Genomic DNA, 70,977 nt, shown 5'->3' on the forward strand with positions numbered 1-70,977 from the left:
AGATGTTTTTCAATTGCATTTGCATCTTTTGGAGAAAGCGGCTAAATTAAGTCTTGTTTTGGATGAAATCTCACCCAGAATTAGGTATCTCTAGGTGAGGAGCAATGCTTGTAGCATCAAGTGGTATCCATGTATGACATATGTCTGCTAAAAGTCCTCTACTTGAGGTAGTCATAAGTGGTGGGAACATGTCTCATCCCAGACTTACTTGTGGACTTATACATGAACTTCACCAGATTAGAGTAATGGTTATGTGATGGTGGACAAACCCCTCTCTAGATGTTAGTTTTGAAGACCAAGCGAATATAGTTCTCTATGGAGGATCACAAGATAGATAATAAATTAGGATGTGTGTATCTAAAGCAAAAGTAAAGGTGCTAGACACAGTATTATATATCCCACATATAAAGACATGTTTGGGTATCGCCTATAACAAGCAAAGGAGGGCAATGGGGAAATCATACCTTTCTCGGCCTTTTGGCTAAGATCAAGTGTAGTATCTGTTCTTATCAGTTTAATATCTGATACGTGGCCTATCAGGCCACATGATATTAACCTAATTTCTTTCATGGGGGCAGCTCCTGCCCGAGACAGCTTGCTGCCTCTGGGAGCTGCGTGCGTCGCCTCAGTCTTGCACTGCCTCTGAGGTAATACAGGCGCGCCCCCCCCCTTTCAAACTACAATTCTAAAAGAATCGTATACTGTAAGATATAGCGGGCTCTTCAATTTTAAAGGGAAAATGCAACAGACTGAATTGGCCCATGCCTCTTCGATTTCATCAATCTTAAGAAACACTAGTTTACAGGAAAGCTGCGGCTCTGTTGATCCTGATATTATATTATATTTCATTGACCACAAACCACAATCCGTAGGAACAGATAGGAAGTTAAATGGATGCCCAGCAACACCACATTATAGACAGGATCTGACGAATGTGCCACATGTAGAGCAGGATATATGCTTGGCGGCGAGCGGAAGGGCCGACAGATTTATATTACATCTGACCAACTTGGCCCATGGCTCACAGCAGAGACAAAACGTAGTTTTGCGATTATTGATCATTGTTATATATATTTACATACCTTAGAGGAGGGTTTCTTAAGACAGTTTTTTATTGGATGCCTTGGACAGATTTCAACCACGTTCGGAATTAAGTTACGGACGAAGTGAGTAGAAGACACCATGCATCAGACGAAAGTATAGTGACTGACATATATATATATGGGGGAGTTAGATGAGATGGACACACAAACGTCGTTATGCATATACATACATGGAGGTGCACATGGAAAAAGGATGTTAGGATGAGAGAGGCTGACAGATACATGAAAATATTAAGATCTGACAACCTTGCCTCATACCATTTCCTGCTCGTGGCTCACACGGCAAAAGTGAACTAGACTTGAAATCACTCATTTTATATGCAATAACAAACTACCACATAAACAGTAATTTAGTGAATCATATTCTAGGTTTGTAGATTGTCTAAATGTACAGTCTGTTAAATTAAACATTTTACATTCAATTGAGAAGGGGGCCGCGCGAACGCGAGCCCCCGCTGCCACAAATTATGACGTGCACTCTCCCACAATGGGGAGATGCTAGAGCAAACAGCCCCTCCGATAGTGCAATGGAGGCGCCGGCTCTAAGCCATCGGCCTTGCTGATCACCGATAGACCCCGCCCAGGTAAGTATGTTCTACCTTCCCTAAGCGCCTTCATTTTATAGACAACTCACTTTGTTGCCTTTGTATGTGGGACAATTCTAATCTAATCTTTCACAATGCTGTTCATTGTATTTATTCTCACTATGACGATACGCACACTCCTTCCTGAATCCTTACTAACTAACCATCCCATTCCCCCTCCTATACATATGTATGTACACAATCAATCTAGGGTGCACCTCACTATTATTTCAGGGTGTGTGCCTCTAACCTTGCCCCGTACTTACTTAGCCCCTTCACGTCTCACATCATTGGACCTTGGTTCCTATCTATATATGTATATAGAGATATCACACCTCATATACACCCAACTCACCTCAATTTTCCTTTTTATACAATATGTTACCTGCAATGATTGGAGACCAAGGTTGTGACGTACAAACCAAACACTAATGGCGAGGGTTACAAAAGTTGTTGAGTATCGTAGGAAGGAAACACCAATATATTATGCACATACAACCAAACACCCTTGCACTCCATGACCACCATTTGCGAGATGTGATCCCCCCATCGACTTATAAAGGAACACGGTTGAGAAGGCATTTGTGTTGCAACAGTTGCCAACAAGTTGCGAGCTTTGGAAGAAAGGGAAGAGGAAGTGCAACGGATGAGCATGCCAAAATGAAAAACTCTAGGTTCATAAAACTGCTTGAAATGTAGTGATGTGGTGGATCTCGACCAAATGTCTCCTTTGTCAAATCTTCAATCAATAAATACGGTATTGAAACACATCTATGTAAGGTTAAGGCTATTCTTGAAGCCCAAGGCCAAGAAATGTTGAGTAGGCTTGCAAGGCAAATCCTACCACTCTATTGAAGACTTCAATGACATGGACATTGGTTGGGTAAAAAGCATATCCAAGACTAATGCGCGTGTTCTTTAAAGCATTAAAGGATCAACCACTATACTAGAATAAAGGGTTCCATGTTTTTGCGAGACGCATCCAATATGGTAGTGAAAATCATACTTGTGTAGCCATATGATCTGATGTGGTATTGGCCAACATACTACTGAAAAATGTTGTCGAAATTGCTTGCCAATAACAGTTTAGTTTGTGAACCAAACCACGAAACCATGGCTTAACAGTTAAAATGATTTGGTTCAAGTTCAAGTTTTTGTAATCAGTTCGGATTGGGGGGTCAACACTTCAATTTTAGCCTTTATCAACTTAATGGTTTCTAGTATAAACGGTTTGACAATTTAGGGTCGATACTTGATTATTTTCTTGAATATTGCTTTCACCAACCTTTTCATTTTTAGGCCTAATTTTCGCATTTTAGGAAAAATATTTAAAATTTTGAAATGTTGAAAGTTTTGAATTTAAACCGAACTTGAAGACCGAAACCAAACCGCGAAAATGTGGTTTGAAAATCTCTAAAACCATTTGGTTTGAGTTTGGATTTTTTGTAACAATTCAGTTTGAACTATTTGGGTTTAAACGTTTGTTAGGTGAAAGCAAGTAGGCAATGTTGCCTCAATGTTACTTGAATGTATGTTGGCTCTAACAATTTTCTTTTTAGCTTCCTTACCAAAAAGTTGTCCTATCAAGAAGATCATATTAGAGCCAATAGAGACAATTGGAACGGTTTTATTTTGAGCTTCCTATGAGGTAGCCAGACAACCCACCGTTTTTAGTGTACGAGCAACAAACAATTGTGCCAATGCAATTTTTAGTACCTAGACTACATATCGATGAAGGGGCTTAAAAAATGAAGGGCCTAAACCCTAAAGCTTGTGCATTCCCATCTCTGACCATTCTTTCACATAATCCATGAGCATGGCTAACCAACCTAACCTAACCTAAACCGAAGTAGACAATGGAAAATATAAAAAATTGTGGCATTATTACACACATACCAAAATTTGATTGTAAAAAATGAGTGCATGTCCCCTAGGACCCACGGTAGCATATATTTGGAAGATATAGGAGCCAACTATACATTAGGGTTTGGAAGACATGTCCTAATGTATCCAAACCACTTCCTGAAAATTCAACTTGATGAGTAGAATTGCCCTTCACACATGTCAAGCCATGACCCACAAAATAACCTGTATTAATAAGCCAGATTATGAACATTCCAAATTTTATAAGAGAATGTCATGATTAGACATAACAAACCCTAAAGGAATTCTCAGAGTAGAAACCTAAACAAACGAGATTGGATTCGATTTACATAAGAATTTGGATTTGGGAGCAAGGAGCAGGAAAGAGATAGAAGATGCTAAGGATCTGTATAGGTAACAAGTTAATACGACCTGCAACATTGGGTTAATTAAAGAGCCAGTTCATAGATCAGCAGTCATTAATACGCTTGGAAAGAATTAAACACAGAGAATGTGGATTAAAGCCTTGTTTAGGACATTTACCTGATGTACTTACTATTTATTGGCAGGGGCGCTATGCTGCTGATAAAGAACACAGAAAGCAGTGACTTTCTAACTGGGAGTATGTAACACAGCTTTATTCGTCCTTGAGAGCTTTTTTCTTTGTTCTGTTTCTCTTCTTGGTAGTAAGTAATCAATGGAGTCTACTCGAGGTTCAGACAGACCTAACCTTCTTCTCTTTCTCCTTATAGACTGCCTATGCATCACCAAATTCCTTCCCAAATCCCTTCATCTCTTCGCAGAGCTTCAAAGGTCTGAGATAGTGCAGAAAGCATGAGAAGCTTCTGAAGGAACATTGAAAGATTCTAGCTTTTTACTGAAAGGGTACTAATTCATAGTTGATGGTTTGTTAGTGTTTCCCGTATACAAAAATGCAGGAAAAATGTTAGTGTTGTTAGGAAAAATGCAGGAAAAATGTTAGTGTTGTTAGGAAAAATGCAGGATTTCTTAGTGTTTCCCGTATACAAAACCCAGTTACACTTACTGACAATCTGGTATAATTCAAAATCACCAGTTTCATTCCATCAATTCTCTCATTTCTTTCCTTTCCTTTCCATTCCATTCTTCTTATATATCTCATTTCTTTCCTTTTACTTTCCTTTCATTCTTTTGATAGCTGATCCAGATTGAAGGTCTTTGCATACATGTTTACCTACACATTCCCCATTGCTACCTTGTGGAAATTAGCATTCTTCTCACTCAAATTCATTCTATTAATCCATCTCGTTCCGTTCCATTCCATTTTTAGAGTAATACATACATTACTTTAGTGACCCTCATTTTTCACCATACATTACTTCTTGTTTGGTGCTCTACATGTGAACATATATGTATCAAGGGAATGTATGCGTCGAGTAGAAATGCAGAAACATTCTACTAAATCTTTACTAATTTCCTACTTCATCTCATGACTCTCTTACATTCTCTCACAATCTCCAAATGGTGAATAAGAGACTCATCTGATTAGTTTGCATATGGTATGCGTTGTCAAACAAGAACAAAGAAGCACAATATGAGAAGAATGTTATTCGAATGATCCCCTCTTTCAATTATATACCATTTTGAATCCTATAGAGAAGATATATTAGACAATGTATCCTACCATGGAAGCAATGAGCATGCATATAGTTGATTTGGCCAACAATTTATCAATGTTGAGCCCATTAATTCATCGTTATTTGGTTTCTAAATATTTGCCAATTCATACCCTAAATCTGGAAGCGTAATCAAGTAGAAGCATGCAATCACACAAATATAAAACCCCCAACTTTATATGAGGCTCAAAATTATGAGATTTGGAATACTGTTAGAGGAAATTAAAAATGACGGATGGACCACGTTCTGGCAAACACTAGAAATGGTGGAGGCCTCGAGAACAAGAACTGAGCACTTCTCTACATATGGGCTAAGGATCTGTCGTAAGGGGATGAGTATGTTGCTTGGGCTATTTTAGTTAGTAATGTGTGTGAAGTACCGAGATGTTATGGAAGGCATCGAGGTTTGTGATGAATCAAATGATACACTTACATTCTGTTTTGACAAAAAGATGCAACAATTTGCCCAATCTGTGGACAAATTATTCAGATTTAATGAAAATTCAATCCTTTTTTATCAAACAATTATGGTTCCAAAAAGAGTTATTGGTAGGTTGTTTCATTGACATTGTTGTGTTTTTTATCATATCAGGCACGCTCTTAATGACATTTTTTGGGTATACATAACATGAAACAATCTCCCTGAACCTGAGGACTGAGGTTCGATTTTGAAAGACTGAATAGGCTTGACATTATTAGTTTGGATGCTTCAAGTAGAGTAGATATGGCAAAAATCTACACCAGAATAAGAAGAAGAGTTAAGTATGATGAACCTATGAGAGAGAGAGAGAGAGAGATGGTAGATCTTCCAGGATTTGATAGGAAAAAGGTGCAACAAATTTTTGAGCTAAACTTCTTTTTACCCCCTTTCATTGGGCATCTGTTATATATTCTTTGATTTAAGACATCAGGCTAAGGACGCAAACAGTGTCATTAGATTTAACTGGAAAGTGATGCAGGACACCAGATCCTCTTATGCAATAAATATATGAACCCTAGCAAACAAACAAGATGTTATGTGCAAAGCACAATATGATTCTGTTAGACAATGTAAATGCACATGACAGTCATTCTCTTTGCTGGCAAATGCAGTGATGAATTAGCCATCATAGATCACTTCTGTAATTAAGCAAAAGCTATAAACTATGGCCCCTTAACCAAAAGAGATTTGGTAGCTATAATAAGGCCCTCTTTAGTTGGATAAGAATCATTGCAACATCGAGAGATGAATTGAAGAAGAAACAGGCAACAAGGGAATGGTTTAATGGAAAGAGATAAGGAGAGTCACCGTAATAATAAGTGGCTAACAGTAATGGCAAGTACATGAAATTCGTTACCCCAAAATCCAAATCCAAAAAATTACATTGTTTCATGACAAAATTACATTGAACCAAATTGAAATTATGTTCCAAATATTCAAAAACAACAATATTCATCAATAAAAATCAGATTTCTAATTCTTTCTCTATTTCATACAGAAGTCATGTAATCGCATTTCCCAGCTGTTGGAAAAGAAACACAAATTTGTTCAATTTACAATGTTGGGAAACTACTGCTACATTTTGAAATTTATGTTACAATTATATATTGATAAAACCTGCTTTACGGTATGTAAGAACCTTTGCACCTAGTGATATAATCTGGGAGCAATTAGAGTGGTTGTGGGGATCTGTTTATATAATCATCGAGTGATTACTAGAGTGATTGTGGGGGCTGCGCTTTCAACGCTACCAAATGTCTATAGTAATGTCCGTGCATGTGGCATTGGCCTGCCTACTATATATTAAGATACCAACCTAACCCAAGGCAGATGACAGTAAATTTCAGAATCAGTACACACCTAACAATCATCCAAATGCACAGATCTACCTGCGCGACTTGAGATGTTTCTTTTGTTTGAGGTATGTAGAAACGCTCCGATCTACCTGAGCGAATTGAGATACTACATACACAACAATGGAAACGAGATCATATCCCACAATAACTCAGACACTTGTTCACACAAGGGACAGATACAGATAAAATCAGCTAGAGTATAACAGAAATCAGCATCCATATCATTTATTTGGCAAGAACAGCATCAAAAGACTTATTATCTAGCATCACAACGGAACAATCACCACAGCTACTCACATTGTTCCTATCATTCATCATTTTTCATTAGGATTTTCAGAGGCCCAGTCCTCCGGAGAGGAGCAAGGGCCTTTGCAAAAATTCTCCGGGGCTCCTTTAGCAGGAGCCGGGGAGGGGGGTTGGAAATAGTTTTCAACCAGCAATTGACGCGTCTCGGGAAGCCCTCACTAACTGCGTCATTGCCCCAAGCGCAAAGATGAAGATAAACAGACAAGCCCCTCGCCATTTATAGCCATAGCCTTCCCCTGCCTTTCTATGTGGGACGCCCAAATATTGCCTGCTAGACTCAGCCACAGACCTAACCATTCCATATTCCATACTCAGATGTCCCATGGCACATAGATAAAGAGAAAGAAAGAAAGATACATTAACGTCTTTTCTAACACCAAATTATGGCCCTAGAGAGAATCCTCAACGTGAATTGGGATATTTTGCCTCATCAAAATAAAACCCAAATGACCCACCCATATATGCCCATATGATACCTTCCATATGCATGTCCATTTACATTTGAACATGCAAAAGATATAAGGACGTGTCGAAAGCACTCAAGTATAGAAGAATGGAGATCCTTCAAAAAGGAATAATTCCCTCTATTGTGGAGAGCATCAAGATTAGCATTAGACAATAATGCAAGTCAAAGAAAACAATATTGAGGCAAGAACGCTTGGAGCATTTGTATTGTCTGGGTAGTATAACTTGAAAAATCGTCGATGATTATTGATTACCAATTAATAATGAATTAACACAAGAGCATTTGGCAAGTATGGGCAAAAAACTTGGCTAATTAAAGACTAAAGATGAGTATATAATAATAATCTTGGAAGAATTAAGCATGGAGAATGAGTTAATAAGAGGATATGTTATAAAAGCATGGTGTTTTCATTCAAAATAAAAGGCTAGTTTATATAAGAATATTCATTAATAAGAAAGATTAATTAAACACAAATAATGAATTAATTATTGACTAAGATGTTTACTTGAAATGCACAATTGAGAGTAACTACTTTCAAGCATGACATTCGACACATGATAATATTTGTTTGTCCTTCGGAGCTTCTTATGTCTTCACGTTTTTTTTCTTTGTTGTAATAAAAAAAGCCTACTTGAGATCCATAAAGAGCAACATATAATAGGAAGTAGAACCATCACAAACAAATACAATTACACCCAAAATCAAACAAAAGAAATGAAAGTAAACCCTAAATGAAACAGAATTGAGCTTGTGGCCATGTTTGGAATGTCAAAAGCAATCTACTACTTGATTAGGAGGCAAAGGTGATTTCATGCAAGTTATTTTAGATACAAACCAAGACTACAACATAAGGATTGCACAATACACCAAAAAAAATTATGTGAAAAATATTTTTAAGGGGGATAGAAAACCACGAAACAAATTCTAGAAACGAATCACAATCAGTAAATAAAATGGAGTGCATCAATGTCCTTGTCTATATAAAACTCAAATGTTATATAAAATGAATAAATTTTCCTCTAATTCTTAAAGCCAACAAAGTAAAAGGTACCACAAAAAACGCATTCCATGCAACTCCTAATAATGGTGTATCGTGACCAGGAAAGATACAGGACATGAGAACGTAATAGTTTATGTGTTAGAGTACATTGTGTGATTGATTTAATGTTAAAACAATGTGGCTTTTATGAATAGACTTGTAGGCATCATGATATGCATAAAGAGGTGCAAAGTGTCATTCAATCATCTATCAGTGTGTTACGTTGATTACATGCCTATATATCAGCAGATTTTGCCTCCACTCAGATATTGTTGGCCGAGGGGTTCTATTAGTCGTATACCCTAATAGTAGTGAACCGTGCAAGAGTTGTTGCCAATCGCGCTCGAGTTGTTAGCCATGCAAATCCTAGCCTCATGAACCCTCACTCTCAACTAACTACGACAAACCTAATTAAGAAGTTAGCCTAAACCTTAAGCAAGCTTAAATATTAAGTAAGTACACATACATCTGAAGTCACAAAATGACACAATAGTACTCAACCTAACTTGACAATCACGCTCGAGTTGTTAGCCATGCAAACCCTAGCCTCATGAACCCTCACTCTCACCTAACTACGACAAACCTAATTAAGAAGTTAACCTAAACCTTAAGCAAACTTAAATATTAAGTAAGTACACACACATCTAAAGTCACAAAATGACACAATAGTACTCAACCTAACTTGATTAAGAAGGGAAGTCACACACCAGAAACAAAAGAGGCGTGATTAACGTTCAACTAATTAGCACTTAATGTTAATCAGACAATTCACAAAGCGAAGGTTGTCAAGGTTGGAGAAGAAGGGGCAATTGTTGAAGAGGGTGTTAGAAGATGGGAAGTGATGCATTGAAGGTAGTGATGGGTTAATTGTTGTGGGGGGAAGGGGATGGATGGATGGAGTGAGGAGGTTGGTGTTTGTGATCGAGCAACCGTGAGCACTAGAGGTGTTGTATGTTGAGGTAGGGGAGAATAGTGAGAGTTTGGTTAAATGTGCGTTGATCATGGAGGATTTCATCACCTCAAAGTCTTGTTTGAAGGATGAGGAAAGATTGAGCATGTGGTGCTTAATACAATGTTTATTAAGGTTGAAAGTGAGGCTCCAACTAGGTTAGTCATAAGTGCGGAGGTGTTGAGGGTCAAATGGAGAGGCAAAGTGAAGGCAACACCAAGAACTGAGAGGTTGTATGGGTGTCTAGGTCGGGATCCCAATGAGAATGTTGATGAGCTCCATCTTGACTCAAATCATCCGAAATGATTTGTTGATGGTAGCACAAGTGTGATGAAAGTGGATGGAGTGCAACATTATTGAGTGAAGGTGATTGGGCAACCAACACTCACTTAGGGGGTGAAGATAGTGAACAAAGATCTTACATATGTGTGATTTGGTATTTGCAAACCATAGTTGGTTAGGTGGGGGTTAAACGTATTGTTCAAATAGTGTAGTCATCTAGGGCGTCACTCACTTCCCATCTTACCCATTTCCAATGAACCCTGATCTCACGTTGTGCATTAGTTCTTTTAGAGTCTCACATGGAACTTTGCTCGATTTTGTAGTGGTGTTCATTGCATATTTAGCCATACAACTCCATTTTAGTCCTTTCCCATCTTCTCTCCTCTTGAATCTCTCCCTCCACTTTTGTTCTTACTAATCATCCTACTTGTCAAAAAATGAAGGCTTGGATATTTAATTATAGTGGCACATAATGAGGTGCCAACTTGTAACTTGTATGTCCCCGACAATTTGCCTTTTCATTCACTTTTAAATGTCTCTTCACCCCCACCCCTTCACATTTGGTTTTGCAATATAGTGCTTTGGCCTTCTATCATGGGTTGCACCTTTGTCCACTTGTGGGCCTTAGTTAGTTACTTCCTAGAAGCCACTTGAGAGCTTTTTTTGGGGAACCATTGCACCTTTGACATTCTGGCCAAACCAAAATGTTTCTATATGTTTTGTAGGTTAGAGGTTGCCACTTTAGCTCATTGTAATTTGTTATAAATTATAGTTGGTGTTATAGATTGTGCGAGTTCAAGGTCAGATCTTAGGACCGGGGTCAATAGTTTGTTTGATATGGTCGTTTGAAGTCTCAACTAAGCTTTCCATTGAAGATCATTGATGGTCGAAATTGCATGGTCCCTTGACGCAATCATGCACCTACTCTCATGACAACAAATTTGTCCCAAAAGACATTATTGCTTTGAGACTTCCGCAAGCAATAACTATAGATGAACAATGGTTTGTCTTGTAGGCATTTTTACTAGGTAGAAAGAAAAACATGAGGCAATATGTTGGCTTCCACAAGTAGCAACTGTACACGAATAACGGTTTGTCCTATGGCCATTTTTATTAGGAGGGAGAAGAAAAACATGAGGCAATATGTCTAATGTCAAAGGGAAAGTAAGGTTTCTAATATTAGCTAGTTGCGGTATATTTTTAACAAACTTTTGTTGGTAAAGTTGGGGAGGTCTTGTTTACATGCACTTGCTTTTGTGACCTATGCTATTATATAGGGACCTTCTCCCACAAGTTTGAGTTTCTCCTTATGACACTTCGAGGAGAACACAAGGGTTATGTACCTTTCCTCTAACTTAGTCTTTGTCCTTGATCTTGTTATTGAACTAGACTTTACTTCTTGGATGACTATTTGTAGATTAGATATGACGAACTCCATTGGCACAATGGTGTCTTGCTCATAGACTAGCCAAAATGGTGTGTCATGTGCCTACTTGATAGGAAGTTCAAAAACAAAATAGTGCCACATGTATCTATTGGCTATAATATGATCTTGATAATGATGACTATTTTTGTAAGGACACTAAAAAATATATTCTCAGAGCTATCTCTCCACTTGGCCATGACATCTATGGTGGTAGGGGGAGCTCATTCAATGCTTGCTTAAGGCGAATGATGACATCATTAAGGTGATGAGAACATCCATCGCTTCCAAACCTCTAGATCACATTCACATTCTCATATAGGAATTTGGTTCGACAATATTACAAGCACAGTGTGGTGGGATCTACCCTTCAATCTTGCTAAGTGCACAAATTTGTTCAAGGAATCAATTCCATGCTTACAACATTTGCTGGTGCTAGGGTGTCGAGGATAACCTTAACCTTGTATGGTTGCGTTTCGTGAAGTTTTGGCAAAGGAGCCATCTAGTTCAAATAATTAAAGTACGTTCAAGTGAGTTGTGTTTCTATATATTTTTCTTGATGTAATACCATTAGGTTCAAATATTCGTCAATTGCACTGAACACCATTAAATTGCCAAGAAATATTGCAAAATTTTTAGAAACAAGTCCAAGTCATTGTCCTACTATTGGCAATTCTTTGTGGGACAAACAAATCCCGTTCCTTAATCATGTATGGGAATCGCATGAGTGGCACATCTGGTTGCTGTCTAGGGAGTGCAAAGGTATCTGGTTGTACGTGCATAATGCATCGGTGTTCCCTTCTCATGCTATTGTACAACTCTTGTAACCATCACCATCAATGTCTAGTTGATACGTTAGAACCTTGGTCTCCAATAACTGTATTTAGCATACATATGTATAAAAAGGAAAATCGAGGTGAGTTGGGTGTGTATGAGGTGTGATATTTCTATATACATATAGATAGGAACCAAGATCCAAGAAGTGAAGTGGCTAAGTACCGAGCGAGGTTGATAGATTGTACACGCACGCACTCACCCACCCACAAATAATAATGGGGTATTATAGATTGATTGTGTACAAGAGGAGGGAATGGGATGGTTGGTTAGTAGGAAGGAGTGTGCGTGTCGTCATAGTGAGAAATTAGAATAAATACAAGAAACACAGCATTGTGAAAGATTCGATTCGAATTATCCCACATAGAGAGGCGACATAGTGAGTTGTCTATAAAAAGAAGGCGCTTAGGAGAGGTAGAACATACTTACCTGGGCGGGGTCGATCGGTGATCAGCAAGGCCGATGGCTTAGGGCCGGCGCCTCCATTGCACGATCGGAGGGGCTGTTCGCCCTAGCATCTCCCCAAGCGGGAGAGTGCACGTCATAATTTGTGGCAGCGGGGGCTCGCGTTCGCGCGGCCCCCTTTCTCAATTCAAATTAATGTAACACAGCAATACCAGACATACTCTATCATAAGAATAGTTGGTCGATCAAACCATCTCTACTATATTTCTGGAAAGCAAACCTGTTTTTATGGTGCATGGCTTCATTATAATCCGCCTCCTATCCTATCGTGCTCATTGAATCTCTGCAAAAGCATTTACAGTATGCGGTCAATTAGCCATATAGAAATATTTTTATTAAAACCTGTAAGCCATGATTTCACTAAATCACTGTTCTCAATGCGGAATGCTATATAACAAGTGTGGGATTTCAAGTCTAGTTCTCACTTTTGCCGTGTGAGCCACGAGCAGGAAATGGTATGAAATAGTAGAGGCATGAGCCAAGGTTGTCAGATCTAATATATATGAGTCACTAGTCTACTTTCCTCTGATGTATGGCTGGCGTCTTCTCCTTAACTCCGAACGTGGTTCAAATCTGTGTCTTAAAGCGTCCAATAATGTCCAAGAAAAACGGATCCTCTACGGTATGTAATAAGAACTATCAATAATAGCAAAAATTGCGTTTTGTTACCTCTTGTGAGCCAGGAATGGAATGAAGTCGAAGAGGTATGTGCCAATTCGGTCAGATGCATAAATCTGTTGGCCCAAGCGTATATCCTGGTTCCATGTGCACATCTATTGAACGGTTTGTTGTTTGTATGCCATAAATTATTAGTCGCATTTTCGATTTAAATTGAAGAGTGCGCATTATACGATTCTACGTCACGACGCGCATGGTTCTACGATTCTACGAATGGACGTTCACCGGGCGTTGAAAGCCTTCCGTTCTAGTACCTAAAGAAATGTGGGAAAAGATAGATGCATTTATCTAGAACGTTCATCCGCGTGACATCGTCCTTTAGATTATCATTAGAAGCGGGACGCGCCTATGGAACATCTCCCTTCATTTTTATTATCATTGTAGAATGAGGGCGCGCCTATGTAACACCTTCCTTCATTTTTATTATCATTGTAGAATGAGGGCGCGCCTATGTGACCTCAACATCAGTGCAAGGCTGAGGCGACGCACGCAACTCCCAAATGCAGCAAGCTGCCTTGAGCGAGAGCTGCCCCCATGAAAGAAATTAGGTTAATATCGTGCGGCCTGATAGGCCGCGTATCAGATATTAAACTGATAAGAACAGATACTACACTTGATCTTAGCCAAAAGGCCGAGAAAGGTATGAGTTCTCTTGAAGAACCGATTTGCTTCTTATAGGCTGCACCCTAACATGCCTCACCATGTGGGATATACGTTATATAATCATCTCAACATTTAAAGCAAACTTTTGTCCTCTCATTGCATCGAAACCACCTTGGCCGATCGTGGGGACCACATTTGTTGTTGTTTGGTTGTAGCCACCCTATTATCCATCCCTATACCAAGTCGGGATATACATACTCTCCCATCGCCAAGTGCACCTTATAGGTGCGATTCGTTATTGGTGGTTATAAGCCCCCATATCTGAACCAAACGAACGTTCACGAAATCGTGTGAGCTTCCCGAATCGAGCGAGAATTGTAATGGAGATCCACCCGTCTGCACGTAGTAAATCATTAGGCCCCACTGCATGTCGAGGGAAAGAGAATTTACAATTACTTGAACGACCGGCGCGCGTAAACCTCAAGGAAATATGTTCCGCATCGTTGCATCTAGGTAACTACGTTTTCACGTTACCCAACCTCGAGTCTCGTCATGACAATGGCACACACTAATGAGCAACCTAATGGCCACGCCGACACGCGCCCTCTTCTCCGCATTGAAGCTAGTGTGGCCCGTCACATGGTTATCTCATGACCAATGCGTTTCACAATGATGGTCTCGTGACGCCCCCCTAATCAAGTAACGAACGCGGGAGACTCGATGCGGGATTCGTAAGGGCGACCCAATGAGAAGTGGGTCTAACCCTAATTCCCCTTAAATGGGCGGGGAATGGGCAAGACACCATGATCCAAGGCAACATACACCGACCGTGGCCATGCTTTGCGCAATTTTTACATATGGCACAATCGGGGCGACCGAGGGTAGTAGCACTAATTTCGTTAAATAAGGATGGTCACCGCACCTTCCCCACAGAAATGCGAGGGTGGGCACCGCGACCCTAAACCCCGAAACACACACCATCATGCATATGATACCGATATCGTATAACAAATTCTGAACATGCACACTACATGTCTAGGACATGTATAACATCGCATAGGCATACACGCGATCCCATCCATATGCATACATAAACGGATCTTAAACAAAGACGCAATCCAATGACGATGCAATCGAGACGCGTAATAAACGCCTTTGGGCTCTACGGACACTCGGCGACCGGAGGGGTATATGAAACATGAGGTTTGAGGCATTGACCTGATACACGCATGAGACAACATCTCCTATCAAACATGTACTATATGGATTTCGAATAACGGAGTAGATAGTGTAATGCGTAATGTAGGCGTAAACCTCACAAGCAATACATTTAACACGCATACGATTTATACGACGCATAAAGTATGGCCAAGGCAACATGATCTAACGATCTATACGTTAAAATAATGGCTTCAACATGTACACGCAAGGGAGAAGAAATAATGTAGAAGACGATAAAGCACATGATTCAGAAGAACAACCCTGATGTAGCTCAAGGGTTGCGTTGTTGCTATTTCCGTGCTTCGTCTTATGTTTCCTCCGGGCTTGCAACGCACGACTTGAAGTTCTTGCTCCCGACGTTCCGAACTTTTAGAAAGCGTTGTATCTCCTCCTCATATCTGCGCAATTTGTGCGCTTGGGAGACGGGAAGTGATTCTCAAAATTGACTGATGTGAGACATGCGCCTCATCCTCCTCACGTTCTTCGGCTGTCGACGGGGATTGCACAAGCGACGCACGCGTGGATTCACGTCTCGGCCAGTGCTCAAGGATTGTGCGAGCGTGTTGGTTGTACATGGACATCGCATCGGTGTTTCCCTCCTTTGTTATTCTACAGCTTCGGCAACCCATGGCCATTGACGCACGGTTCTACGTCACGACGCGCATGGTTTCTCTCTAGCCGCTGTACTTAAATTAATTACGAGAAGGAGAAGGTAGGCGAGGTTGGAGCGTGTGATGTGCGATCTATAGATATGAACGGAAACGTGAAGGGGCTAAACATGGACGAGGTTAAAGTGAACCACCAATAGTGAGTGGGTAGATTGACGTGAGAGGATGGTGGCGCGATGACGGTTGTGCGTGCGTGTCATGGTGAATACACAGACGCAAGATAAGAACGTCCCACATAGAGAGGATGCAGAGCAAGGGGGCTATAAAACGAGAGCGTTGCGCTAAGCCAAAACATACTTACCTGGGCGGGGTCAATCGGTGATCAAGAAGGCCGATGGCTTAGGGCCGGTGCCTCCATTGCACCACCGGAGGGACTGCTTGCCCTAGCATCTCCCCAAGCGGGAGAGTGCACGTCATAATTTGTGACAGCAGGGGCTCGCGTTCGCGCGGCCCCCATCTCAATCCAGTGATATCAAGTCGTCCACGTTTGGCGGAAGCATTGGTCGCTCATGGCGGATTCGTCTCAAATGATGCGCTTATGCTTGATCGTCAAGTTGGCCATGTTTGGCGGAAGCGTCGGTTGCGCTAAGGGTCCCTCGGCATTTTGCTTGGCGGAAGCATCTTATTTTTTGGTGGCTTCCCTCGGCCATGCATATTATGCAAAATGATTTGGCGGAAGCACAATATGGTTTCGGACACCAACACAACACCGATTTCCACTACCCTGAGAAACGAGAGGAGTATAAAGAACCATCGAGCGGGGATATACACGTATAGGATATACACGTGTCATAGGCCGGAGGTGGCACATGGCGTGCCCATGGTAAGAGTGAAGAGAATTCTGAGTGGATACACGCGACGAGCTGCACATGCGTCGATGTAAAATCTAGTTCACTTCTCTGCCTTGGACCATGAGAGACCACATACGTACGCCTAACGACCATAGGCGGACGCCCGCCGCATCCTCCATTTATCTTCTCTCCCATTCCAATAGTTCTTCTTTATAGCCCGGGCATCGGTTTGGCTCGTCTCTCTGCTCGATTCATGGACGTTCACCGCGCGTTGAAAGCCTTCCGTTCTAGTACCTAAAGAAATGTGGGAAAAGATAGATGCATTTATCTAGAACGTTCATCCGCGTGACATCGTCCTTTAGATTATCATTAGAAGCGGGACGCGCCTATGGAACATCTCCCTTCATTTTTATTATCATTGTAGAATGAGGGCGCGCCTATGTAACACCTTCCTTCATTTTTATTATCATTGTAGAATGAGGGCGCGCCTATGTGACCTCAACATCAGTGCAAGGCTGAGGCGACGCACGCAACTCCCAAATGCAGCAAGCTGCCTTGAGCGAGAGCTGCCCCCATGAAAGAAATTAGGTTAATATCGTGCGGCCTGATAGGCCGCGTATCAGATATTAAACTGATAAGAACAGATACTACACTTGATCTTAGCCAAAAGGCCGAGAAAGGTATGAGTTCTCTTGAAGAACCGATTTGCTTCTTATAGGCTGCACCCTAACATGCCTCACCATGTGGGATATACGTTATATAATCATCTCAACATTTAAAGCAAACTTTTGTCCTCTCATTGCATCGAAACCACCTTGGCCGATCGTGGGGACCACATTTGTTGTTGTTTGGTTGTAGCCACCCTATTATCCATCCCTATACCAAGTCGGGATATACATACTCTCCCATCGCCAAGTGCACCTTATAGGTGCGATTCGTTATTGGTGGTTATAAGCCCCCATATCTGAACCAAACGAACGTTCACGAAATCGTGTGAGCTTCCCGAATCGAGCGAGAATTGTAATGGAGATCCACCCGTCTGCACGTAGTAAATCATTAGGCCCCACTGCATGTCGAGGGAAAGAGAATTTACAATTACTTGAACGACCGGCGCGCGTAAACCTCAAGGAAATATGTTCCGCATCGTTGCATCTAGGTAACTACGTTTTCACGTTACCCAACCTCGAGTCTCGTCATGACAATGGCACACACTAATGAGCAACCTAATGGCCACGCCGACACGCGCCCTCTTCTCCGCATTGAAGCTAGTGTGGCCCGTCACATGGTTATCTCATGACCAATGCGTTTCACAATGATGGTCTCGTGACGCCCCCCTAATCAAGTAACGAACGCGGGAGACTCGATGCGGGATTCGTAAGGGCGACCCAATGAGAAGTGGGTCTAACCCTAATTCCCCTTAAATGGGCGGGGAATGGGCAAGACACCATGATCCAAGGCAACATACACCGACCGTGGCCATGCTTTGCGCAATTTTTACATATGGCACAATCGGGGCGACCGAGGGTAGTAGCACTAATTTCGTTAAATAAGGATGGTCACCGCACCTTCCCCACAGAAATGCGAGGGTGGGCACCGCGACCCTAAACCCCGAAACACGCACCATCATGCATATGATACCGATATCGTATAACAAATTCTGAACATGCACACTACATGTCTAGGACATGTATAACATCGCATAGGCATACACGCGATCCCATCCATATGCATACATAAACGGATCTTAAACAAAGACGCAATCCAATGACGATGCAATCGAGACGCGTAATAAACGCCTTTGGGCTCTACGGACACTCGGCGACCGGAGGGGTATATGAAACATGAGGTTTGAGGCATTGACCTGATACACGCATGAGACAACATCTCCTATCAAACATGTACTATATGGATTTCGAATAACGGAGTAGATAGTGTAATGCGTAATGTAGGCGTAAACCTCACAAGCAATACATTTAACACGCATACGATTTATACGACGCATAAAGTATGGCCAAGGCAACATGATCTAACGATCTATACGTTAAAATAATGGCTTCAACATGTACACGCAAGGGAGAAGAAATAATGTAGAAGACGATAAAGCACATGATTCAGAAGAACAACCCTGATGTAGCTCAAGGGTTGCGTTGTTGCTATTTCCGTGCTTCGTCTTATGTTTCCTCCGGGCTTGCAACGCACGACTTGAAGTTCTTGCTCCCGACGTTCCGAACTTTTAGAAAGCGTTGTATCTCCTCCTCATATCTGCGCAATTTGTGCGCTTGGGAGACGGGAAGTGATTCTCAAAATTGACTGATGTGAGACATGCGCCTCATCCTCCTCACGTTCTTCGGCTGTCGACGGGGATTGCACAAGCGACGCACGCGTGGATTCACGTCTCGGCCAGTGCTCAAGGATTGTGCGAGCGTGTTGGTTGTACATGGACATCGCATCGGTGTTTCCCTCCTTTGTTATTCTACAGCTTCGGCAACCCATGGCCATTGACGCACGGTTCTACGTCACGACGCGCATGGTTTCTCTCTAGCCGCTGTACTTAAATTAATTACGAGAAGGAGAAGGTAGGCGAGGTTGGAGCGTGTGATGTGCGATCTATAGATATGAACGGAAACGTGAAGGGGCTAAACATGGACGAGGTTAAAGTGAACCACCAATAGTGAGTGGGTAGATTGACGTGAGAGGATGGTGGCGCGATGACGGTTGTGCGTGCGTGTCATGGTGAATACACAGACGCAAGATAAGAACGTCCCACATAGAGAGGATGCAGAGCAAGGGGGCTATAAAACGAGAGCGTTGCGCTAAGCCAAAACATACTTACCTGGGCGGGGTCAATCGGTGATCAAGAAGGCCGATGGCTTAGGGCCGGTGCCTCCATTGCACCACCGGAGGGACTGCTTGCCCTAGCATCTCCCCAAGCGGGAGAGTGCACGTCATAATTTGTGACAGCAGGGGCTCGCGTTCGCGCGGCCCCCATCTCAATCCAGTGATATCAAGTCGTCCACGTTTGGCGGAAGCATTGGTCGCTCATGGCGGATTCGTCTCAAATGATGCGCTTATGCTTGATCGTCAAGTTGGCCATGTTTGGCGGAAGCGTCGGTTGCGCTAAGGGTCCCTCGGCATTTTGCTTGGCGGAAGCATCTTATTTTTTGGTGGCTTCCCTCGGCCATGCATATTATGCAAAATGATTTGGCGGAAGCACAATATGGTTTCGGACACCAACACAACACCGATTTCCACTACCCTGAGAAACGAGAGGAGTATAAAGAACCATCGAGCGGGGATATACACGTATAGGATATACACGTGTCATAGGCCGGAGGTGGCACATGGCGTGCCCATGGTAAGAGTGAAGAGAATTCTGAGTGGATACACGCGACGAGCTGCACATGCGTCGATGTAAAATCTAGTTCACTTCTCTGCCTTGGACCATGAGAGACCACATACGTACGCCTAACGACCATAGGCGGACGCCCGCCGCATCCTCCATTTATCTTCTCTCCCATTCCAATAGTTCTTCTTTATAGCCCGGGCATCGGTTTGGCTCGTCTCTCTGCTCGATTCATGGACGTTCACCGCGCGTTGAAAGCCTTCCGTTCTAGTACCTAAAGAAATGTGGGAAAAGATAGATGCATTTATCTAGAACGTTCATCCGCGTGACATCGTCCTTTAGATTATCATTAGAAGCGGGACGCGCCTATGGAACATCTCCCTTCATTTTTATTATCATTGTAGAATGAGGGCGCGCCTATGTAACACCTTCCTTCATTTTTATTATCATTGTAGAATGAGGGCGCGCCTATGTGACCTCAACATCAGTGCAAGGCTGAGGCGACGCACGCAACTCCCAAATGCAGCAAGCTGCCTTGAGCGAGAGCTGCCCCCATGAAAGAAATTAGGTTAATATCGTGCGGCCTGATAGGCCGCGTATCAGATATTAAACTGATAAGAACAGATACTACACTTGATCTTAGCCAAAAGGCCGAGAAAGGTATGAGTTCTCTTGAAGAACCGATTTGCTTCTTATAGGCTGCACCCTAACATGCCTCACCATGTGGGATATACGTTATATAATCATCTCAACATTTAAAGCAAACTTTTGTCCTCTCATTGCATCGAAACCACCTTGGCCGATCGTGGGGACCACATTTGTTGTTGTTTGGTTGTAGCCACCCTATTATCCATCCCTATACCAAGTCGGGATATACATACTCTCCCATCGCCAAGTGCACCTTATAGGTGCGATTCGTTATTGGTGGTTATAAGCCCCCATATCTGAACCAAACGAACGTTCACGAAATCGTGTGAGCTTCCCGAATCGAGCGAGAATTGTAATGGAGATCCACCCGTCTGCACGTAGTAAATCATTAGGCCCCACTGCATGTCGAGGGAAAGAGAATTTACAATTACTTGAACGACCGGCGCGCGTAAACCTCAAGGAAATATGTTCCGCATCGTTGCATCTAGGTAACTACGTTTTCACGTTACCCAACCTCGAGTCTCGTCATGACAATGGCACACACTAATGAGCAACCTAATGGCCACGCCGACACGCGCCCTCTTCTCCGCATTGAAGCTAGTGTGGCCCGTCACATGGTTATCTCATGACCAATGCGTTTCACAATGATGGTCTCGTGACGCCCCCCTAATCAAGTAACGAACGCGGGAGACTCGATGCGGGATTCGTAAGGGCGACCCAATGAGAAGTGGGTCTAACCCTAATTCCCCTTAAATGGGCGGGGAATGGGCAAGACACCATGATCCAAGGCAACATACACCGACCGTGGCCATGCTTTGCGCAATTTTTACATATGGCACAATCGGGGCGACCGAGGGTAGTAGCACTAATTTCGTTAAATAAGGATGGTCACCGCACCTTCCCCACAGAAATGCGAGGGTGGGCACCGCGACCCTAAACCCCGAAACACGCACCATCATGCATATGATACCGATATCGTATAACAAATTCTGAACATGCACACTACATGTCTAGGACATGTATAACATCGCATAGGCATACACGCGATCCCATCCATATGCATACATAAACGGATCTTAAACAAAGACGCAATCCAATGACGATGCAATCGAGACGCGTAATAAACGCCTTTGGGCTCTACGGACACTCGGCGACCGGAGGGGTATATGAAACATGAGGTTTGAGGCATTGACCTGATACACGCATGAGACAACATCTCCTATCAAACATGTACTATATGGATTTCGAATAACGGAGTAGATAGTGTAATGCGTAATGTAGGCGTAAACCTCACAAGCAATACATTTAACACGCATACGATTTATACGACGCATAAAGTATGGCCAAGGCAACATGATCTAACGATCTATACGTTAAAATAATGGCTTCAACATGTACACGCAAGGGAGAAGAAATAATGTAGAAGACGATAAAGCACATGATTCAGAAGAACAACCCTGATGTAGCTCAAGGGTTGCGTTGTTGCTATTTCCGTGCTTCGTCTTATGTTTCCTCCGGGCTTGCAACGCACGACTTGAAGTTCTTGCTCCCGACGTTCCGAACTTTTAGAAAGCGTTGTATCTCCTCCTCATATCTGCGCAATTTGTGCGCTTGGGAGACGGGAAGTGATTCTCAAAATTGACTGATGTGAGACATGCGCCTCATCCTCCTCACGTTCTTCGGCTGTCGACGGGGATTGCACAAGCGACGCACGCGTGGATTCACGTCTCGGCCAGTGCTCAAGGATTGTGCGAGCGTGTTGGTTGTACATGGACATCGCATCGGTGTTTCCCTCCTTTGTTATTCTACAGCTTCGGCAACCCATGGCCATTGACGCACGGTTCTACGTCACGACGCGCATGGTTTCTCTCTAGCCGCTGTACTTAAATTAATTACGAGAAGGAGAAGGTAGGCGAGGTTGGAGCGTGTGATGTGCGATCTATAGATATGAACGGAAACGTGAAGGGGCTAAACATGGACGAGGTTAAAGTGAACCACCAATAGTGAGTGGGTAGATTGACGTGAGAGGATGGTGGCGCGATGACGGTTGTGCGTGCGTGTCATGGTGAATACACAGACGCAAGATAAGAACGTCCCACATAGAGAGGATGCAGAGCAAGGGGGCTATAAAACGAGAGCGTTGCGCTAAGCCAAAACATACTTACCTGGGCGGGGTCAATCGGTGATCAAGAAGGCCGATGGCTTAGGGCCGGTGCCTCCATTGCACCACCGGAGGGACTGCTTGCCCTAGCATCTCCCCAAGCGGGAGAGTGCACGTCATAATTTGTGACAGCAGGGGCTCGCGTTCGCGCGGCCCCCATCTCAATCCAGTGATATCAAGTCGTCCACGTTTGGCGGAAGCATTGGTCGCTCATGGCGGATTCGTCTCAAATGATGCGCTTATGCTTGATCGTCAAGTTGGCCATGTTTGGCGGAAGCGTCGGTTGCGCTAAGGGTCCCTCGGCATTTTGCTTGGCGGAAGCATCTTATTTTTTGGTGGCTTCCCTCGGCCATGCATATTATGCAAAATGATTTGGCGGAAGCACAATATGGTTTCGGACACCAACACAACACCGATTTCCACTACCCTGAGAAACGAGAGGAGTATAAAGAACCATCGAGCGGGGATATACACGTATAGGATATACACGTGTCATAGGCCGGAGGTGGCACATGGCGTGCCCATGGTAAGAGTGAAGAGAATTCTGAGTGGATACACGCGACGAGCTGCACATGCGTCGATGTAAAATCTAGTTCACTTCTCTGCCTTGGACCATGAGAGACCACATACGTACGCCTAACGACCATAGGCGGACGCCCGCCGCATCCTCCATTTATCTTCTCTCCCATTCCAATAGTTCTTCTTTATAGCCCGGGCATCGGTTTGGCTCGTCTCTCTGCTCGATTCATGGACGTTCACCGCGCGTTGAAAGCCTTCCGTTCTAGTACCTAAAGAAATGTGGGAAAAGATAGATGCATTTATCTAGAACGTTCATCCGCGTGACATCGTCCTTTAGATTATCATTAGAAGCGGGACGCGCCTATGGAACATCTCCCTTCATTTTTATTATCATTGTAGAATGAGGGCGCGCCTATGTAACACCTTCCTTCATTTTTATTATCATTGTAGAATGAGGGCGCGCCTATGTGACCTCAACATCAGTGCAAGGCTGAGGCGACGCACGCAACTCCCAAATGCAGCAAGCTGCCTTGAGCGAGAGCTGCCCCCATGAAAGAAATTAGGTTAATATCGTGCGGCCTGATAGGCCGCGTATCAGATATTAAACTGATAAGAACAGATACTACACTTGATCTTAGCCAAAAGGCCGAGAAAGGTATGAGTTCTCTTGAAGAACCGATTTGCTTCTTATAGGCTGCACCCTAACATGCCTCACCATGTGGGATATACGTTATATAATCATCTCAACATTTAAAGCAAACTTTTGTCCTCTCATTGCATCGAAACCACCTTGGCCGATCGTGGGGACCACATTTGTTGTTGTTTGGTTGTAGCCACCCTATTATCCATCCCTATACCAAGTCGGGATATACATACTCTCCCATCGCCAAGTGCACCTTATAGGTGCGATTCGTTATTGGTGGTTATAAGCCCCCATATCTGAACCAAACGAACGTTCACGAAATCGTGTGAGCTTCCCGAATCGAGCGAGAATTGTAATGGAGATCCACCCGTCTGCACGTAGTAAATCATTAGGCCCCACTGCATGTCGAGGGAAAGAGAATTTACAATTACTTGAACGACCGGCGCGCGTAAACCTCAAGGAAATATGTTCCGCATCGTTGCATCTAGGTAACTACGTTTTCACGTTACCCAACCTCGAGTCTCGTCATGACAATGGCACACACTAATGAGCAACCTAATGGCCACGCCGACACGCGCCCTCTTCTCCGCATTGAAGCTAGTGTGGCCCGTCACATGGTTATCTCATGACCAATGCGTTTCACAATGATGGTCTCGTGACGCCCCCCTAATCAAGTAACGAACGCGGGAGACTCGATGCGGGATTCGTAAGGGCGACCCAATGAGAAGTGGGTCTAACCCTAATTCCCCTTAAATGGGCGGGGAATGGGCAAGACACCATGATCCAAGGCAACATACACCGACCGTGGCCATGCTTTGCGCAATTTTTACATATGGCACAATCGGGGCGACCGAGGGTAGTAGCACTAATTTCGTTAAATAAGGATGGTCACCGCACCTTCCCCACAGAAATGCGAGGGTGGGCACCGCGACCCTAAACCCCGAAACACGCACCATCATGCATATGATACCGATATCGTATAACAAATTCTGAACATGCACACTACATGTCTAGGACATGTATAACATCGCATAGGCATACACGCGATCCCATCCATATGCATACATAAACGGATCTTAAACAAAGACGCAATCCAATGACGATGCAATCGAGACGCGTAATAAACGCCTTTGGGCTCTACGGACACTCGGCGACCGGAGGGGTATATGAAACATGAGGTTTGAGGCATTGACCTGATACACGCATGAGACAACATCTCCTATCAAACATGTACTATATGGATTTCGAATAACGGAGTAGATAGTGTAATGCGTAATGTAGGCGTAAACCTCACAAGCAATACATTTAACACGCATACGATTTATACGACGCATAAAGTATGGCCAAGGCAACATGATCTAACGATCTATACGTTAAAATAATGGCTTCAACATGTACACGCAAGGGAGAAGAAATAATGTAGAAGACGATAAAGCACATGATTCAGAAGAACAACCCTGATGTAGCTCAAGGGTTGCGTTGTTGCTATTTCCGTGCTTCGTCTTATGTTTCCTCCGGGCTTGCAACGCACGACTTGAAGTTCTTGCTCCCGACGTTCCGAACTTTTAGAAAGCGTTGTATCTCCTCCTCATATCTGCGCAATTTGTGCGCTTGGGAGACGGGAAGTGATTCTCAAAATTGACTGATGTGAGACATGCGCCTCATCCTCCTCACGTTCTTCGGCTGTCGACGGGGATTGCACAAGCGACGCACGCGTGGATTCACGTCTCGGCCAGTGCTCAAGGATTGTGCGAGCGTGTTGGTTGTACATGGACATCGCATCGGTGTTTCCCTCCTTTGTTATTCTACAGCTTCGGCAACCCATGGCCATTGACGCACGGTTCTACGTCACGACGCGCATGGTTTCTCTCTAGCCGCTGTACTTAAATTAATTACGAGAAGGAGAAGGTAGGCGAGGTTGGAGCGTGTGATGTGCGATCTATAGATATGAACGGAAACGTGAAGGGGCTAAACATGGACGAGGTTAAAGTGAACCACCAATAGTGAGTGGGTAGATTGACGTGAGAGGATGGTGGCGCGATGACGGTTGTGCGTGCGTGTCATGGTGAATACACAGACGCAAGATAAGAACGTCCCACATAGAGAGGATGCAGAGCAAGGGGGCTATAAAACGAGAGCGTTGCGCTAAGCCAAAACATACTTACCTGGGCGGGGTCAATCGGTGATCAAGAAGGCCGATGGCTTAGGGCCGGTGCCTCCATTGCACCACCGGAGGGACTGCTTGCCCTAGCATCTCCCCAAGCGGGAGAGTGCACGTCATAATTTGTGACAGCAGGGGCTCGCGTTCGCGCGGCCCCCATCTCAATCCAGTGATATCAAGTCGTCCACGTTTGGCGGAAGCATTGGTCGCTCATGGCGGATTCGTCTCAAATGATGCGCTTATGCTTGATCGTCAAGTTGGCCATGTTTGGCGGAAGCGTCGGTTGCGCTAAGGGTCCCTCGGCATTTTGCTTGGCGGAAGCATCTTATTTTTTGGTGGCTTCCCTCGGCCATGCATATTATGCAAAATGATTTGGCGGAAGCACAATATGGTTTCGGACACCAACACAACACCGATTTCCACTACCCTGAGAAACGAGAGGAGTATAAAGAACCATCGAGCGGGGATATACACGTATAGGATATACACGTGTCATAGGCCGGAGGTGGCACATGGCGTGCCCATGGTAAGAGTGAAGAGAATTCTGAGTGGATACACGCGACGAGCTGCACATGCGTCGATGTAAAATCTAGTTCACTTCTCTGCCTTGGACCATGAGAGACCACATACGTACGCCTAACGACCATAGGCGGACGCCCGCCGCATCCTCCATTTATCTTCTCTCCCATTCCAATAGTTCTTCTTTATAGCCCGGGCATCGGTTTGGCTCGTCTCTCTGCTCGATTCATGGACGTTCACCGCGCGTTGAAAGCCTTCCGTTCTAGTACCTAAAGAAATGTGGGAAAAGATAGATGCATTTATCTAGAACGTTCATCCGCGTGACATCGTCCTTTAGATTATCATTAGAAGCGGGACGCGCCTATGGAACATCTCCCTTCATTTTTATTATCATTGTAGAATGAGGGCGCGCCTATGTAACACCTTCCTTCATTTTTATTATCATTGTAGAATGAGGGCGCGCCTATGTGACCTCAACATCAGTGCAAGGCTGAGGCGACGCACGCAACTCCCAAATGCAGCAAGCTGCCTTGAGCGAGAGCTGCCCCCATGAAAGAAATTAGGTTAATATCGTGCGGCCTGATAGGTCGCGTATCAGATATTAAACTGATAAGAACAGATACTACACTTGATCTTAGCCAAAAGGCCGAGAAAGGTATGAGTTCTCTTGAAGAACCGATTTGCTTCTTATAGGCTGCACCCTAACATGCCTCACCATGTGGGATATACGTTATATAATCATCTCAACATTTAAAGCAAACTTTTGTCCTCTCATTGCATCGAAACCACCTTGGCCGATTGTTGGGCACTCAAAGAAAAAACCGACAAAGCTCAGAGAGCGGATCAGAAGAGTAGCCAGCATGAGGAGGTCAACTACGTTGGCTCTTCAGCCGAAATTTTGACGATCGACCCAAACATATTGTCCATAGAGAACCCAATCGAATCAGAAGTTCTACTTACAACTGAGGAATCGAGCGCATGGCTCCTGGACTCGGGCGCATCATATCATGTGACACCTCACCGATCTCAGTTTCGGCAGTACTCGGACTGGCACTCCGATTTAGTTCGAGTCAGAAACTCGCGGCACTGTGCTATATTCGGAATCGGCACCGTAGAGCTCAACCTTCCAGGTGGCTCTACACTCGTACTACACAACGTCTGACACGTTCCTGAGCTCTCAGACCCTTGATCTCAGTCAGACAACTTGACGAAGCCGGCATCCGTGCCGGGTTCTCATCAGGAGGGTGGACACTCCACAAAGGGAACCTCCTGCTTGCTCGAGGACCAAAGGTACATTCCTTGTACCCTTTATATGTCACACTCAAAGAGGGTGACTTATTTTTGGTGGATATCCCCGTGTCATCGTTATGGCACGGACGACTTGGACACCTCAGCAAGGCCGGCATAATGCACCTATCCAGAGCCGGTTACATCCCCAAGCTCTCCTTCTCGGATCACCAATTCTGCGAGCATTGCCAGTACGGCAAACAAGTAGCCGCATCACACCCGACATCAGCACCAAGAGAATCGAGTCCCCTCGATTTGGTCCACTCGAACGTCTATGGCCCAATGCCACATCAGTCTCTCAGCGGTGCTTCGTACTTCGTCTATTTTATTGACGACTCGACTCGGAAGGTGTGGGCTTACCCCATTAGAACCAAAGATCGGGTGTTCTCGATCTTCTCCGAATGGCTTGCAATGGTCAAAAACCAGACCGGTCGGAAACCAAAATGTCTCCGAACCGATAATGGAGGAGAATTCAAGTTTAACGAATTCGTCAAATTCTGTCGGGAATGCGGCATTCAACATGAATATACGACACCCTATAGTCCAGAGCAGAACGGAATTGCTGAACACATGAATCGGACGATTCGAGAACACGTAGTATCCATGCTCCAACACTCCGGACTGTCATATGGCTTCTGGGCGGAGGCTCTACTTACGGCAGTACACATAATAAATATGTCGCCAAGTAGACCTCTAGGACTTAAAATACCTCAGGAAACATGGACCGTCAGTAAGCCGAATTATGACAAGTTGAGGATCTTCGGCTACGAGGCGTATGCCCTCATACCGAAAGACGACCGCCGGAAACTCGAGCCAAGCTCAAGGAAATGCATTTTCCTTGGATATGGACCCGACGGCGAGATCGGATACCGACTTTGGGACCCCGAGCACAGACAAATCGTCCGAAGTTCGGACGTCGTGTTCAACGAGTCGGCTATGCACAAAATGGCCGAAAGGCCTATTGAAGTCCAAAGGGTAATATTTTCCGAAGTGCCAACCCTTCATGAAGGTCCAGCCCACAACATGAGATCGGTTTCACGGTTTCACGGGTAATCGACACCTCTCGTCTTGAATCCATCGATTCAGCACAGCCGAATGGCTCGGCTTTCGACCATCCGACACCTATACCGGTGCGACCAGTTCAATCATACCTCGAAGATCCGAGAGACAGTCGCAAACTCCGGAAAGGTACTCTCCCGGAATTTTCTTTACCGACGTCGGCGAACCGAAGTCTTATGAAGAAGCATCAGTATCTGCCAACTCAGCCACTTGGCATCTGACGATGGAGTCAAAAATGCACTCCATTCACGCAAACAGGACTTGGGACTTGGTCGAATTACCGAAGAGTCGACATTCTCTTCCATGTAAGTGGGTCTCTCGACTAAAAGAGACGTCCGACTTGACCAACCCAAAGTATTGACGAGAAATGTGCGGAATAATCTCCAATCACAACCGTGTTGGGAGATAGGTCCCTTCAGATGGGGAGGGAGAAGAACAGTGCCGACGAACAAACTCGGCCGAGGCCGATAGGCCGAGGCCGAAACGGTACGAGGAGTACCCGGCTACGGAGAGCCGGATGATACAGGCCCGGTGTGAACCGGATGAGTAGTACCCGGCTACAGAGAGCCGGATGATACAGGCCCGGTGTGAACCGGATGAGTAGTACCCGGCTACGGAGAGCCGGATGGTGCAGGCCCGGTATGAACCGGATGAGGAGTACTCGGCTACGGAGAGCCGGATGGTGCAGGCCCGGTATGAACCGGAGGAAGAGACATATTCATGAATATGTTTCTGAGAGCCCATCGAGGCTATATTTGTAAATAGCCGAAAAGTCATATTAGTATAAATATGACTTAGGGCAAACTTTTAGTAACTGTTGTTGTCATTTTCTTGTTGGTGCAAGAAGAAGAGAGAGTGCGTAATTGTACAAAGAGAGAGAGAGAGAGACGAGGTCATTGCCTCTGTAGTAACCGCCGCCTGTTGCGAAGATCGTGATTCCGAGGTCATTGCCTCCGTGAATTCACTGTTTTGTACATTCCTACATAGTGACAGTTTGCAGCCTGTGGGCTGCCGTGGTTTTTCCCCTAGTTTGGGGTTTTCCACGTAAACCTCTTGTGTATCTTCCTCTCCTTTGTGTCGTGTTCTATTTCCCGTTTTTCTTTGTATCATTCTACGCTCGGTTGTGGCCGAGTGTCGTGCATAAGGAACGTTAAGTTTACGACAAACCGAAGCGTAGATCACTTGATGACAATCAAACACAGAAGAAATGGGAATGGAGGTAAGTACACGAAACAGGAAAGAGAATACACATAATGTTAACGTGGAAAACCCTGAGAGGGAAAAACCATGGGAGTCCACATACTCCAAACTATCACTATGTCAAGGAGTACAACAGGGAGCACAGAGGCAACAACCTCTTGCTCACAATCTTCGCCTTGCGGCGATTACAATAGAGACGTACTCTGTATCACACACACACACTCTCTCTCTCTCTCTCTGTACAATCGTTACACCAATTACGCTATACAAAGATAATAACAACAACAACCGCAATACACTGTTTGCCCTAGGTCACATTTATACTAATGTGACATTAGGACTATTTACAGATATAGCCCCAATGGGCACTCAGAAACATATCTACATATATGTCCCTTCATCCGGTGAGAGGTTCTCACCGGGCCTGCAACATCTGGTTCTCACCGGGTCTTCCATTGCCGGGTACTCCACATCCGGTTCTCACCGTCTTCCAATGTCGGGCCTTCGTATCCCATCCGGAGGGACAGAGATCCTAACAAGTACAAGGCCAAATTAGTTGTGAAGGGATTTCGACAAGAATATGACGTCGACTTCGACGAAATCTTTTCACCAATGGTGAAAATGACAACCCTTCGTTTCATGCTCGGCGTCGTGGCCACCGACAACTTGGAGCTGATTCAGCTAGATGTAAAAACGGCATTCCTCCACGGTGACCTACAAGAGGAAATCTATATGGAGTAGCCGAAAGGCTTTGTGGCATCCGGCCAGGAACATCTAGTCTGCCGACTCAGGAAGAGTTTATACGGCCTAAAACAGGCACCCCGACAATGGTACAAGAAGTTTGACGACTTCATCCAGTCGGTCGTCTTCTCCAAGAGCGATGAGGACCACTGTCTCTTCACCAAAACAGCTCGAGACGGGTCTCCCGTCTTTCTCATCATTTACGTGGATGACATGCTACTCTCCGGCCGACATGCCGGAGAGCTCATCGAACTCGTTCGGAAATTGCAGTTGAAGTTTGCCATGAAGGACCTCGGTCCGGCAAGACACGTACTTGGTATGAAGATTAGTCGGAATTGTGATAAACGACAACTTTTCTTGTCTCAAATAGACTACATCAAACGTGTCTTGGAACGCTTCAATATGCACTTGTCCAAGTCTGCTTCGACCCCGCTCCCCATTAACCGAAGGCTGTCTCAGCGAGACTGCCCGACATCCAATCCGGAGGGGGAAGATATGAAGTCGGTACCGTATGCACCGGCAGTCGGTTCCCTTATGTATGTGATGGTCGTGACACGACCTGATATTTCTCACGTCGTAGGAGTCGTCAGCAGATTCATGCACAACCCAGGCTGATCGCACTAGAACGCAGTCAAGCACGTGTTCAGATATCTAGCTGGCACAAAAGACCACGACATTCTTTTTGGCCCGAACTCAACCTCAGGCATAGTCGGTTACACCGACTCGGACTTCGTCGATTGCGTGGATAGTTGGAAATCAACAACCGGATATTGTTTCAAATTTGGCAATGGAGCAATCTCGTGGAAGTCGAACAAAACCGATATGTCTGATAAACCTTGTATATACCTGTAATTTAAGATAACCCATGTATACACCCATTACGGGGGAGTGTCGAATACGTGTATAATGGCCGTATTCACACTGTCCCTTTGGACAACCCAAGTTTGGGCTATTTCTGTAAATAGCATAAAGGGCAGTTGCCCTAGGATAGTCACTATATAAAGTGACTTTGTAACCTTTAGTGGTAGTTGATTGTCATTTGTAACTGTTGCTATTAAGAAATAAAACGTTTCTTTGTGCCTCTCTCTCTCTCTCTCTCTCTCTCTCTCTCTCTCTCTCTGTGTCTCTTGTTCATTCTCATACACAGGTCCTTCAACATCACAGATGTTGTTTGTTCTTCCGCACTGACGACCTTTGTCCCAACAATCCGAACCAAAAGCAAGACGTCGGAAGGACAAATGTTCTTCTCGAATTCAAATGGTGGCCAAGGAGGAGGTCACAGAGGTAGAAGAGGTCAATTCGGCCCATCACACGAAGGGAACTCAAACCTTCACGGAAGCCATCGAGGAACCTTCAGAAGAAGGGGGAGCTTCCACGCCGAACAAGGTCGGCAAATGAGGCCCGCAACTTGCAATTATTGTGGCAAAGCCGACAGCCGAAGAATTGGAAAACAGGAGCGGAGTTGTATCGGCCGAGGCCGAAACTGGAATCGTGTAAATAGCCAACTCGGGAGACTATATTTGTAAATAGTCTTAGTGTGCGCCCCATGAGGGCTACGTATGTAAATAACCAAAAAGCTGCGTAAGTACATATGCAACTAGGGCAAACATTTTTTTGGTGTGCAGTGGACAAGAGAGAGTGTGAGAGAGAGAAGGTAGAGTTGCGCCATAGTTGTGTGTGTAACAACAGACGCGAAGAGCCCTGTGAGGCTGATACACTCGATAGAGTGTTGTAATCATCTCCGTGTTGTATATCCACTAGATATAGTGAAGAATCTGTTCCCGTGGTTTTTCCCCGTTTTATGGTTTTCCACGTAAATCTCTGTGCACCATTGTTTATCTTGTCTATATTTTAGGGTAAGCAAAACCGAAATCTAGAAACCGACCGGTAAGCAAATCCGGAAATTGGCCGGTAAGCAAAACCGGAATCCGGAAACCGACCGGTATGCAAATCCGGAATCCGGAAACCGGTAGGTAAGCAAACCAGAACTGGTCGACAAGCAAACCGAAACGAGAATGGGAACCGGCAAGGAACCAGAACCAGTCGGCAATCAAACCGGAACCGGAACCGCCAAGCAAAATCAGAACCGGAACCGCCAATCAAACCGGAACCGGAACCGGCAAGCAAAATCAGAACCGGAACCGGCCGGCAAGCAAAATGGAACTGGCCGGCGAGGGATTCGACGATCGAGCGGAACCGGCTACCGGACGAGGTTGGACGCGAACAGACGGAAGATTGGATCATGCAACAAACTAAAGTAAAGTGAAGAGAACTAAAGTAAAGGCCATGTGGATGCAAGCAACTAAAGTTGGAGTGCATGCAAAAAGTAAAGGTGATGTGGAAGGTGTGCAACAAAAAGGTGGAGATCATGCAACAAATTAAAGTAAAGTGAAGAAAACTAAAGTAAAGGCCATGTGGGACGCATGCAAGGGAAGGAGAGAAAAAAAGAAGAAGAATCTGTGAATCAAGGGGGCTAATCACTCATAATTCCTAATTTCCATACGGGGGGAAGGAAGGTATCTCTCAAGAAAACCATAATTTCCATACGGAAGCGATCTCTCTAAAAATCCTAAATTCCTTAGAAAATCCATCTTACTCATAACCCTAATTTTCCATACGGAAGCTATTCAACTCATAAAACCCTAATTTCCTAATCAAAGCCATACAACTCAAAAACCCTAATTTTCGAATTGAAGCTAAAACCCCTAATTTCCTAATCAAAGCCATACAACTCAAAAACCTAATTTTCGAATTGAAGCTAAAAACCCTAATATTCTAATTAAATCCATATCTCATTTCTTCTAATCTATTACTCTAGCCATCTCCATTAGCAAACTTTTTGTAATCCCAATCTTGGGATTAATTGTAATCTTTCTTTCTACTTGTTAATGAAATTTGTTAATCTTTCTCATTTCGGTTAATTCTTAGTACATAAATACACGAATTTGATATCCTCTAGTCAAAGGCCTTGGGGTCTTGCCTCGACGTTTACGTATCCTCGTCGTATTTTCGTGACACCGGAATTGGAGATGGAAGATCTGACCACACCGAGCTTGGGGAAGGAGCATGAAGTAATGTTGGAGGTAGTACAATAGTTCGTTGTACTTGATCAACGCGGAACCTACCGACAATGGTTGGAATGGTTGGGCAGGCAAGTTATCGAATTGGCTAACCAAGTGGAAGCGGAACAACAAGTATGGAGAAGTGAACCCACCCCGACAAAAAGGTTATTTACGGTAACCGAGGAATTGGAGAAGGCGCGAAATCAGATTTGGATTTTAGAAGAAGAGTTGGCAAGGGCCAAGGAATTAGTGGCCATAATGGTGAATATGGGCCACAACACCATCACATAGACGGAGCCGGTAGAACCGAAAAGAACACGGGAAGCGGCTCCGATGAAAGAAGCAGAACCAATGGCTAATACGGCACTGGAGAAAGAGCGCGAGTGGAATAAAGAAATCGAAGAGCTCAAGGAAGAATTGGTCACGCAAGTGGCACTAGTAGAGAGAGAAAAAAAGAACTACGGAAGACAGCCGAGGAAGAGAAACGGAGGACAAAAGACAGACTCTAGAAGACACAAGGCAACAATGACTGGTTGAAGGAGGAGAAAGAGAATCTGTTGCAAGAAAAAGACAAACTTTAGGGAATGGCAGAGACGGAAATTGAGCAGCTCAAGGAAGAAATCTGGCATGAGAAGGATACGGATGATTGGTTGTGTTCGCAAGTCAGTCGGCGTCTCAAACAAAAAACAGAGGATTTCGATAAGTTGTACTAGGATCATAAGAAGTTGGAGACATACTACAACTGGAAGCAGGAAAACCTTAGAGAGGTCCGAATAGAGTTGAAGAACAAATCAGAGGCGTTGACGGAACAAGGACAACTGATGGTGGAAACAATGACAAAGTTGTTGGAGGAAGCGGTGAAGGAAAGGATGGAACTGGTGTAGGAGCATCATTAGGTGGTCGAACGGTCAAAAATGGTGTTGGATAACGTACAACAACCTACCAAAGCCAGATTATGGAGTATGAAATGCAAGCGACGACAGCGGCAAACCTCATCAAGCAGCTGAAGAAAGAAAAGGAGGCTACAGAGGACAAACTGAAAATGGGCATCAAGAGAATCTGGTGTCGTAAAGGGATACGACCGATTGGTGCCACCACGATTCCACACTTGCCGCAACGCATCTCGACTTGGTTCGGTGACCCATCACTCCTTGGAGATCCACTTGATTCAATTCATTGGAGTTGATTTACATTCTAGACTCAAAGTTCTTTAGTATTATTGTTCTTAGGGATTTATTTGCATTTTTTTGGAACATAGTTGTGTAGTCAAAACCATGTAATGTATTTCATGTGCACCATATAACACACATGCAAAGTTTTTCTCTACATGTGTGCCACATGGCCCACATGCTTTATATCGCGTAGATGCACAAGCTTCTCTAGGTGTGTGGCATGTGGCCTACATGTAATGACATCGATTTAGTATAAGAGGGGAGGATTATTGTCATGGGGGGGGGGGGGGGGGGGGGGGGACAATCAAAGAGTCCTATTTTGTAAAGGGTTTTTCTCTCAAAGAAATAGTGAATCTCTTATTTTGGCATTTCTTCTTCGTCTGCGTTTGAGGAGTAGCGTTGTGCGGTATTTTCTTGATAACTCTCAATTTTGACATCTGTTTTCAACGTTCTATAGCTTGTTGGAAAGCTCTCTGGAAGAGCTTTCCAATATGTGTTTGTAGACTTAATTTGGTTACGTAGGTGGAACAATATAAGGGTTTTTGTCTTCACGGGTAGGGCTGCAAACCACTCATGACTATTGAGATACTTCCGGCTCAACTTCCTGTAGCAAAACAGTGCTCGGCCACAACCGAGGAACAGGATCGATTCACAGAAAACGGGAAATACAACAATGCACGAAAAACAATAGAGAGAAGGGCACACTGGATGTTTTACGTGGAAAACCCTAAATGGGAAAAACCACGGGAGTGCAAGACTCCAACTATCACTATACGCGGGAATGTACAATGGCGAGCTGCAAGGCGACGACCTTGAGCTCGCTGTCCTCGCCACAGGCGGCGGTATTACACAGAGGCGTCGACCTCTTCCTTCCTCCTTCTCTCTCACTCTCTCTCGGCTGCTCTCACTTCGCTCCCTCTTAGTGAAAACAGAAAAATGGGCAACAACAACAAACTGTTTGCCCTAAGTCATATTTATACACATATGACTTTCGGGCTATTTACAAATATAGCCTCAAGGGCTCTTGGCAAACATATTCACAAATATGTCCCCGCATCCGGATCTCTCTCCGGGTACATTCGTCATCCGGCTCCGTAACCGGGGTCTTCATCATCCGGATCCGTATCTGGGTACTCTTCGTCCGGCTTCATGCCGGGTACTCTTCATCATCCGGTTCCATAACCGCAACCGGGCTTGCCGTCATTCATCTCCGGACATCCCATCCGGAGGGACCGAAATCCCAACAAACTCCCCCTTCACTTCGGCATGGGATGTCTCTCCAAACCGATCCTCTTCCGGCATGCTTCCAGCTTGTCGGGTGTGAGCACTTTGGTCAGCATATCTGAGCCGTTCTCGTCCGTGTGGATCTTCGTCAGCACGAACTCCTGGTCTTCTATCCTTTCCCGGATCCAGTGATATCTTCGCTGGATGTGCTTCGTCCGGGAGTGATAGGCCGCGTTCTTCGCAAGGTGGATGGCACTCTGACTGTCGCAGTAGAGTCGGTACTCCTCCTGCCGGATACCGAGCTCTCTAATGAAGTCCTTCATCCATATCATTTCCTTGCCGGCGTCAACAGCCACCATGTACTCCGCCTCCGTGGTTGACAACGCAACCGTCTTCTGCAGCCTCGACTGCCACGAAACAGCTCCCCCTGCATACGTCATCACATACCCTGATGTGGACCGGCTGGTATCTGCATCAGCCGACATATCCGAATCGGTAAAGCCGTCGAGTTCGGGCTTATCGGAGCCGAATCGGAGGCACACGTTTGCCGTGCCCTTCAGGTATCGGAGTATCCACTTGACCGCGTTCCAGTGCTCTTTGCCGGGATTGCTCATGTACCGGCTCACCACTCCAACTGCATATCCTATGTCCGGTCTTGTACACACCATTGCGTACATCAAGCTTCCGACGGCAGAGGCATATGGTACTTTCATCATGTCCTCCTTCTCAGCCTTTGTCTTGGGGCTTTGCTTGCTGGACAACTTGCAGTTTGCCGGGAGGGTTGACCCGACCGTTCTTGCTTCCGACATGTTGAACCGGTGAAGCACCTTTGTCACGTACTTCTCCTGTGACAGCCACAACTGCTCCTTCTTCCGGTCCCGGATGATGTGCATCCCTAGTATTTGCCTCGCCGGACCCAGGTCCTTCATTGAGAAGGTTCGGTGAAGCGCTTTCTTCAGCGCCCGTATCTTGACCTGGTCCCGTCCGACGATCAACATGTCGTCCACGTACAGGAGGAGTATTAGAGAGTCTCCTCCTTCGAACTTCTTCACAAACACGCAGTGATCAGACTGCGTTTTGTGGTACCCTTTGTCGGTCATGAAGGAGTCGAACTTCCGGTACCATTGCCGGGGAGCCTGCTTTAGTCCGTAAAGGCTCTTCTTCAACCGGCATACCAGGTGCTCCTTCCCTTTCTTCTCGAATCCTTCCGGTTGCTGCATGTAGATCTCTTCTTCGAGGTCACCGTGAAGGAATGCCGTCTTCACGTCCATCTGTTCTACCTCGAGGTCCATGCTTGCCGCTATGCTCAGCACCGTCCGGATGGAGGTCATCTTCACTACCGGGGCAAATATCTCGTCGAAATCGACGCCCTTCTTTTGCTGGAACCCCTTCACCACGATCCTGGCTTTGTATCTCGGGGGGTTTCCGGCATCTCCCGGTTTCAGCTTGAACACCCACTTGTTTCGTAGTGCCCGCTTTCCTTTTGGCAACTCCACAAGTTCATATGTGTGGTTCTCATGCAGGGAATCCATCTCGTCTTGCATGGCACTCAACCACCTGCGGCTCTGGGTGTCATGCTTTGCTTCTTCAAAGCTCTCCGGCTCCCCTTCGTCGGTTAGCAGCACGTGCTCTGGTTCCGGAAATCTCCGGGGGGCCCTTCTCTCTCTCTTAGAGGATATCTCCGTTCCAGAGCTTCGGTAACCGGCTGCTCCGTTTCCTCTTCATCCGAATCCATTTCGGGATCGGGGCCGGTTCCGGTATCAGTTTCATCTTCCTCGGCCGGTTCTGTTTCTTCACCGTCTTCGGCCGGATCCTCGAGTGCTAACCGGTCCCTTGCCGGTCGGGACTGCTCCTCGTAGAGTTTATCCTCACCGGTCGACTTGGAGCTCTTCATCTTCTTCTCCGACTCCCAGTCGGCGAGTGTCTTGTCCTCCATGAAGATGATATCTCGACTCCTGAATATCTTCTTGTCGACCGGGTCCCATACTCGGTAGCCGAACTCGTCGTCGCCGTAACCGAGGAATATGCATGGCCGGGTCTTTGGATCTAACTTTCCTCTCCGGTCCTTTGCCACATGCACGTATGCGAGACACCCGAACACCTTCAGATGCCCGTAGGACACTTCCTTACCGGTCCACACCTTCTGCGGCGTGTCTCCGTCCAAAGGTACTGAGGGTGATCTATTTATCACATACGTCGCCGTCGACATTGCCTCAGCCCAAAATCCCTTGGGTAATTTCGCATGCGCCAGCATACTCCGGACCCTCTCCATTATGGTCCGGTTCATCCTCTCGGCCAGCCCGTTCAGTTCCGGCGTCTTCGGCACAGTAAACTCGAGCCGGATTCCCTTCGAGCGACAGTACTCCTGGAACTGCCCCCGGTATTCCCCTCCGTTATCCGCTCGTATCGCTTTCAGCTTCTTGCCGGATTCCCTTTCCACTCTCGCGTGGAGTTCTTTGAAGACGGACAATACTTGGTCCTTTGTCTTCAACGGTGCCGTCCACAACTTCCGGCTATGGTCATCTATGAATGTTACGAAGTATTGGGCTCCGCCATGTGACTTCGTTTCTACCTGACACACATCAGTGTGCACCAACTCCAATGGTACACTACGTCTCGTCGGTGGCCTTGAGTGGAAGGAGGTTCGGTTCTGCTTACCGGCCAGGCAATCGGTGCACTTCTCCAGGTGCACATGCTTCACTGGAATAAGGTTGTCTTCTGCAAGCCTCTTCATCCCCTTCTCACTCATGTGGCACAGTCTCTTGTGCCACAGCTCACCGGCAGTGTCGGCTGCCACGTTCAGCTCCTCCGGACATAGCCGGGAATTCATCAGGTACAGAGTGTTGACCTTCCGGGCCCGAGCCACTATCAGGCTCCCCTTGCTGAACTTCATGACACCGTTCCGGATGCTACCCGTGTAGCCTTCATCATCTAGCCTCCCGGCCGAGATCAGGTTCAATCGGACCTCCGGAACGTGTCGAACATCCTTCAGCAGCATCTTGCATCCGGTTGATGTCATCAGCCACACGTCTCCTATGCCGGCAATCCGGCATGTACCTTCATTTCCCATCCGGACACAGCCGTGCTCACCAGCTGTGTAGGATGAGAAGTATTTCTTCTCCGGGGTCAGGTGGAACGACGCTCCGGAATCGACCACCCAGGTCATCTCTTCACCGGCAAGGTTCAGCTCCCTTTCTTCGGTAATGAGCATTATCTCTTCTTCACTTGCCGCGAGTGCCGTCGTTCCTTTCCGACCCTGCCCTCGCCGATCCGGACCTCTCCGGTCCGTGGCTCCCCGGTATGCGCCGTTTCGCTCCGGTGACATCTTCGAATCGGTGTCGTCGGCTCCGTTGTCCTTTCGGTAATGCCGACAATTCTTCCGGAAGTGCCCCGGCTTCCCACAGTGGAAGCACGTGGGCCTTCCTCTTGACTGCGACCGGGTCCCCGACTTCTCCCGTCTTTGCGGACTCCGGTTCCATTGTCTTCCCCGTTCCGATTCGGTAAGCAGCGCCTTCGAGTCGGAGGCCGGTTCTTTATCTCTCCGACGCGCTTCTTCGTTCAAAATACTTGTCTTTACCGTTTGTAGGGACAAGTTATCTTCCGTGCAGGAGGTGCTGAGTGTCGCCACCAAGTTCTCCCAGCTTTCCGGCAATGTACACATCGGAATGATGGCTTGCATTGCATCCTCCAACGGGAACTTGATCGCCGCAAGCTGGTTCACGAATCCCATGAACGTGCTTACGTGTTCCACCATACTCTCGCCGTCCCGGTACTTGAGGTTCACTATCTTTCTCATCAGGGAGGTCCGGTTCAACGCATTCTTCCTCTCGTAGAGGCCCGACAGCTTCCTCCACATCTCATATGTGTTGGTGTCGTTCGCCACGTGTTGTAGAACGCTCACGTCGACGTATTGCCGAATGGTTGCAACGGCTTTCCGGTTCAGAAGCCTCCACTCCGTCTCAAGTACCCCCTTGGGTATTTCCGACCTGTCGATCGGTTCATACAGGTCCCGAACAATGAGCAGATCCTCCATCTTTATCTTCCAGTCGGCGTAGTTCTACGCATTCAGCACCATCATCCCCGGCTGCCCGCTGCTGCCGCCTTCCATTTTCTGTGTTACCGTTGCTCTGATACCAATTTGTAGCAAAACAGTGCTCGGCCACAAACGAGGAACAGGATCGATTCACAGAAAACGGGAAATACAACAATGCACGAAAAACAATAGAGAGAAGGGCACACTGGATGTTTTACGTGGAAAACCCTAAATGGGAAAAACCACGGGAGTGCAAGACTCCAACTATCACTATACGCGGGAATGTACAATGGCGAGCTGCAAGGCGACGACCTTGAGCTCGCTGTCCTCGCCACAGGCGGCGGTATTACACAGAGGCGTCGACCTCTTCCTTCCTCCTTCTCTCTCACTCTCTCTCGGCTGCTCTCACTTCGCTCCCTCTTAGTGAAAACAGAAAAATGGGCAACAACAACAAACTGTTTGCCCTAAGTCATATTTATACACATATGACTTTCGGGCTATTTACAAATATAGCCTCAAGGGCTCTTGGCAAACATATTCACAAATATGTCCCCGCATCCGGATCTCTCTCCGGGTACATTCGTCATCTGGCTCCGTAACCGGGGTCTTCATCATCCGGATCCGTATCCGGGTACTCTTCGTCCGGCTTCATGCCGGGTACTCTTCATCATCCGGTTCCGTAACCGCAACCGGGCTTGCCGTCATTCATCTCCGGACATCCCATCCGGAGGGACCGAAATCCCAACACTTCCCACTCTTCTCTTTCATCTTCTTATTTCCACTCTCATGGTTCAAAACTCCAGCGGTTCTGCCCGGACACGCCAAGCTCTTATACGCGATGTGCTTTGACACGACATGGGATGATGGTCGGAGCATGGAGGGACCAGATGAAAATAAAGATAGACGACTGTTCAACGGATGTATGGAATCAGTGGTCAAAACAAGCGGCGGAACTTCAACTGATCCGGGCGGATGCTGAAAACGAAAAGAAAGCTGGCGACAATTTCTATAAGATGGATGAGGAAAGTATAGTCACCATCCAAGAAGAATTGTCGAATGATTTTTATGCCCTAACCGAAACACAATTAGAGGTCGTTCGGAAGCTCATCGACGGAATTGAAGATGACCAACTCCAAGTGCAACTATAGTTGGAAGGTTGTTATGAGTGGGAGCGACGACGGAAGGAAGCAGAGAAAAAAGTGGAGTAGATCAATATTAGTTATGAAGATCAACAACCGGAGACAAGGGCTTCCACACAACAACAACAACATCATCATCAACAGGTGGATGAGACGGAGACAATGCCGGGAACACAGACAGAAACGGGAGGAACAAAGTTGCAAGGGACACATCCGGATCAGCAACTGGAAACAGAGCCGGACACACACAGAGCGGAGCAGACAGCAGGAGTAGGACCGGAGCCAGAGCCAAGGGAGAAGCAACCGAAACCGAAGATGGAGCAGCAGCATCAAAGGACGGAAACAGAGAAGGAACCACTCAAACCCCATGGGTTCGACGTGCAAGGCATGTTGGGATTTCGGTCCCTCCGGATGGGATGTCCGGAGATGAATGACGGCAAGCCCGGAGGCTGTTACGGAACCGTATGATGAAGAGTACCCGGCATGAAGCCGGATGAAGAGTACCCGGTTACGGAGCCGGATGCTGAAGACCCCGGTTACGGAGCCGGATGACGTATGTACCCGGAGAGAGATCCGGATGCGGGGACATATCTGTGAATATGTTTGCCAAGTGCCCTTGAGGCTATATTTGTAAATAGCCCGAAAGTCATATGTGTATAAATATGACTTAGGGCAAACAGTTTTGTTTGTTGTTGCTCATTTTCTGTTTTCCACTAAGAGGGAGCGAAGTGAGAGCAGCCGAGAGAGAGTGAGAGAACGAAGAGGAAGGAAGAGGTCGACGCCTCTGTGTAATACCGCCGCCTGTGGCGAGGACAGCGAGCTCAAGGTCGTCGCCTTGCAGCTCGCCATTGTACATTCCCGCGCATAGTGATAGTTGGAGTCTTGCACTCCCGTGGTTTTTCCCATTTAGGGTTTTCCACGTAAAACATCCAGTGTACCCTTCTCTCTATTGTTTTTCGTGCATTCTTGTACTTCCCGTTTTCTGTGAATCGATCCTGTTCCTCGGTGGTGGCCGAGCACTGAATTGCGACAAGGCATTGTCCCACAGGCGTGCCAAGTGTTGGCCCTAAGAGTATGACCCGGAGGAGAAGTGTGGACAGGGAAGAGATGGATCAAATGAATATTATGTAAAGAGTAGTAAATAATTATTAAGGAAAGGACGGATCCGGTTAGTTGTACTGATCCGAATCCACACTTATTAGTAGCCGGTATCCAGTAAGGCATCGTTTTGTAAACTCATACCAGATGCCTATAAAAGGATCCGGATTGATGTATAAATCTTCATGTTAAACTCGTACCAGAACCTACAAATTCCTACATGTTATATATAATTGTTGGATGGTTCTTCACACTAATGGAGACAAACTTCTTGGAGGATATTGTCATGAACAGTACTGAGACAGAGAAGGAATTAGTACTAAACGAAGGATTAGTACTATGAGAGGTGTGGAACTTCTTCGAGAGAAGGAAGAAGTGAGCGAGAGAGAGAGAGAGAGAGAGAGAGAGAGAGAGTGAGAGAGAGAGAGTGATGATAAGAAAGATATTTATTATATGAAGAGAATATACAACGGTGGCTAAAAGGCTTAAGACTGGCGTTGAACCAATTTGGTTCAACATAATGCCTAGTGCCCTCTTTTATAGTGTTTTCAGGAGTAATCCTGAAGCTTCTAGAATGTTCCAGAGAAATCTGGAATATACACTAATTTCCTATAATAAAATGTAAATGAAAATAATATCCTACGTATTACAATAGATGTTCTAATGGTCAAGAGCTCGACCCATATAACCTAAGGTCATGGGTTCGAGTCTTGCCATATCATGACAGATATAGCATGATAAACACAAAGTCATACATTCTATTAAAAATTTCCACTCCAATTCCATCATAAATACAATTCACCAAAAAAATACTTAATCATTTTTTATGCAAACTTATTACCTCCCTAAAGTCTAAAGTGTTCATTCTAACTATTGTGATAATAAATTTGTCTACCTCTATTAATTCAACTTTGAACTTTTAATCATTGTTTACTCATATTTATTACCTCTATAAACTCTAATGTGCCCATTTTAATTATTATAATAATCAAATTTCTACCTCTATTAATGCAACTTAAAACTTTTTAACCTTCAATCCACAAATTCATAATTGTATGCGACTCCAATTTAGTGGAGAAATTAGCTTTCTTTCCAAGGCTCTAGTGTGGAACTGCATTTAGTATAGCAATTTGAACCACTTATATAGGATCAAAATATCTATTTTGCTAATGATAAAAATTTGATTGATGATATCAAGTACCAAGCCCAAGCTCATTGACGAATGTCTCTTGTTGTTAAGACCATCAATGCGAGAAGCATATATACTGGAGATGTTTTTCAATTGCATTTGCATCTTTTGGAGAAAGCAGCTAAATTAAGTCTTGTTTTGGATGAAATCTCACCTAGAATTAGGTATCTCTAGGTGAGGAGCAATGCTTGTAGCATCAAGTGGTATCCATGTATGACATATGTCTGCTAAAAGTCCTCTACTTGAGGTAGTCATAAGTGGTGGGAACATGTCTCATCCCAGACTTACTTGTGGACTTATACATGAACTTCACCAGATTAGAGTAATGGTTATGTGATGGTGGACAAACCCCTCTCTAGATGTTAGTTTTGAAGACCAATCGAATATAGTTCTCTATGGAGGATCACAAGATAGATAATAAATTAGGATGTGTGTATCTAAAGCAAAAGTAAAGGTGCTAGACACAGTATTATATATCCCACATATAAAGACAAGTTTGGGTGTCGCCTATAACAAGCAAAGCAGGGCGATGGGCAAATCATACCTTTCTCGGCCTTTTGGCTAAGATCAAGTGTAGTATCTGTTCTTATCAGTTTAATATCTGATACGTGGCCTATAAGGCCACATGATATTAACCTAATTTCTTTCATGGGGGCAGCTCCTGCCCGAGACAGCTTGCTGTCTTTGGGAGCTGCGTGCGTCGCCTCAGTCTTGCACTGCCTCTGAGGTAATACAGGCGCGCCCCCCCCCTTTCAAACTATAATTCTAAAAGAATCGTATACTGTAAGATATGGCGGGCTCTTCAATTTTAAAGGGAAAATGCAACAGACTGAATTGGCCCATGCCTCTTCGATTTCATCAATCTTAAGAAACACTAGTTTACAGGAAAGCTTCGGCTCTGTTGATCCTGATATTATATTATATTTCATTGACCACAAACCACAATCCGTAGGAACAGATAGGAAGTTAAATGGATGCGCAGCAACACCACATTATAGACAGGATCTGACGAATGTGCCACATGTAGAGCAGGATATATGCTTGGCGGCGAGAGGAAGGGCCGACAGATTTATATACATCTGACCGACTTGGCCCATGGCTCACAGCAGAGACAAAACGTAGTTTTGCGATTATTGATCATTGTTATATATATTTACATACCTTAGAGAGGGTTTCTTAAGACAGTTTTTGATTGGATGCCTTGGACAGATTTCAACCACGTTCGGAGTTAAGTTACGGACGAAGTGAGTAGAAGACACCATGCATCAGACAAAAGTATAGTGACTGACATATATATGGGGGAGTTAGATGAGATGGACACACAAACGTCGTTATGCATATACATACATGGAGGTGCACATGGAAAAAGGATGTTAGGATGAGAGAGGCCGACAGATACATAAAAATATTAGATCTGGCAACCTTGCCTCATACCATTTCCACCTCGTGGCTCACACGGCAAAAGTGAGAACTAGATATAATAACATAACCACCATGAGAACAATGATTTAGTGAATCATGTTCAAATCCTTGTTGATTGGATAAACTCACTGTCTGTTGAATTATCGTGTTACATCCAATTGAGAAGGGAGCCGCGCGAACGCGAGCCCCCGCTGCCACAAATTATGACGTGCACTCTCCCACATTGGGGAGATGCTAGAGCAAACAGCCCCTCCGATAGTGCAATGGAGGCGCCGGCTCTAAGCCATCGGCCTTGATGATCACCGATAGACCCCGCCCAGGTAAGTATGTTCCACCTTCCCTAAGCGCCTTCATTTTATAGACAACTCGCTTTGTTGCCTTTGTATGTGGGACAATTCTAATCTAATCTTTCACAATGCTGTTCATTGTATTTTTATTCTCACTATGACGATACGCACACTCCTTCCTTACTAACTAACCATCCCATTCCACCTCCTATACATATGTATATGTATGTACACAATCAATCTAGGGTGAACACTGAACCCCACTATTATTTGAGGGTGGGTGAGGTGTGTGCCTCTAACCTCGCCCCGTACTTGCTTTGCCCCTTCATGTCTCACATCTTGGACCTTGGTTCCTGTCTATATATGTATATAGAGATATCACACCTCATACACACCCAATTCAGCTCGATTTTCATTTATATACATATGTTACGTACAATGTTTGGAGACCAAGGTTGTGACGTACAAACCAAGCACTAATGGAAGGGGTTACAAAAGTTGTTGAGTATCGTGGGAAGGAAACACCAATATATTATGCACATACAACCAAACACCCTTGCACTCCATGACCACCATTTGCGAGATGTGATCCCCCCATCGACTTATAAACGAACACGGTTGAGAAGGCATTTGTGTTGCAACAGTTGCCAACAAGTTGCGAGCTTTGGAGGAAAGGGAAGAGGAAGTGCAACGGATGAGCATGCCAAAATGAAAAACTCTAGGTTCATAAAACCGCTTGAAATGTAGTGATGTGGTGGATCTCGACCAAATGTCTCCTTTGTCAAATCTTCAATCAATAAATACGGTATTGAAACACATCTATGTAAGGTTAAGGCTATTCTTGAAGCCCAAGGCCAAGAAATGTTGAGTAGGCTTGCAAGGCAAATCCTGCCACTCTATTGAAGACTTCAATGACATGGACATTGGTTGGGTAAAAACCATATCCAAGACTAATGCGCGTGTTCTTGAAAGCATTAAAGGATCAACCACTATACTAGAATAAAGGGTTCCATGTTTTTGCAAGACGCATCCAATATGGTAGTGAAAATCATACTTGTTTAGCCATATGATCTGATGTGGTATTGGCCAACGTACTACCGAAAAATGTTGTCGTAATTACTAGTCAATAACAGTTTAGTTTGTGAACCAAACCAAACCACGAAACCAGGGCTTAACAGTTAAAACGATTTGGTTCCAGTTCAAGTTTTTGTAATCGGTTCGGATTGGGGGGTCAACACTTCAGTTTGAGCCGTTTTCAACTTAATGGTTTCTAGTATAAACGGTTTGACAATTTAGGGTCGATACTTGATTATTTTCTTGAATATTGCTTTCACCAACCTTTTCATTTTTAGGCCTAATTTTCGCATTTTAGGAAAAATATTTAAAATTTTGAAATGTTGAAAGTTTTGAATTTAAACCGAACTTGAAGACCGAAACCAAACCGTGAAAATGTGGTTTGAAAATCTCTAAAACCATTTGGTTTGAGTTTGGATTTTTTGTAACAATTCAGTTTGAACTATTTGGGTTTAAACGTTTGTTAGGTGAAAGCAAGTAGGCAATGTTGCCTCAATGTTACTTGAATGTATGTTGGCTCTAACAATATTCTTTTTAGCTTCCTTACCAAAAAGTTGTCCTATCAAGAAGATCATATTAGAGCCAATATAGACAATTGGAACGGTTTTATTTTGAGCTTCCTATGAGGTAGCTAGACAACCCACCGTTTTTAGTGTACGAGCAACAAACAATTGTGCCAATGCAATTTTTAGTACCTAGACTACATATCGATGAAGGGGCTTAAAAAATGAAGGGCCTAAACCCTAAAGCTTGTGCATTCCCATCTCTGACCATTCTTTCGCATAATCCATGAGCATGGCTAACCAACCTAACCTAACCTAAACCGAAGTAGACAATGGAAAATATAAAAAATTGTGGCATTATTACACACATACCAAAATTTGATTGTAAAAAATGAGTGCATGTCCCCTAGGACCCATGGTAGCATATATTTGGAAGATATAGGAGCCAGCTATACATTAGGGTTTGGAAGACATGTCCTAATGTATCCAAACCACTTCCTGAAATTCAACTTGATGAGTAGAATTGCCCTTCACACATGTCAAGCCATGACCCACAAAATAACCTGTATTAATAAGCCAGATTATGAACATTCCAAATTTTATAAGAGAATGTCATGATTAGACATAACAAACCCTAAAGGAATTCTCAGAGTAAAAACCTAAACAAACGAGATTGGATTCGATTTACATAAGAATTTGGATTTGGGAGCAAGGAGCAGGAAAGAGATAGAAGATGCTAAGGATCTGTATAGGTAACAAGTTAATACGACCTGCAACATTGGGTTAATTAAAGGGCCAGTTCATAGATCAGCAGTCATTAATACGCTTGGAAAGAATTAAACACAGAGAATCTGGATTAAAGCCTTGTTTAGGACATTTACCTGATGTACTTACTATTGGCAGGGGCGCTATGCTGCTGATAAAGAACACAGAAAGCAGTGACTTTCTAACTGGGAGTATGTAACACAGCTTTATTCGTCCTTGAGAGCTTTTTTCTTTGTTCTGTTTCTCTTCTTGGTAGTAAGTAATCAATGGAGTCTACTCGAGGTCCAGACAGACCTAATCTTCTTCTCTTTCTCCTTATAGATTGCCTATGCATCATCAAATTCCTTCCCAAATCCCTTCATCTCTTCGCAGAGCTTCAAAGGTCTGAGATAGTGCAGAAAGCATGAGAAGCTTCTGAAGGAACATTGAAAGATTCTAGCTTTTTACTGACAGGGTACTAATTCATAGTTGATGGTTTGTTAGGAAAAATGCAGGATTTCTTAGTGTTTCCCGTATACAAAACCCAGTTACACTTACTGACAATCTGGTATAATTCAAAATCACCAGTTTCATTCCATCAATTCTCTCATTTCTTTCCTTTCCTTTCCATTCCATTCTTCTTATATATCTCATTTCTTTCCTTTTACTTTCCTTTCATTCTTTTGATAGCTGATCCAGATTGAAGGTCTTTGCATACATGTTTACCTACACATTCCCCATTGCTACCTTGTGGAAATTAGCATTCTTCTCACTCAAATTCATTCTATTAATCCATCTCGTTCCGTTCCATTCCATTTTTAGAGTAATACATACATTACTTTAGTGACCCTCATTTTTCACCATACATTACTTCTTGTTTGGTGCTCTACATGTGAACATACATGTATCAAGGGAATGTATGTGTCGAATAGAAATGCAGAAACATTCTACTAAATCTTTACTAATTTCCTACTTCATCTCATGACTTTCTTGCATTCTCTCACAATCTCCAAATGGTGAATAAGAGACTCATCTGATTAGTTTGCATATGGTATGCGTTGTCAAACAAGAACAAAGAAAGCACAATATGAGAAGAATGTAATTAGAATGATCCCCTCTTTCAATTATACACCATTTTGAATCCTATAGAGAAGATACATTAGACAATGTATACTACCATGCAAGCAATGACCATGCATATAGTTGATTTGGCCAACAATTTATCAATGTTGAGCCCATTAAGTCATCGTTATTTGGTTTGTAAATATTTGCCAATTCATACACTAAATCTGTAAGCGTAATCAAGTAGATGGATGCAATCACACAAATATAAACCCCCAACCTTATATGAGGCTCAAAATTATGAGATTTGGAATACCGTTAGAGGAAATTAAAAATGACAGATTGACCCAGAGCACGTTCTGGCAAACACTAGAAATGGAGGCCTCGAGAACAAGAACTGACCACTTCTCTACATATGGGCTAAGGATGTGTTGTAAGGGGATGAGTATGTTGCTTGGGCTATTTTCGTTAGTAATGTGTGTGAAGTACCAAGATGTTATGGAAGGCATCAAGGTTTGTGATGAATCAAATGATACACTTACATTCTGTTTTGACAAAAATATGCAACAATTTGCCCAATGTGTGGACAAATTATTCAGATTTAATGCAAATTCAATCCTTTTTTATCAAACGCAATTATGGTTCCAAAAAGAGTTATTGGTGGGTTGTTTCGTTGACATTGTTGTGTTTTTTATCATATCGGGCACGCTCATAATGACATTTTTTGGGTATACATAACATGAAACAATCTCTCTGAAACTGGGAACTGCGCTTCGATTTTGAAAGACTGAATAGGCTTGAGATTATTAGTTTGGAAGCTTCAAGTTAGAGTAGATATGGCAAAAATCTACACCAGAATAAGAAGAAGAGTTAAGTATGATGAATCTATGAGAGAGAGAGAGATGGTTAGATCTTCCAGGATTTGATAGGAAAAAGGTGCAACGAATTTTTGAGCTAAACTTCTTTTTACCCCTTTTCATTGGGTATCTGTTATATATCCTTTGATTTAAGACATCAGGCTAAGGACACAAACAGTGTCATTAGATTTTACTGGAAACTGATGCGGGACACCAGATCCTCTTATGCAATAAAGATATGGATACCAGAAACCCTAGCAAACAACCAAGATGTTATGTGCAAAGCACAATATGATTCTGTTAGACAATGTAAATGCACATGACAGTCATTCTCTTTGCTGGAAAATGCAGTGATGAATTAGCCATCATAGATCACTTCTGTAATTAAGCAAAAGCTATAAGCTATGGCCCCTTAACTAAAAGAGATTTGGTACCTATAATAAGGCCCTCTTTAGTTGGATAAGAATCATTGCAACATCGAGAGATGAATTGAAGAAGAAACAGGCAACAAGGGAATGGTTTAATGGAAAGAAATAAGGAGAGTCATCATAATAATAGTGGCAACAGTAATGGCAAGTACACGAACTTGGTTACCTCAACATCTAAATCAAAAAATGTACATTTTTCCATGACAAAATTACATTGAACCAAATTGAAATTATGTTCCAAATATTCAGAAACAACAATATTCATCAAGAAAAATCAGATTTCTAAGTCTTTCTTTATTTCATACAAAAGTTATGTAAACGCATTTCCCAGCTGTTTGATAAGAAACGCAAGTTTGTTCAATTTACAATGTTGGGACACAACAATGGAAACGAGATGATATGCCGCAATAACTCAGACACTTGTACACACCAGGGACATACAGATAAAATCAGCTAGAATATAACAGAAATCAGTATCCAAATCATTTACTTCGCCAGTACAGCAACAGGAATCGATTCTCTAGCATCACCAGGAAAGAATCATTGTAGCCACTCAAATCGTTCCGTTCATCTATCATTTTCATAAGGATTTTTCAGAGGCCCACTCCTCCGGAGAGGAGCAAGGGCCTTTGCAAAAATTCTCCGAGGCTCCTTTAGCAGGAGCCGGGGAGGGGGGTTGGAAATAGTTTTCAACCAGCAATTGACGCGTCTCGGGAAGCCCTCACTAACTGCGTCATTGCCCCAAGCGCAAAGATGAAGATAACCATAGTAGCCCCTCGCTATTTATAGCCATAGCCTTCTCCTGCCCTTCTATGTGGGACGCCCAAATATTGCCTGCTCCACTAAATCAGGCACAGACCTAACCATTCCATATTCCATACTCATATGTCCCATGGCACATAGATAAAGAGAAAGAAAGAAAGATACATTAACGTCTTTTCTAACACCAAATTATGGCCCTAGAGAGAATCCTCAACGTGAATTGGGCTATTTTGCCTCACCAAAATAAAACCCAAATGACCCACCCATATATGCCCATATGATGCCGTCCATATGCATGTCCATTTACATCTGAACATGCAAAAGATATAAATACGTGTCGAAAGCACTCAGGCATAGAAGAATTGAGATCCTTCAGAAAGGAATAATTCCCTCTATTGTGGAGAGCATCAAGATTAGCATTAGACAAGAATGCAAGTCAAAGAAAACAATATTGAGGTAAGAACGCTTGGAGCATTTGTATTGTCTGGCTAGTATAACTTGAAAAATCGTCGATGATTATTGCTTACCAATTAATAGTGAATTAACACAAGAGCATTTGGCAAGTATGGGGAAAAAACTTGGCTAATTAAAGACTAAAGATGAGTATATAATAATAATCTTGGAAGAATTAAGCATGGAGAATGAGTTAATAAGAGGATATGTTATAAAAGTATGGTGTTTTCATTCAAAATAAAAGGCTAGTTCATATAAGAATATTCATTAACAAGAAAGATTAATTAAACACAAATAATGAATTAATTATTGACTAAGATGTTTACTTGAAATGCACAATTGAGAGTAACTACTTTCAAGCATGACATTCGACACATGATAATATTTGTTTTTCCTTCAGAGCTTCTTATGTCTTCACGTATTTTTTCTTTGTTGTAATAAAAAAAGCCTACTTGAGATCCATAAAGAGCAACATGTAATAGGAAGTAGAACCATCACAAACAAATACAATTACACCCGAAATCAAACAAAAGAAATGAAAGTAAACCCTAAATGAAACAGAATTGAGCTTGTGGCCATGTTTGAAATGTCAAAAGCAATCTACTACTTGATTAGGAGGCAAAGGTGATTTCATGCAAGTTATTTTAGATACAAGCCAAGACTACAACATAAGGATTGCACAATACACCAAAAAATTTATGTGAAAAATCTTTTAAGGGGGATAGAAAACCACGAAACAAAATTCTAGAAACGAATTACAATCAGTAAATAAAATGGAGTGCATCAATGTCCTTGTCTATATAAAACTCAAATGTTATATAAAATGAATAAATTTTCCTCTAATTCTTAAAGCCAACAAAGTAAAAGGTACCACAAAAAACTCATTCCATGCAACTCCTAGTAATGGTGTATCGTGACCAGGAAAGATACGAGACATGAGAACGTAATAGTTTGTGTTGAGTACATTGTGTGATTGATTTAATAATAAAACAATGTGGCTTTTATGAATAGACTTGTAGGCATCATGATATGCATAAAGAGGTGCAAAGTGTCATTCAATCATCTATTAGTGTGTTACGTTGATTACATGCCTGTATATCAGCGGATTTTGCCTCCACTTAGATATTGTTGGCCAAGGGGTTCTATTCGTCGTATACCCTAATAGTAGTGAATCGTGCAAGAGTTGTTGCCAATCATGCTCGAGTTGTTAGCCATGCAAACCCTAGCCTCATGAACCCTCACTCTCACCTAACTACGACAAACCTAATTAAGAAGTTAACCTAAACCTTAACCAAGCTTAAATATTAAGTACACACACATCTGAAGTCACAAAATGACACAATAGTACTCAACCTAACTTGATTAAGAAGGGAAGTCACACGCCAAAAACAAAAGAGGCGTGATTAACATTCAACTAATTAGCACTTAATGTTAATCAGACAATTCACAAAGCGAAGGTTGTCAAGGTTGGAGAAGAGGGGGCAATTGTTGAAGAGGGTGTTAGAAGATGGGGAGTGGTGCATTGAAGGTAGTCATGGGTTAATTGTTGTGGGGGGAAGGGGATGGATGGATGGAGTGAGGAGGTTGGTGTTTGTGATCGAGCAACTGTGAGCACTAGAGGTGTTGTATGTTGAGGTAGGGGAGAATAGTGAGAGTTCGGTTAAATGTGTGTTGATCGTGGAGGATTTCATCACCTCAAAGTCTTGTTTGAAGGATGAGGAAAGATTGAGCATGTGGTGCTTAATACAATGTTTATTAAGGTTGAAAGTGAGGCTCCAACTAGGTTAGTCATAAGTGCGGAGGTGTTGAGGGTCAAATGGAGAGGCAAAGTGAAGGCAACACCAAGAACTGAGAGGTTGTATGGGTTTCTAGGTCGAGGATCCCAATGAGAATGTTGATGAGCTCCATCTTGACTCAAATTATCCGAAATGATTTGTTGATGGTAGCACAAGTGTGATGAAAGTGGATGGAGTGCAACATTATTGAGTGAAGGTGAATGGGCAACCAACACTCACTTAGGGGGTGAATATAGTGAACAAGGATCTTACATTTATGTGATTTGGTATTTGCAAACCATAGTTGGTTAGGTGGGGGTTAAACATATTGTTCAAATAGTGTAGTCATCTAGGGCGTCACTCACTTCCCATCTCTCCCATTTCCAATGAACCCTGATCTCACGTTGTGCATTAGTTCTTTTAGAGTCTCACATGGAACTTTGCCCGATTTTGTAGTGGTACTCATTGCATATTTAGCCATACAACTCCATTTTGGTCCTTTCCCATCTTCTCTCCTCATATTTGAATCTCTCCCTCCACTTTTGTTCTTACTCATCATCCTACTTGGAAAAAAATGAAGGCTTGGATATTTAATTATTGTGGCACATAATGAGGTGCCAACTTGTAACTTGTATGTCCTTGACAATTTGCCACTTGAGAGCCTTTTTTGAGGAACCATTGCACCTTTGACATTCTGGCAAAACCAGAATGTTTTTATATGTTTTGTAGGTTAGAGGTTGCCAGTTTAGCTCATTGTAATTTTTTATAAATTATAGTTGGTGTTATAGATTGTGCGAGTTGAAGGTCAGATCTTAGGACCGAGGGTAACTAGTTTGTTTGATATGGTCGTCTGAAGTCTCAACCAAGCTTTCCATTCAAGATCATTGATGGTCGAAATTGCATGGCCCCTTGACGCAATCATGCACCTACTCTTATGACAACAAATTTGTCCCAAAAGACATTATTGCTTTGAGACTTCCGCAAGCAATAACTATAGATGAACAATGGTTTGTCTTGTGGCCATTTTTACTAGGCAGAAGAAAAACATGAGGCAATATGTTGGCTTCCACAAGTAGGCATTGTACATGAATAACGGTTTGTCCTATGGCCATTTTTACTAGGAGGGAGAAGAAAAACATGAGGCAATATGTCTAATGTCAAAGGGAAAGTAAGGTTTCTAATATTAGCTAGTTGCGGTATATTTTTAACAAACTTTTGTTGGTAAAGTTGGGGAGGTCTTGTTTGTCAAAGTTTTTAAGTTTACATGCACTTGCTTTTGTGACCTATGCTATTATATAGGGACCCTCTCCCACAAGTTTGAGTTTCTCCTTATGACACTTTGAGGAGACCACAAGGGTTATGTACCTTTCCTCTAGGTCTTTGTCCTTGATCTTGTTATTGAACTAGACTTTACTTCTTGGATGACTATCTGTAGATTAGATATGATGAACTCCATTGGCACAATGGTGTCTTGCTCGTAGACTAGCCAAAATGGTGTGTCATGTGCCTACTTGATAGGAAGTTCAAAAACAAAATAGTGCCACACGTATCTATTGGCTATAATATGATCTTGATAATGATGACTATTTTTATAAGGACACTAAAAAATATCTTCTCAGAGCTATCTCTCCACTTGGCCAGGACATCTATGGTGGTACGGGGAGCTCGTTCGATGCTTGCCTAAAAGGCGAACCATGACATCATTAAGGTGATGAGAACATCAATTGCTTCCAAACCTCTAGTTCACATTCACATTCTCATATAGGAATTTGGTTCGACAATATTACAAGCATAATATGTTAGTCGATAAACACATCATATGTCTCAGTCAAAAACATGGAGCTCTTTTTTGTCGCATGATAGTTAATCCCATAGTACGTAAAATTCGTGTTCGTCTGCCATATCATTCGTTTTCATACGTTGGAAAACGAACACGAATGATATTCAAATATTCGTGTCTTTTTTTTTTTCATTTTTTTCATTTTTTTTCATTTTTTTTTCATTTTTTTTCAAATTTTCCCTCTTTTCTCCCTTTTCCTCTGCACTAACGTTACGCTCTTTTCTCCTCTACAACCTAGCCTCAAACGATTTGCGATTCTGCAGAGTGCATTCAACCTTCAGGTATATTTAGTGTAGAAATATGGTTTTAATTTCAGTGATGAAATTTCTGTGCTGAAAAATCAGAAATTTCTGTGCTAAAAAATAAGAAATTTCTGTGCTAAAAAATCAGAAATTTCATCACGAAATTTCAGAAATTTCATCACTGATGCATACTTCATTGTTGCACCACATTGTTGCATACTTCATTAATATGGACAATTATTGGATTAAAAAGCATAGACAAAACTAATGCTCATATTGTCGTAAGCATTGAAGGATTAACCATAGTATGAACCATGCGTACCATTCGTGCATTCGTGTTCGAGAATGATTCAAACATTCGAGAATGATAAACACTCTCGAAGAATGATAAATACCATACTTTTGGATAAATGGTTTACTATAAGGTAAACATTTTTTCATCACAAAAATTTCAGAAATTTCAGAAATTTCAATCAAAATTTCTGAAATTTCAGTGATGAAATTTCATCTTTCAGAAATTTCGTGATGAAATTTCATCACAGAAATTTCGTGATGAAAAAATGTTTACCTTATAGTAAACCATTTATCCAAAAGTATGGTATTTATCATTCTTCGAGAGTGTTTATCATTCTCGAATGATTGAATCATTCTCGAGCACGAATGCACGAATGGTACGCATGGTTCATACTATGGTTAATCCTTCAATGCTTACGACAATATGAGCATTAGTTTTGTCTATGCTTTTTAATCCAATAATTGTCCATATTAATGAAGTATGCAACAATGTGGTGGGATCTACCCTTCAATCTTGTTAAGTGCACAAATTTGTTCAAGGAATCAATTCCACACTTACAACATTTGCTGGTACTAGGGTGTTGAGGATAACCTTAACCTTGTATGGTTGCGTTTCGTGAAGTTTTGGCAAAGGAGCCATCTAGTTCAAATAGTTAAAGTACGTTCAAGTGAGTTGTGCTTCTATATATTTTTCTTGATATAATACCATTAGGTTCAAATATTCATCAATTGCATTGAACACCATTAAATTGCCAAGAAATGTTGCAAAATTTTTAGAAACCAGTCCAAGTCATTGTCCTACTATTGGCAATTCTTTGCGGGACAAACAAATCCCATTCCTTAATCATGTATGGGAATCACATGAGTGGCACATCTGGTTGCTGTCTAGGAAGTGCAAAGGTATCTGGTTGTACGCGCATAATGCATCGGTGTTCCCTTCTCATGCTATTGTACAACTCTTGTAACCATCACCATCAATGCCTAGTTGATACGTTACAACCTTGGTCTCCAATAACTGTATTTAGCATACATATGTATAAAAAGGAAAATCGAGGTGAGCTGGGTGTGTATGAGGTGTGATATTTCTATATACATATAGATAGGAACCAAGATCCAAGAAGTGAAGTGGCTAAGTACCGAGCGAGGTTGATAGATTGTACACGCACGCACTCACCCACCCACAAATAATAATGGGGTATTATAGATTGATTGCGTACAAGAGGAGGGAATGGGATGGTTGGTTAGTAGGAAGGAGTGTGCGTGTCGTCATAGTGAGAAATTAGAATAAATACAAGAAACACAGCATTGTGAAAGATTAGATTCGAATTATCCCACATAGAGAGGCGACATAGAGAGTTGTGTATAAAATGAAAGCGCTTAGGAAAGGTAGAACATACTTACCTGGGCGGGGTCGATCGGTGATCATGAAGGCCGATGGCTTAGGGCCGGCGCCTCCATTGCACTATCGGAGGGGCTGTTCGCCCTAGCATCTCCCCAAGCGGGAGAGTGCACGTCATAATTTGTGGCAGCGGGGGCTCGCGTTCGCGCGGCCCCCTTCTCAATTCAAATTAATGTAACACAGCAATACTAGACACACTCTATCATAAGAATAGTTGGTTGATCAAACCATCTCTACTATATTTCTAAAAAGCAAACCTGTTTTTATGGTGCATGATTTCATTATAATCCGCCTCCTATCCTATCGTGCTCATTGAATCTCTGCAAAAGCATTTACAGTATGTGGTCAATTAGCCATATAGAAATATTTTTATTAAAACCTGTAAGCCATGATTTCACTAAATCACTGTTCTCAATGCGGAATGCTATATAACAAGTGTGGGATTTCAAGTCTAGTTCTCACTTTTGCCGTGTGAGCCACGAGCAGGAAATGGTATGAAATAGTAGAGGCATGAGCCAAGGTTGTCAGATCTAATATATATGAGTCACTAGTCTACTTTCCTCTGATGTATGGCTGGCGTCTTCTCCTTAACTCCGAACGTGGTTCAAATCTGTCTTAAAGCGTCCAATAATGTCCAAGAAAAACGGATCCTCTACGGTATGTAATAAGAACTATCAATAATAGAAAAAATTGCGTTTTGTTACCTCTTGTGAGGCAGGAATGGAATGAAGTCGAAGAGGTATGTGCCAATTCGGTCAGATGCATAAATCTGTTGGCCCAAGCGTATATCCTGGTTCCATGTGCACATCTATTGAAAGGTTTGTTGTTTGTATGCCATAAACTATTAGTCGCATTTTCGATTTAAATTGAAGAGTGCGCATTATACGGTTCTACGTCACGACGCGCATGGTTTCTCTCTAGCCGTTGTACTTAAATTAATTACGAGAAGGAGAAGGTAGGCGAGGTTGGAGCGTGTGATGTGTGATCTATAGATATGAACGGAAACGTGAAGGGGCTAAACATGGACGAGGTTAAAGTGAACCACCAATAGTGAGTGGGTAGATTGACGTGAGAGGATGGTGGCGCGATGACGGTTGTGCGTGCGTGCCATGGTGAATACACAGACGCAAGATAAGAACGTCCCACATAGAGAGGATGCAGAGCAAGGGGGCTATAAAACGAGAGCGTTGCGCTAAGCCAAAACATACTTACCTGGGCGGGGTCAATCGGTGATCAAGAAGGCCGATGGCTTAGGGCCGGTGCCTCCATTGCACCACCGGAGGGACTGCTTGCCCTAGCATCTCCCCAAGCGGGAGAGTGCACGTCATAATTTGTGACAGCAGGGGCTCGCGTTCGCGCGGCCCCCATCTCAATCCAGTGATATCAAGTCGTCCACGTTTGGCGGAAGCATTGGTCGCTCATGGCGGATTCGTCTCAAATGATGCGCTTATGCTTGATCGTCAAGTTGGCCATGTTTGGCGGAAGCGTCGGTTGCGCTAAGGGTCCCTCGGCATTTTGCTTGGCGGAAGCATCTTATTTTTTGGTGGCTTCCCTCGGCCATGCATATTATGCAAAATGATTTGGCGGAAGCACAATATGGTTTCGGACACCAACACAACACCGATTTCCACTACCCTGAGAAACGAGAGGAGTATAAAGAACCATCGAGCGGGGATATACACGTATAGGATATACACGTGTCATAGGCCGGAGGTGGCACATGGCGTACCCATGGTAAGAGTGAAGAGAATTCTGAGTGGATACACGCGACGAGCTGCACATGCGTCGATGTAAAATCTAGTTCACTTCTCTGCCTTGGACCATGAGAGACCACATACGTACGCCTAACGACCATAGGCGGACTCCCGCCGCATCCTCCATTTATCTTCTCTCCCATTCCAATAGTTCTTCTTTAAAGCCCGGGCATCGGTTTGGCTCGTCTCTCTGCTCGATTCATGGACGTTCACCACGCGTTGAAAGCCTTCCGTTCTAGTACCTAAAGAAATGTGGGAAAAGATAGATGCATTTATCTAGAACGTTCATCCGCGTGACATCGTCCTTTAGATTATATCATTAGAAGCGGGACGCGCCTATGGAACATCTTCCTTCATTTTTATTATCATTGTAGAATGAGGGCGCGCCTATGTAACATCTTCCTTCATTTTTATTATCATTGTAGAATGAGGGCGCGCCTATGTGACCTCAACATCAGTGCAAGGCTGAGGCGACGCACGCAACTCCCAAATGCAGCAAGCTGCCTTGAGCGAGAGCTGCCCCCATGAAAGAAATTAGGTTAATATCGTGCGGCCTGATAGGCCGCGTATCAGATATTAAACTGATAAGAACAGATACTACACTTGATCTTAGCCAAAAGGCCGAGAAAGGTATGAGTTCTCTTGAAGAACCGATTTGCTTCTTATAGGCTGCACCCTAACATGCCTCACCATGTGGGATATACGTTATATAATCATCTCAACATTTAAGGCAAACTTTTGTCCTCTCATTGCATCGAAACCACCTTGGCCGATCGTGGGGACCACATTTGTTGTTGTTTGGTTGTAGCCACCCTATTATCCATCCCTATACCAAGTCGGGATATACATACTCTCCCATCGCCAAGTGCACCTTATAGGTGCGATTCGTTATTGGTGGTTATAAGCCCCCATATCTGAACCAAACGAACGTTCACGAAATCGTGTGAGCTTCCCGAATCGAGCGAGAATTGTAATGGAGATCCACCCGTCTGCACGTAGTAAATCATTAGGCCCCACTGCATGTCGAGGGAAAGAGAATTTACAATTACTTGAACGACCGGCGCGCGTAAACCTCAAGGAAATATGTTCCGCATCGTTGCATCTAGGTAACTACGTTTTCACGTTACCCAACCTCGAGTCTCGTCATGACAATGGCACACACTAATGAGCAACCTAATGGCCACGCCGACACGCGCCCTCTTCTCCGCATTGAAGCTAGTGTGGCCCGTCACATGGTTATCTCATGACCAATGCGTTTCACAATGATGGTCTCGTGACGCCCCCCTAATCAAGTAACGAACGCGGGAGACTCGGTGCGGGATTCGTAAGGGCGACCCAATGAGAAGTGGGTCTAACCCTAATTCCCCTTAAATGGGCGGGGAATGGGCAAGACACCATGATCCAAGGCAACATACACCGACCGTGGCCATGCTTTGCGCAATTTTTACATATGGCACAATCGGGGCGACCGAGGGTAGTAGCACTAATTTCGTTAAATAAGGATGGTCACCGCACCTTCCCCACAGAAATGCGAGGGTGGGCACCGCGACCCTAAACCCCGAAACACACACCATCATGCATATGATACCGATATCGTATAACAAATTCTGAACATGCACACTACATGTCTAGGACATGTATAACATCGCATAGGCATACACGCGATCCCATCCACATGCATACATAAACGGATCTTAAACAAAGACGCAATCCAATGACGATGCAATCGAGACGCGTAATAAACGCCTTTGGGCTCTACGGACACTCGGCGACCGGAGGGGTATATGAAACATGAGGTTTGAGGCATTGACCTGATACACGCATGAGACAACATCTCCTATCAAACATGTACTATATGGATTTCGAATAACGGAGTAGATAGTGTAATGCGTAATGTAGGCGTAAACCTCACAAGCAATACATTTAACACGCATACGATTTATACGACGCATAAAGTATGACCAAGGCAACATGATCTAACGATCTATACGTTAAAATAATGGCTTCAACATGTACACGCAAGGGAGAAGAAATAATGTAGAAGACGATAAAGCACATGATTCAGAAGAACAACCCTGATGTAGCTCAAGGGTTGCGTTGTTGCTATTTCCGTGCTTCGTCTTATGTTTCCTCCGGGCTTGCAACGCACGACTTGAAGTTCTTGCTCCCGACGTTCCGAACTTTTAGAAAGCGTTGTATCTCCTCCTCATATCTGCGCAATTTGTGCGCTTGGGAGACGGGAAGTGATTCTCAAAATTGACTGATGTGAGACATGCGCCTCATCCTCCTCACGTTCTTCGGGTGTCGACGGGGATTGCACAAGCGACGCACGCGTGGATTCACGTCTCGGCCAGTGCTCAAGGATTGTGCGAGCGTGTTGGTTGTACATGGACATCGCATCGGTGTTTCCCTCCTTTGTTATTCTACAGCTTCGGCAACCCATGGCCATTGACGCACGGTTCTACGTCACGACGCGCATGGTTTCTCTCTAGCCGTTGTACTTAAATTAATTACGAGAAGGAGAAGGTAGGCGAGGTTGGAGCGTGTGATGTGTGATCTATAGATATGAACGGAAACGTGAAGGGGCTAAACATGGACGAGGTTAAAGTGAACCACCAATAGTGAGTGGGTAGATTGACGTGAGAGGATGGTGGCGCGATGACGGTTGTGCGTGCGTGCCATGGTGAATACACAGACGCAAGATAAGAACGTCCCACATAGAGAGGATGCAGAGCAAGGGGGCTATAAAACGAGAGCGTTGCGCTAAGCCAAAACATACTTACCTGGGCGGGGTCAATCGGTGATCAAGAAGGCCGATGGCTTAGGGCCGGTGCCTCCATTGCACCACCGGAGGGACTGCTTGCCCTAGCATCTCCCCAAGCGGGAGAGTGCACGTCATAATTTGTGACAGCAGGGGCTCGCGTTCGCGCGGCCCCCATCTCAATCCAGTGATATCAAGTCGTCCACGTTTGGCGGAAGCATTGGTCGCTCATGGCGGATTCGTCTCAAATGATGCGCTTATGCTTGATCGTCAAGTTGGCCATGTTTGGCGGAAGCGTCGGTTGCGCTAAGGGTCCCTCGGCATTTTGCTTGGCGGAAGCATCTTATTTTTTGGTGGCTTCCCTCGGCCATGCATATTATGCAAAATGATTTGGCGGAAGCACAATATGGTTTCGGACACCAACACAACACCGATTTCCACTACCCTGAGAAACGAGAGGAGTATAAAGAACCATCGAGCGGGGATATACACGTATAGGATATACACGTGTCATAGGCCGGAGGTGGCACATGGCGTACCCATGGTAAGAGTGAAGAGAATTCTGAGTGGATACACGCGACGAGCTGCACATGCGTCGATGTAAAATCTAGTTCACTTCTCTGCCTTGGACCATGAGAGACCACATACGTACGCCTAACGACCATAGGCGGACTCCCGCCGCATCCTCCATTTATCTTCTCTCCCATTCCAATAGTTCTTCTTTATAGCCCGGGCATCGGTTTGGCTCGTCTCTCTGCTCGATTCATGGACGTTCACCACGCGTTGAAAGCCTTCCGTTCTAGTACCTAAAGAAATGTGGGAAAAGATAGATGCATTTATCTAGAACGTTCATCCGCGTGACATCGTCCTTTAGATTATATCATTAGAAGCGGGACGCGCCTATGGAACATCTTCCTTCATTTTTATTATCATTGTAGAATGAGGGCGCGCCTATGTAACATCTTCCTTCATTTTTATTATCATTGTAGAATGAGGGCGCGCCTATGTGACCTCAACATCAGTGCAAGGCTGAGGCGACGCACGCAACTCCCAAATGCAGCAAGCTGCCTTGAGCGAGAGCTGCCCCCATGAAAGAAATTAGGTTAATATCGTGCGGCCTGATAGGCCGCGTATCAGATATTAAACTGATAAGAACAGATACTACACTTGATCTTAGCCAAAAGGCCGAGAAAGGTATGAGTTCTCTTGAAGAACCGATTTGCTTCTTATAGGCTGCACCCTAACATGCCTCACCATGTGGGATATACGTTATATAATCATCTCAACATTTAAGGCAAACTTTTGTCCTCTCATTGCATCGAAACCACCTTGGCCGATCGTGGGGACCACATTTGTTGTTGTTTGGTTGTAGCCACCCTATTATCCATCCCTATACCAAGTCGGGATATACATACTCTCCCATCGCCAAGTGCACCTTATAGGTGCGATTCGTTATTGGTGGTTATAAGCCCCCATATCTGAACCAAACGAACGTTCACGAAATCGTGTGAGCTTCCCGAATCGAGCGAGAATTGTAATGGAGATCCACCCGTCTGCACGTAGTAAATCATTAGGCCCCACTGCATGTCGAGGGAAAGAGAATTTACAATTACTTGAACGACCGGCGCGCGTAAACCTCAAGGAAATATGTTCCGCATCGTTGCATCTAGGTAACTACGTTTTCACGTTACCCAACCTCGAGTCTCGTCATGACAATGGCACACACTAATGAGCAACCTAATGGCCACGCCGACACGCGCCCTCTTCTCCGCATTGAAGCTAGTGTGGCCCGTCACATGGTTATCTCATGACCAATGCGTTTCACAATGATGGTCTCGTGACGCCCCCCTAATCAAGTAACGAACGCGGGAGACTCGGTGCGGGATTCGTAAGGGCGACCCAATGAGAAGTGGGTCTAACCCTAATTCCCCTTAAATGGGCGGGGAATGGGCAAGACACCATGATCCAAGGCAACATACACCGACCGTGGCCATGCTTTGCGCAATTTTTACATATGGCACAATCGGGGCGACCGAGGGTAGTAGCACTAATTTCGTTAAATAAGGATGGTCACCGCACCTTCCCCACAGAAATGCGAGGGTGGGCACCGCGACCCTAAACCCCGAAACACACACCATCATGCATATGATACCGATATCGTATAACAAATTCTGAACATGCACACTACATGTCTAGGACATGTATAACATCGCATAGGCATACACGCGATCCCATCCACATGCATACATAAACGGATCTTAAACAAAGACGCAATCCAATGACGATGCAATCGAGACGCGTAATAAACGCCTTTGGGCTCTACGGACACTCGGCGACCGGAGGGGTATATGAAACATGAGGTTTGAGGCATTGACCTGATACACGCATGAGACAACATCTCCTATCAAACATGTACTATATGGATTTCGAATAACGGAGTAGATAGTGTAATGCGTAATGTAGGCGTAAACCTCACAAGCAATACATTTAACACGCATACGATTTATACGACGCATAAAGTATGACCAAGGCAACATGATCTAACGATCTATACGTTAAAATAATGGCTTCAACATGTACACGCAAGGGAGAAGAAATAATGTAGAAGACGATAAAGCACATGATTCAGAAGAACAACCCTGATGTAGCTCAAGGGTTGCGTTGTTGCTATTTCCGTGCTTCGTCTTATGTTTCCTCCGGGCTTGCAACGCACGACTTGAAGTTCTTGCTCCCGACGTTCCGAACTTTTAGAAAGCGTTGTATCTCCTCCTCATATCTGCGCAATTTGTGCGCTTGGGAGACGGGAAGTGATTCTCAAAATTGACTGATGTGAGACATGCGCCTCATCCTCCTCACGTTCTTCGGGTGTCGACGGGGATTGCACAAGCGACGCACGCGTGGATTCACGTCTCGGCCAGTGCTCAAGGATTGTGCGAGCGTGTTGGTTGTACATGGACATCGCATCGGTGTTTCCCTCCTTTGTTATTCTACAGCTTCGGCAACCCATGGCCATTGACGCACGGTTCTACGTCACGACGCGCATGGTTTCTCTCTAGCCGTTGTACTTAAATTAATTACGAGAAGGAGAAGGTAGGCGAGGTTGGAGCGTGTGATGTGTGATCTATAGATATGAACGGAAACGTGAAGGGGCTAAACATGGACGAGGTTAAAGTGAACCACCAATAGTGAGTGGGTAGATTGACGTGAGAGGATGGTGGCGCGATGACGGTTGTGCGTGCGTGCCATGGTGAATACACAGACGCAAGATAAGAACGTCCCACATAGAGAGGATGCAGAGCAAGGGGGCTATAAAACGAGAGCGTTGCGCTAAGCCAAAACATACTTACCTGGGCGGGGTCAATCGGTGATCAAGAAGGCCGATGGCTTAGGGCCGGTGCCTCCATTGCACCACCGGAGGGACTGCTTGCCCTAGCATCTCCCCAAGCGGGAGAGTGCACGTCATAATTTGTGACAGCAGGGGCTCGCGTTCGCGCGGCCCCCATCTCAATCCAGTGATATCAAGTCGTCCACGTTTGGCGGAAGCATTGGTCGCTCATGGCGGATTCGTCTCAAATGATGCGCTTATGCTTGATCGTCAAGTTGGCCATGTTTGGCGGAAGCGTCGGTTGCGCTAAGGGTCCCTCGGCATTTTGCTTGGCGGAAGCATCTTATTTTTTGGTGGCTTCCCTCGGCCATGCATATTATGCAAAATGATTTGGCGGAAGCACAATATGGTTTCGGACACCAACACAACACCGATTTCCACTACCCTGAGAAACGAGAGGAGTATAAAGAACCATCGAGCGGGGATATACACGTATAGGATATACACGTGTCATAGGCCGGAGGTGGCACATGGCGTACCCATGGTAAGAGTGAAGAGAATTCTGAGTGGATACACGCGACGAGCTGCACATGCGTCGATGTAAAATCTAGTTCACTTCTCTGCCTTGGACCATGAGAGACCACATACGTACGCCTAACGACCATAGGCGGACTCCCGCCGCATCCTCCATTTATCTTCTCTCCCATTCCAATAGTTCTTCTTTATAGCCCGGGCATCGGTTTGGCTCGTCTCTCTGCTCGATTCATGGACGTTCACCACGCGTTGAAAGCCTTCCGTTCTAGTACCTAAAGAAATGTGGGAAAAGATAGATGCATTTATCTAGAACGTTCATCCGCGTGACATCGTCCTTTAGATTATATCATTAGAAGCGGGACGCGCCTATGGAACATCTTCCTTCATTTTTATTATCATTGTAGAATGAGGGCGCGCCTATGTAACATCTTCCTTCATTTTTATTATCATTGTAGAATGAGGGCGCGCCTATGTGACCTCAACATCAGTGCAAGGCTGAGGCGACGCACGCAACTCCCAAATGCAGCAAGCTGCCTTGAGCGAGAGCTGCCCCCATGAAAGAAATTAGGTTAATATCGTGCGGCCTGATAGGCCGCGTATCAGATATTAAACTGATAAGAACAGATACTACACTTGATCTTAGCCAAAAGGCCGAGAAAGGTATGAGTTCTCTTGAAGAACCGATTTGCTTCTTATAGGCTGCACCCTAACATGCCTCACCATGTGGGATATACGTTATATAATCATCTCAACATTTAAGGCAAACTTTTGTCCTCTCATTGCATCGAAACCACCTTGGCCGATCGTGGGGACCACATTTGTTGTTGTTTGGTTGTAGCCACCCTATTATCCATCCCTATACCAAGTCGGGATATACATACTCTCCCATCGCCAAGTGCACCTTATAGGTGCGATTCGTTATTGGTGGTTATAAGCCCCCATATCTGAACCAAACGAACGTTCACGAAATCGTGTGAGCTTCCCGAATCGAGCGAGAATTGTAATGGAGATCCACCCGTCTGCACGTAGTAAATCATTAGGCCCCACTGCATGTCGAGGGAAAGAGAATTTACAATTACTTGAACGACCGGCGCGCGTAAACCTCAAGGAAATATGTTCCGCATCGTTGCATCTAGGTAACTACGTTTTCACGTTACCCAACCTCGAGTCTCGTCATGACAATGGCACACACTAATGAGCAACCTAATGGCCACGCCGACACGCGCCCTCTTCTCCGCATTGAAGCTAGTGTGGCCCGTCACATGGTTATCTCATGACCAATGCGTTTCACAATGATGGTCTCGTGACGCCCCCCTAATCAAGTAACGAACGCGGGAGACTCGGTGCGGGATTCGTAAGGGCGACCCAATGAGAAGTGGGTCTAACCCTAATTCCCCTTAAATGGGCGGGGAATGGGCAAGACACCATGATCCAAGGCAACATACACCGACCGTGGCCATGCTTTGCGCAATTTTTACATATGGCACAATCGGGGCGACCGAGGGTAGTAGCACTAATTTCGTTAAATAAGGATGGTCACCGCACCTTCCCCACAGAAATGCGAGGGTGGGCACCGCGACCCTAAACCCCGAAACACACACCATCATGCATATGATACCGATATCGTATAACAAATTCTGAACATGCACACTACATGTCTAGGACATGTATAACATCGCATAGGCATACACGCGATCCCATCCACATGCATACATAAACGGATCTTAAACAAAGACGCAATCCAATGACGATGCAATCGAGACGCGTAATAAACGCCTTTGGGCTCTACGGACACTCGGCGACCGGAGGGGTATATGAAACATGAGGTTTGAGGCATTGACCTGATACACGCATGAGACAACATCTCCTATCAAACATGTACTATATGGATTTCGAATAACGGAGTAGATAGTGTAATGCGTAATGTAGGCGTAAACCTCACAAGCAATACATTTAACACGCATACGATTTATACGACGCATAAAGTATGACCAAGGCAACATGATCTAACGATCTATACGTTAAAATAATGGCTTCAACATGTACACGCAAGGGAGAAGAAATAATGTAGAAGACGATAAAGCACATGATTCAGAAGAACAACCCTGATGTAGCTCAAGGGTTGCGTTGTTGCTATTTCCGTGCTTCGTCTTATGTTTCCTCCGGGCTTGCAACGCACGACTTGAAGTTCTTGCTCCCGACGTTCCGAACTTTTAGAAAGCGTTGTATCTCCTCCTCATATCTGCGCAATTTGTGCGCTTGGGAGACGGGAAGTGATTCTCAAAATTGACTGATGTGAGACATGCGCCTCATCCTCCTCACGTTCTTCGGGTGTCGACGGGGATTGCACAAGCGACGCACGCGTGGATTCACGTCTCGGCCAGTGCTCAAGGATTGTGCGAGCGTGTTGGTTGTACATGGACATCGCATCGGTGTTTCCCTCCTTTGTTATTCTACAGCTTCGGCAACCCATGGCCATTGACGCACGGTTCTACGTCACGACGCGCATGGTTTCTCTCTAGCCGTTGTACTTAAATTAATTACGAGAAGGAGAAGGTAGGCGAGGTTGGAGCGTGTGATGTGTGATCTATAGATATGAACGGAAACGTGAAGGGGCTAAACATGGACGAGGTTAAAGTGAACCACCAATAGTGAGTGGGTAGATTGACGTGAGAGGATGGTGGCGCGATGACGGTTGTGCGTGCGTGCCATGGTGAATACACAGACGCAAGATAAGAACGTCCCACATAGAGAGGATGCAGAGCAAGGGGGCTATAAAACGAGAGCGTTGCGCTAAGCCAAAACATACTTACCTGGGCGGGGTCAATCGGTGATCAAGAAGGCCGATGGCTTAGGGCCGGTGCCTCCATTGCACCACCGGAGGGACTGCTTGCCCTAGCATCTCCCCAAGCGGGAGAGTGCACGTCATAATTTGTGACAGCAGGGGCTCGCGTTCGCGCGGCCCCCATCTCAATCCAGTGATATCAAGTCGTCCACGTTTGGCGGAAGCATTGGTCGCTCATGGCGGATTCGTCTCAAATGATGCGCTTATGCTTGATCGTCAAGTTGGCCATGTTTGGCGGAAGCGTCGGTTGCGCTAAGGGTCCCTCGGCATTTTGCTTGGCGGAAGCATCTTATTTTTTGGTGGCTTCCCTCGGCCATGCATATTATGCAAAATGATTTGGCGGAAGCACAATATGGTTTCGGACACCAACACAACACCGATTTCCACTACCCTGAGAAACGAGAGGAGTATAAAGAACCATCGAGCGGGGATATACACGTATAGGATATACACGTGTCATAGGCCGGAGGTGGCACATGGCGTACCCATGGTAAGAGTGAAGAGAATTCTGAGTGGATACACGCGACGAGCTGCACATGCGTCGATGTAAAATCTAGTTCACTTCTCTGCCTTGGACCATGAGAGACCACATACGTACGCCTAACGACCATAGGCGGACTCCCGCCGCATCCTCCATTTATCTTCTCTCCCATTCCAATAGTTCTTCTTTATAGCCCGGGCATCGGTTTGGCTCGTCTCTCTGCTCGATTCATGGACGTTCACCACGCGTTGAAAGCCTTCCGTTCTAGTACCTAAAGAAATGTGGGAAAAGATAGATGCATTTATCTAGAACGTTCATCCGCGTGACATCGTCCTTTAGATTATATCATTAGAAGCGGGACGCGCCTATGGAACATCTTCCTTCATTTTTATTATCATTGTAGAATGAGGGCGCGCCTATGTAACATCTTCCTTCATTTTTATTATCATTGTAGAATGAGGGCGCGCCTATGTGACCTCAACATCAGTGCAAGGCTGAGGCGACGCACGCAACTCCCAAATGCAGCAAGCTGCCTTGAGCGAGAGCTGCCCCCATGAAAGAAATTAGGTTAATATCGTGCGGCCTGATAGGCCGCGTATCAGATATTAAACTGATAAGAACAGATACTACACTTGATCTTAGCCAAAAGGCCGAGAAAGGTATGAGTTCTCTTGAAGAACCGATTTGCTTCTTATAGGCTGCACCCTAACATGCCTCACCATGTGGGATATACGTTATATAATCATCTCAACATTTAAGGCAAACTTTTGTCCTCTCATTGCATCGAAACCACCTTGGCCGATCGTGGGGACCACATTTGTTGTTGTTTGGTTGTAGCCACCCTATTATCCATCCCTATACCAAGTCGGGATATACATACTCTCCCATCGCCAAGTGCACCTTATAGGTGCGATTCGTTATTGGTGGTTATAAGCCCCCATATCTGAACCAAACGAACGTTCACGAAATCGTGTGAGCTTCCCGAATCGAGCGAGAATTGTAATGGAGATCCACCCGTCTGCACGTAGTAAATCATTAGGCCCCACTGCATGTCGAGGGAAAGAGAATTTACAATTACTTGAACGACCGGCGCGCGTAAACCTCAAGGAAATATGTTCCGCATCGTTGCATCTAGGTAACTACGTTTTCACGTTACCCAACCTCGAGTCTCGTCATGACAATGGCACACACTAATGAGCAACCTAATGGCCACGCCGACACGCGCCCTCTTCTCCGCATTGAAGCTAGTGTGGCCCGTCACATGGTTATCTCATGACCAATGCGTTTCACAATGATGGTCTCGTGACGCCCCCCTAATCAAGTAACGAACGCGGGAGACTCGGTGCGGGATTCGTAAGGGCGACCCAATGAGAAGTGGGTCTAACCCTAATTCCCCTTAAATGGGCGGGGAATGGGCAAGACACCATGATCCAAGGCAACATACACCGACCGTGGCCATGCTTTGCGCAATTTTTACATATGGCACAATCGGGGCGACCGAGGGTAGTAGCACTAATTTCGTTAAATAAGGATGGTCACCGCACCTTCCCCACAGAAATGCGAGGGTGGGCACCGCGACCCTAAACCCCGAAACACACACCATCATGCATATGATACCGATATCGTATAACAAATTCTGAACATGCACACTACATGTCTAGGACATGTATAACATCGCATAGGCATACACGCGATCCCATCCACATGCATACATAAACGGATCTTAAACAAAGACGCAATCCAATGACGATGCAATCGAGACGCGTAATAAACGCCTTTGGGCTCTACGGACACTCGGCGACCGGAGGGGTATATGAAACATGAGGTTTGAGGCATTGACCTGATACACGCATGAGACAACATCTCCTATCAAACATGTACTATATGGATTTCGAATAACGGAGTAGATAGTGTAATGCGTAATGTAGGCGTAAACCTCACAAGCAATACATTTAACACGCATACGATTTATACGACGCATAAAGTATGACCAAGGCAACATGATCTAACGATCTATACGTTAAAATAATGGCTTCAACATGTACACGCAAGGGAGAAGAAATAATGTAGAAGACGATAAAGCACATGATTCAGAAGAACAACCCTGATGTAGCTCAAGGGTTGCGTTGTTGCTATTTCCGTGCTTCGTCTTATGTTTCCTCCGGGCTTGC

General features: G+C 44.4%; 25 non-coding genes across 25 annotated transcripts; 12 read left to right on the forward strand and 13 right to left on the reverse strand.

Annotated features, from left to right (window-relative positions):
• The first annotated feature begins 460 nt into the window (after nt 1–460).
• Nucleotides 461–667, forward strand: LOC147849084 (U2 spliceosomal RNA). The gene has a single exon (XR_015531835.1). It is a non-coding gene; the product is annotated as a U2 spliceosomal RNA (small nuclear RNA).
• An 863-nt stretch (nt 668–1,530) lies between these two features.
• Nucleotides 1,531–1,695, reverse strand: LOC147849085 (U1 spliceosomal RNA). Its single transcript, XR_015531831.1, has one exon. It is a non-coding gene; the product is annotated as a U1 spliceosomal RNA (small nuclear RNA).
• Nucleotides 1,696–7,379: 5,684 nt separating this feature from the next.
• Nucleotides 7,380–7,536, reverse strand: LOC147849086 (U4 spliceosomal RNA). The gene has a single exon (XR_015531848.1). It is a non-coding gene; the product is annotated as a U4 spliceosomal RNA (small nuclear RNA).
• Nucleotides 7,537–12,761: 5,225 nt separating this feature from the next.
• On the forward strand, nt 12,762–12,925 carry LOC147849087 (U1 spliceosomal RNA). The gene has a single exon (XR_015531833.1). It is a non-coding gene; the product is annotated as a U1 spliceosomal RNA (small nuclear RNA).
• Nucleotides 12,926–13,920: 995 nt separating this feature from the next.
• LOC147849088 (U2 spliceosomal RNA) lies at nt 13,921–14,127 on the reverse strand. The gene has a single exon (XR_015531837.1). It is a non-coding gene; the product is annotated as a U2 spliceosomal RNA (small nuclear RNA).
• Nucleotides 14,128–16,268: 2,141 nt separating this feature from the next.
• Nucleotides 16,269–16,432, forward strand: LOC147849089 (U1 spliceosomal RNA). The gene has a single exon (XR_015531836.1). It is a non-coding gene; the product is annotated as a U1 spliceosomal RNA (small nuclear RNA).
• An 811-nt stretch (nt 16,433–17,243) lies between these two features.
• On the reverse strand, nt 17,244–17,450 carry LOC147849090 (U2 spliceosomal RNA). The gene has a single exon (XR_015531838.1). It is a non-coding gene; the product is annotated as a U2 spliceosomal RNA (small nuclear RNA).
• A 2,141-nt stretch (nt 17,451–19,591) lies between these two features.
• LOC147849091 (U1 spliceosomal RNA) lies at nt 19,592–19,755 on the forward strand. Its single transcript, XR_015531847.1, has one exon. It is a non-coding gene; the product is annotated as a U1 spliceosomal RNA (small nuclear RNA).
• An 811-nt stretch (nt 19,756–20,566) lies between these two features.
• Nucleotides 20,567–20,773, reverse strand: LOC147849092 (U2 spliceosomal RNA). The gene has a single exon (XR_015531839.1). It is a non-coding gene; the product is annotated as a U2 spliceosomal RNA (small nuclear RNA).
• A 2,141-nt stretch (nt 20,774–22,914) lies between these two features.
• LOC147849093 (U1 spliceosomal RNA) lies at nt 22,915–23,078 on the forward strand. The gene has a single exon (XR_015531849.1). It is a non-coding gene; the product is annotated as a U1 spliceosomal RNA (small nuclear RNA).
• Nucleotides 23,079–23,889: 811 nt separating this feature from the next.
• On the reverse strand, nt 23,890–24,096 carry LOC147849094 (U2 spliceosomal RNA). Its single transcript, XR_015531840.1, has one exon. It is a non-coding gene; the product is annotated as a U2 spliceosomal RNA (small nuclear RNA).
• Nucleotides 24,097–26,237: 2,141 nt separating this feature from the next.
• Nucleotides 26,238–26,401, forward strand: LOC147849095 (U1 spliceosomal RNA). The gene has a single exon (XR_015531850.1). It is a non-coding gene; the product is annotated as a U1 spliceosomal RNA (small nuclear RNA).
• An 811-nt stretch (nt 26,402–27,212) lies between these two features.
• LOC147849096 (U2 spliceosomal RNA) lies at nt 27,213–27,419 on the reverse strand. The gene has a single exon (XR_015531845.1). It is a non-coding gene; the product is annotated as a U2 spliceosomal RNA (small nuclear RNA).
• Nucleotides 27,420–44,504: 17,085 nt separating this feature from the next.
• Nucleotides 44,505–44,711, forward strand: LOC147849097 (U2 spliceosomal RNA). The gene has a single exon (XR_015531834.1). It is a non-coding gene; the product is annotated as a U2 spliceosomal RNA (small nuclear RNA).
• Nucleotides 44,712–45,549: 838 nt separating this feature from the next.
• On the reverse strand, nt 45,550–45,714 carry LOC147849098 (U1 spliceosomal RNA). Its single transcript, XR_015531832.1, has one exon. It is a non-coding gene; the product is annotated as a U1 spliceosomal RNA (small nuclear RNA).
• A 5,225-nt stretch (nt 45,715–50,939) lies between these two features.
• Nucleotides 50,940–51,096, reverse strand: LOC147849099 (U4 spliceosomal RNA). Its single transcript, XR_015531846.1, has one exon. It is a non-coding gene; the product is annotated as a U4 spliceosomal RNA (small nuclear RNA).
• A 6,004-nt stretch (nt 51,097–57,100) lies between these two features.
• Nucleotides 57,101–57,264, forward strand: LOC147849100 (U1 spliceosomal RNA). The gene has a single exon (XR_015531825.1). It is a non-coding gene; the product is annotated as a U1 spliceosomal RNA (small nuclear RNA).
• A 1,046-nt stretch (nt 57,265–58,310) lies between these two features.
• On the forward strand, nt 58,311–58,474 carry LOC147849101 (U1 spliceosomal RNA). Its single transcript, XR_015531826.1, has one exon. It is a non-coding gene; the product is annotated as a U1 spliceosomal RNA (small nuclear RNA).
• Nucleotides 58,475–59,287: 813 nt separating this feature from the next.
• Nucleotides 59,288–59,494, reverse strand: LOC147849102 (U2 spliceosomal RNA). The gene has a single exon (XR_015531841.1). It is a non-coding gene; the product is annotated as a U2 spliceosomal RNA (small nuclear RNA).
• Nucleotides 59,495–61,635: 2,141 nt separating this feature from the next.
• Nucleotides 61,636–61,799, forward strand: LOC147849103 (U1 spliceosomal RNA). Its single transcript, XR_015531827.1, has one exon. It is a non-coding gene; the product is annotated as a U1 spliceosomal RNA (small nuclear RNA).
• Nucleotides 61,800–62,612: 813 nt separating this feature from the next.
• Nucleotides 62,613–62,819, reverse strand: LOC147849104 (U2 spliceosomal RNA). The gene has a single exon (XR_015531842.1). It is a non-coding gene; the product is annotated as a U2 spliceosomal RNA (small nuclear RNA).
• A 2,141-nt stretch (nt 62,820–64,960) lies between these two features.
• Nucleotides 64,961–65,124, forward strand: LOC147849105 (U1 spliceosomal RNA). The gene has a single exon (XR_015531828.1). It is a non-coding gene; the product is annotated as a U1 spliceosomal RNA (small nuclear RNA).
• An 813-nt stretch (nt 65,125–65,937) lies between these two features.
• LOC147849106 (U2 spliceosomal RNA) lies at nt 65,938–66,144 on the reverse strand. Its single transcript, XR_015531843.1, has one exon. It is a non-coding gene; the product is annotated as a U2 spliceosomal RNA (small nuclear RNA).
• A 2,141-nt stretch (nt 66,145–68,285) lies between these two features.
• LOC147849107 (U1 spliceosomal RNA) lies at nt 68,286–68,449 on the forward strand. Its single transcript, XR_015531829.1, has one exon. It is a non-coding gene; the product is annotated as a U1 spliceosomal RNA (small nuclear RNA).
• Nucleotides 68,450–69,262: 813 nt separating this feature from the next.
• Nucleotides 69,263–69,469, reverse strand: LOC147849108 (U2 spliceosomal RNA). The gene has a single exon (XR_015531844.1). It is a non-coding gene; the product is annotated as a U2 spliceosomal RNA (small nuclear RNA).
• Nucleotides 69,470–70,977: the final 1,508 nt, after the last annotated feature.

Source organism: Azolla caroliniana, unplaced genomic scaffold (genome assembly GCF_043228905.1).
Source record: "Azolla caroliniana isolate FFs.n. ecotype wild unplaced genomic scaffold, voAzoCaro1.0.p SCAF_128, whole genome shotgun sequence".
NCBI classification, from domain to species: Eukaryota; Viridiplantae; Streptophyta; class Polypodiopsida; order Salviniales; family Salviniaceae; genus Azolla; species Azolla caroliniana.